The sequence below is a fragment of the Toxotes jaculatrix genome, chromosome 18, assembly GCF_017976425.1.
Source record: "Toxotes jaculatrix isolate fToxJac2 chromosome 18, fToxJac2.pri, whole genome shotgun sequence".
NCBI classification, from domain to species: domain Eukaryota; kingdom Metazoa; phylum Chordata; class Actinopteri; family Toxotidae; genus Toxotes; species Toxotes jaculatrix.
The window spans coordinates 20,603,286-20,675,374 of record NC_054411.1 but is presented as its reverse complement, the minus strand read 5'-3'; the positions used below and the strand labels follow the sequence as shown (position 1 = coordinate 20,675,374).

General features: G+C 42.6%; 2 protein-coding genes across 3 annotated transcripts in view; both read left to right on the top strand.

The window, feature by feature from the left end:
- Nucleotides 1-3,591, top strand: part of LOC121198443 (apoptosis regulator BAX-like) — a 6,718-nt gene extending 3,127 nt beyond the window's left edge. Inside the window, exon 6 of the mRNA XM_041062602.1 lies at nt 732-3,591. Within this exon, the coding sequence (XP_040918536.1) occupies nt 732-869 (138 nt within the window). The 3' untranslated portion in view covers nt 870-3,591. The remainder of the gene's footprint in view (nt 1-731) is intronic.
- A 14,068-nt stretch (nt 3,592-17,659) lies between these two features.
- Nucleotides 17,660-70,443, top strand: LOC121198579 (potassium voltage-gated channel subfamily C member 1-like). 2 transcript variants are annotated; one of them, XM_041062828.1, is made up of 5 exons: nt 17,660-18,217; nt 45,627-45,758; nt 46,202-47,063; nt 51,147-51,359; nt 70,292-70,443. In XM_041062828.1, exons 1-5 carry the CDS (start codon nt 17,675-17,677, stop codon nt 70,441-70,443), a joined length of 1,902 nt encoding a protein of 633 aa, XP_040918762.1. In that variant the 5' UTR covers nt 17,660-17,674. The 2 variants fall into 2 exon arrangements, with proteins under 2 accessions (XP_040918762.1, XP_040918761.1); XM_041062827.1 differs by lacking the exon at nt 70,292-70,443 and adding an exon at nt 54,126-54,244 and having other exon boundaries at nt 17,675-18,217.
- Nucleotides 70,444-72,089: the final 1,646 nt, after the last annotated feature.

Sequence of the window (72,089 nt, the reverse complement as noted above, 5' to 3'; positions counted from 1 at the left end):
GCGTTTGAGTTGAAGACATGAGCCACAGATAAGCCTCTCGTAGGCTGTTTTCATGCAGGAACTTTCCCAGGGGATCGGGAACCTTTTGAGGAACTTAATCCACATTTTGACCAGGGGGATTAAAGACGAACTAAGTTCCTGGTGTAAAGAAAGTCCCTGATCTGAGGGTCGTACTTCCCGAAGGTTCAGTTTTCGCATACTGGTCACACACAGACACTGCAGCGGCTTGAACTTTTGTAGTTTCGTTCACATAATAAGGAAGCACGAGTATTAAGGTCAGAGGGAGAGGTGTGCTTTTATTGTGATAGTGAAAATAAAATGAAGCAGCTTCCTGACTATAAAGAAAAGAGGGAGAGATGGAGATTGTTTGCGCAACCAGTCTTTATTTTTATTTCTTTTTAGCCAAGTTGGTGTAATTCAAAGTAGATAGTAATAAATAGTAATAAAAAAAAAGATAGACGATGACACACATAATCTACAGTGGCAAGAAAAAGTATGTATGTGAACCCTTGGAATTAATAACTGGTTGACCCCCCCCCCCCCCCCTCATTGAAATCACTTTGTAACCAGCTTAATGTGAAGCGTACTCTTTATCTAACCTTCAGTCCACACACGCAGGTTTAAAAGAAGCCTGCTTTTATTTAGCCAGGTTATTGTCTGCTCATGAACTCATTATCTTCTCTAGTTTAGAGGAAAAGCATTTGAGTTTATTTGTGTGTGTGTGTCCACAGATCAACAGTTTCTCCGACCTGGCGGTGGCGTCCATGCAGAGCATGTCGTCCATGAGCTCTCACCGATTGGGCCTCGTCATCATCTTCGTCGCCGGCGTGACTCTCGGAAGCCTCATCACCTGGAGGCTGACCAGATGACTCTGAGGCGCGCATGCACGCACACACACACACACACACACACACCGTATTGATATGACTAAAAAGGGGGTTAATGATTCTGCTCTCAGATGAGGTCACGCCCTGATCAGTCGTTGCCATAAGAGGATTTGAACATAAACTAAGAATCATTTGTAAACATGCCACTGAGACTCTACTTTTCTACTTTTAATCTATGCAAAGTGTTGAAAACTTGAAAGTGCCAAAAACAGTCAAAGATATTTTCATGGTACTGTATCATGTTAAAGAGAAATTCTGCCCTCGCAGTAATTAGGAGAGAAAAAAAAAATCAGAAAACCCAGAAAAAAAAAAAAAAGTCCTTCATCCTGTAGTTTCTTTGGAAGCTGTGAGGGGACGAATAGATTTGTCTTTAAAAACGTGCCAGTACAAATGTGTCGTTAACAGATACTATCATGAAACAAGAAGCAAAAATATGTGTGGTCTGGTAGTTTGTGTCGCAATATGTTATCATCTTTATTCATGTGGTTTTTAAAAAAAAAAATGTTTTATTTTAGATCCCATTACTTTTAGTCCTTGGAAAATGGCGCTAAAATGATAAAATGGTGGCGTCAATATGAATTCCTACTTGAAATCCCTCTATCCTGGTGGTTTAGTGTTAAAGGTTTTACAGTTTATTTGCACAAACAATCATTTTGATTATTCATGACCACTACCCAAAGGAGTTCTTATTCCTGTCCGTCGAGTGAAACGATATTAAAGCCGTACTCTTTAAGTGCGACTTTGGATTGTTGCCTTTGGCCTCAGTAGGGGCAGAATCGTCACTTTACGCCAAAGATAGAAAGAAAAATGAGAGGGAGAAAAAAGAAAAAAGGCAGGGAATTGGATTACCCTAAGCCACTTTAAAGTCGGAATCTTTCAGATTTGTTTGGTACTTCTCTTTCTGGCGAGTTTCAGAGCAATAGCAAGTTAAATGTCCGTCGTCGTTTCCAGCGGCGCTGTTTGGATTTCATGTCATTAGTCAGAGATGTACACACAGGACGCCCAGTGGGGTTATCTCGGGTAAAGTCGTCATTGTAGAGGCAGTCAGCTCGTTTAAATAGTTTTTACAGATGTGTCCTCTTTGGTGTACATGTCACTAATTACTAACAGTGAGTGTCAGCTCAGGATGGAGAAACAGTGTCATTATTACACGCAGTGGCAAGAAAAACGAAGTTAAACCCTTTGGAGTTTTCTGCTTTAATTCACAATTTTTATCCCCCCCTAAAAAAAAACCAAAACAAAATGTGAATTTCCCCTAAGGGATGAATAAAGTATCAGAACTCAGAGGGATGTCCACACCAGGCGTCCTGAGGCATATGTCTGAATATCATGCATTGTCTGATCCACACTGTGTTTCTCTGCATCTGTTACTTAGATGAAGATCACACATCACATTTTATGGCCAGTTACTGGAGTAAAGCAGGTTATTCCAAAGGGTTGTTTTGCATTTACTCGCCACTGTAGTTTGATCACCACAGCATAATAACTCGTTCCTTTTTGCACAGTTTGCCTAACGTTTTTCTGTTTCCCTGAACCTCTGACCCAGTAGGTCTCTTTATGGTGAGACCTACTGGGTCAGGGTTTTTTTTATAAAACCCTGACCACCTGCTTCTTTTTGTCTTGCCGCTCTCCTCACCACCTGGTTTGCCACTTTTTTTTTTTTTTTTTGGTTAGAAATTGATGCATTTTTTTGGTTGATGCACTACATGTCAGCATTATTATGTGTATCAGCAGCATTATCAGTCATTTGCTGCCATGAAGCTGCCATGAACACCCTCTAATTTATTGTTAAGTACTTGTTCATTGACTGGAACCCCATGGATAGCAAGTGTCAGGCATCAGACTTGTGTCCATAGATCTGGATATAGATTCAAAGAGCCTCTCCATCACGACACCGATCACGTGTTTCATCTAAATCTAGGTTTTGTTTTTTTTTCTGAAAGCTTTTGACATTAAGATGGATGTAGCACTGTAAGATAAATTTGGCTTAGAGGAACCTAAAAGGTCGTTGCTTTGTTTTCATGTTTAAAAAACAAACAAAAAAAAAAACATCAACCATCATCCATCATGATTTTTTTTAAACCCTTTTTTTAAATCGCTCTCAAAAATTCCTCCATGTTTATTTGTTGTCTTAATAAATTCGGTGTACTGTATCTTTTCTTTTCCTGTTGCTTCCTTTTTTGCATTTTTATAACATTGTCAAGCTACTGGCACACTTCCTGCAGAAATGTTTCATATTAAAAGCCTTCCAGTGACCCAAAGGACAGAGCCCTTGCAGTAGAAAATGAATGAACTAATCAGTTAGTGAAAGTATTTACATCACAGGACCATCATTCTTGACTAAAACCGTACTGAACATCTCGCATGGACACACGTCTGTTGTTGTGAGTCAGGCTTGTCCAGCAGGACTCCGGCTGTGTCACACAAGTTTTCCTCAAAAGGAACCAAAATCTTGTTTACATGATGTTTAAGAGTTTACATGTGACTGAACCTGTGACCTTCCCGTGTGAAGGCGGTTTTTACTTCCTCTTTCTGTGATATGATGTCGCCACCAGCTGAAAGTACATTGGTTACCCAAGTGCCTGTGTATGAACGATGTGATGTTGGTCATGTTTATTGAGGATGTGGCTTTCAGTGTCTTCAGTTCTCCTAAACTTATGTCCCGCAATTTATAAATGCAGAAAATAAATGTCGTTTTGTCAAACTGGTTTCAATCTGGCTTAAAAGCTCTGTGGTTGCAGTGAGATTTTGAAAATCTTAATGTGTCACTCTGGGAATTTTTTTTTCCCAACTAGTTTAAATATTGTGTTCCTTTGCATTTCCTCTCATTGTTAAATGACAGCTGAGCTGACGCAGTGGTGTATTCATTTAGAACTTGGTCATAAACCAACGTTCTGGACAAATTAGAAATATTTTGACCTGGTTACTGGTGCTGGATGGAAAAAGTCAGAGGACCAAAGGAGATATTTCACTGCAAAACTAATATATCAGCCTCATGGTGGCGCTAGAGGAAAAGTCAACGATCACCAAAGTCATTAGGCTTCATGCTGTGGGGAACAAGCGATCCATCCAGTAGCTGTTTAGTTACTTCAGCTTGAATCGAGGTGATGGACTGGCCTAAACCAGTGGCTACTACCAACATCTAAAACATGTAAGCAGCCCAGATGGATGCTGGGAGATGATGATGATGATGATGGGTCTCAGCTTGCATATTTAATTTTTGCTCTTTTTATTATTTCATTAGGACTACGGTTCACCAGCCATAAAAATCATGTCATGCTCCTGAGATAGTGTGACAGGCATCTTGACACATGTGCACATATAAAGACATATATTGCATGTAATTATACAGTGTGTAGAGAGAATAAGGAGCCAGGCACTGCAGGTTATAGTCTCTCTATCATTCGCTTCTCTCTCTTTCTTATCTTTCTTTTTTCTAAAAACAAAACCCTCCTTCCTTCTACATTGCGCTCAGCCAGTCTCGTTAAATGCTCTTTGAACTGAAATAAACTTGAGCCCTCCTCCTTCCTGTCATTTTCCTACATTCCCAGTGTCTAAGAATAACCTCTATCAAGTTCATGTGTGATTTGGCTTAACATAATTATACCCCTACACTGCTACCTCTCTTTATCTTTATCTCTCTCTGTCTCTCCCTCCCTCGCTCCCTGGTGTCTCTTGTGGTCCTATAAACGGGAGACAATTAGCAGGGAAGGGTGGTTTTATTAATTAGCTTGTAGCAAGGGATGAGCAAAAGAGGGTCTGTTTGACGGATGGAGGGATGATGGAGGAGAGGTGGTAAAGGTGGAGAAAGTGACTGTACTTGCTCACAGCAGGTAGTACAATGCACTCTCAGGTGCTCAGAAACCAAAGGAGGGCACTCATGATCAGGTCTGCACGCTCAGACCTCATCCTTCTTTTTACGAATCTCTGCCTGCGCACTGAGGCACGCTGAGCAGTGTTCCACTTTGTTTTTGTGCTTGCTCAGATTGTCCATTTTATTCCACTGGAAACTGGGCTTGTGTCCCTCTGGTCCCTCTCTCTGTCTGTCTATAGTCATCCATTATTAATCCTTCAGCAGAGTCCTGTCCTCTTCCCTGCTCATTTATTATGGCTGTGGAGGAGGAAAACACTGGTGTGGGGCGCCCTGTGATGTGTGCCTCTCTCAGGTGATGAAACATGCCCTGTGGCAGCCATCTTGACAATATCAGCTGTGAACAGCTGGTTGGATTTCCTATAACCTGACTCTCTCAGTATGAAATCACATGGTTCAGGAATAGGAGGGGAAACAATCCAAAGAACATCTTGATAAGAAATAACGGATACTGTGGAGTTTAATTACTGTCATTATCACAGTGTCTGACAGTGAACACAAGAGGGCGCCCCCTCTGCACTGCATGCTTGTGGGTTGGAAGTCCTGTCCTTGAGGTGAAGCTGTGAGGTGTGCATTCCCTCCATCTCTGGACAAAACCAGGCGATGCCTGAGCGTAGTCTCGAATAAAAACCTGCTGTCTCAGCGTTCACACAACCTGAGACGGTTTAGCACGACAATGACCTGAAGAATTCAGCCAAGACAACCCTGCAGTGACATCAGGACAAGTCTCAGGCTGTCCTTGAGTGGAGCAGCCAAAGCCCAGACTTCAGCCCCATAGAACGTCTGTGCAGAGATCTGAAGATGGCAGTTCACTGACTGTTCACTGACAATTCCCCTCCAGTCTGATGGGGATCGAGAGGATCTGGATAAACTGCCCAAATCCAGGTGTGCAGAGCTTGTAGAGACTTAACCCCAGAAGACTTGAAGCTGCATTTGCTTCCAGAGGGGCTTCTACAAACTTCTAAAAGATCTCATACAGAAGATATGAGTTCTTTTTATAAATAAGAGACTGATACAAATACAAAAAAATTGTTACGTTTTGTAACTACTGAATTACTGAGAAGTAATTATTGATTTTGCATGCAATGACTGTACGTCTCCCTGAGGGACCGAACAGTTGTTGACTGAATTGTATATATTAAAGTTATTAAGCTTATTTTCTTCAGTGAACTTAACTCAGTTGCTTTTACAATCAAGTTCACTGAACCCCCAAAAAATTCAAACCCATGTCTTAACTTTGAGCACATTTTTCATGTTGGGTACTGTTAAGTCATTTTATTTAATTTTTTTTATCAGTGACGGAAATTGATGTTTTTCTGTTTAACTAGCATATAATATTTTGCAATGTAATGACAAATTTAGTTTTTTTTGTTTTTATTGCTAACAGCAAATTACCAAATTTTTCAGTTTTTCTAAGGACCGTGTTTTGCCACGTTTTACAGGAAGCTTCAGTTAATGTCTAAATGGTCTTGAAAAATTGACCATGACCTGTCCTTCCATTGTTTCCTTTCCTCTCCTCTCTGTGTCTCCTCTTTTCTCATCTCCTCTCCTCTTATTATGATAAAGTAGGGGCACGTCATAAACTGTCATCTTTTATTACAATTTTTGGAAAAAAAAAGAAGGACAAGAGGAGAGGAGGCAGAGTATAGGGAAGGGAGGAATCAAGGAGGTTCTGCTAGAGGTTGAAAGAGAGGAGGAGACAAAGGAGGAGAGGGGAGGGGAGACTGCAGTGTTTTGGTCTCCTGTACTTCTCTCTTTTGGCCCTTAGATGTCCCCGTGCACCACACTGCAGTACAAGAGATTCAGGAGCAAACGCAGAACCTGCACTGCACTGTGTGTGTGTGTGTGTGTGTGTGTGTGTGTGTGTGTGTGTGTATGGGAGACGGAGAGGGAGAGGGCCATAGAGATATCCAGGTACAGACTCTCTCTCTTTCTGTAGCAGCGATGCAGTTTCAGGCCCTTGTTCTTTCCTCCATCAGTGCTTTCTTTCTCTTGTGTTGTTAAAGTAATGGGTCAGTGTTTAAGGGAAATTCAGTTATCCTTTTTCTTTATGAAACTAAGATGAGAAGAAGTGAGGATGTGGTTAGTCTAGCTTAGCATGAAGACTGAAAGCAGGTGGGAACAGCTAGCGAGGCTCTGTCCAGAGGGGAAAAAATACACCTACTAAAACCTTTAAAGCGCACTAATGAACATGTCGTGTCTTGTTTACTTTTCTTTTGCAGGAAATTAATAGTGGCACTAAATTTGGATAGAAACTAGACTAATAATAATGGCTTTTGAAACAATGGATTCTACTTTCATGTATATGTAGACAAAAGCAGCTTCTTATTTCTAGTTGTTGAGTAAAATGTCATTTGGTAGATTTTATCAGCTTTTGGTAGATTTTAGCTAGCTTGCTAATTAAGCTAATGTTAACTTCATGAGTAGAGTGAACCAGAGTTTTCTGATTATTTATATATATTTATATATCATTGTTGTATGTATATTTATATATTATTTATTATATATACATAATAATATATAATAAGTTTTTTTGCAGCCTTTAGCTATTTTCCATTGACAGTAATTGTTTACAGCTGTTCCACAACACTTTTCGGCTACATCCCCAATTTTGCATGTCGACCATTCATTGACATTGACGTCTTCGCTCTGTTCATTGGAGGAGCCACAATGTCTGTCCTCTGGATGTGTCCAGGATGAAATGTACAAGAAATAGTCAGTTTTCATGTGATAGAAAAAAAAGGTGTGCTACTGTTCCCGAAACAACTCCTGCCATTCATGTTTCAGTTTTTCTGTACTTATCTGTAAATGGTTCTGTCCTGTGTCCTCTACATTCATTTCCATACCCCTTACATGTATTTCATTGACTTTGACATTAATTTTCTGGAGACACACACCTACACCCACCCTATGTCCCAACCCATACACATACTGTATACACACACACACACACGCACACAGATGGCTCTGGATCTGCACAATAGAGTCACTGATGCAGTTTATTTAGGGCTGTTGTGGCTGAAGGGACGGAACCTCTGCCAAGGTGAGAGTTAAGTCCTGTATCTGTGACCAGAGTGGATTCATGGGGTGACCAGTGATATTTGAAGCTGTTGACCTGCTGTGGGTGGAGGTGGTGGTTCAGTCCAGTGTGGGGTGTGTTGCTCTAATCTTAACCTCAATCTAACCTCAACCTAACCTAAAACCAAGTCTTAACTTAAAATGGAATGATTTTCATTATGGGGACTTGCTTTTTGTCCCTAAAAGGAAGTCGGGTCCCTGACAATGTGACTCTGCAATAGAAATACACACACACACACACATACACACAAAAACACACTCCCCCTGTATTGGTGCAATGTCAAAACAAACAGCGGTGTCTCCAGGTTGACTTTGTCTCATCCTGTCCACATGTGTACTTTGTATGTGTGTGCTGTGTGTGTGCTGTGTGTCCCCCTCTGCTCTCATCACTCTCATACTGCAAAGAGCTCCGTAGCTCCTTAGTCAGCATGTTAACTTAATTAACTGAGTGTGTGTGCGTATGGGTGTGTGTGTGTTTACATGTGCTAATGCATTGTCCATCTCTTTGAGGATTTGTGCATACGTCTGTGTTTGTGAAAGTGTGCGTGAGCGTGTGTGCTGGTGAGAGGTGTGTGTTCTTGTGCTGTATGCGAGTGTGTGCGAATGCTTACGAGAACAAACAACCGTGACCGACCCATCAGTCATTTCCAGTTACAAAGAGAAAGAGGTGTCAGAGGAGGGAGCAGGCGGGGTTAGAGAGGGAGCTGATTACATAATACATCGTTAGCTGTTTCAGAGGAGCAGCAGAGATAGACCTGTTCTAAAAACCTGTGACATACTGTGACCTTTGATTTATAATGTTCTGTCTGTGTTCTGATGAGTTTTGAGTTTTTAAGTGTGTAAAGTTTTCAGAGCTCAGGCAGCACAATTCTGGGCAGGTTGGTTGTTCCACACGTCTTGGAGAACCTGCCACAGTTCTTCTGTGGATTTGAGCTGTCTTAGTGTCTTCTGTCTCCGTGACTGACTCCATGATGGTGAGATCAGGGTCCTGTAGGAGCCAAACCATCTGTTGCAGGACTGTTACACTGAGGCTCTTGGAATGTGGACTGTGAAGAGATTTTAGTGGCTGCACTGTGTTTATTGTGCGGCACACACTGGCCTGAAAAGCCAAAGGGAAAGTCATCCAGCTCAGGTGGCAGAAGTCTCAGACATGTATTCTCTGACTCGGATGGAGAAACTTGACTTAAATTTATGTACTGCAGTGATGTTGGATGTCCCTGTAAAACACAGCCAAAGTTCCAAATACTTAAAGTGAATGTACAGAATGTTAAAATGCTTTATAAAGAAAAAGCTCAGGTTTCAGTTTGTGCTGTGAACGCTTTGTTCTCACGTTTTTTTTTTTTCTACTTTCCCAACACTCTGATGTATGAATGTTGTAAACTGACCCCTGTTCTGGGCCTCAGCTCCAGGTTCAGCACGCCCACCCAAGTACAGGCTGCTGTACTAGCAACCGCAATGTCTGGAAGAAAGTGTTTGTGTTGTTGCTGTGGTGGAAGGAGGGCAACATTGGACTCCAGTGGACACCATTTGCATGTTTTTGGGCCTCATACAGCATTGTTTTTTTTTTGTCAGGACTTCACCACCACACTCCAGCTGGCTGCCCAGGATTGTTGGCAATGCTGCAGCTGAAGGCCGAGCTGTTCCAACTTCATTAGGCAAGAGTGTTGATTCCGTCACTTAAAGTGTGTTTTCTTTCTTTCTTGATTGTTATGAATAGCCTGCACGTAGGTATTTCTGTGGTAGGTAGCGATTTTGTGTTTATACTTAACAGTTCCTGCAGAGATGATAGCTCGCTAATGCTAACTTGCTAGCTTTCCGGCACAGAAAAGAAGATGTATATATTATGTTTAGAATCATATTTAAATTTGTCATTTCATTGTTTCCTAGCAAAACTGTCATCTATGCTGGACCACGAGTCCCACCCCCTGCAGAACGTCCTGTCAGCTCTGCAGAGCAGCTTCAGTGACAGACTGCTCCACCCTCGGTGTGTGAAGGAGAGATTTAGAAGATCTTTCCTTCCTGCTGCTGTCAGACTCTATAACGAACATTGTTAACACACATACTGATTACCATACATCAATGTGCAATAACCCAGTTATTGGTGTGCAATATTTGTGTACTATAGTCACTCAACTCAACAATCTCCATCTCATATTTATTTATTTATGTAGGTATATTTTTTAATTTTTTTACAGCAGCTATTTTCTTGTCTCATAGTTATTCTACCTTATTTAAATCTTGTTCTGGCCATATTGGCCTCTTACTTATATCTCACTTTCACTTATTGTACTGTATCCCTGCTGTTGCTAAATGCAATTTCCCCACTGAGGGACTAATAAAGGATTCTCTTATCTTATCTTATCTCTTTTTCAAACTCATCAAAGTTCTTGTATTTCACTGCTCAGATGATACAATACAACTGCACAGTCAATGTACATGTGGTTAATGAGAACATATGGAACTTTCACACTAATGTGAATATTTGATTGTGTTCATGTTGAACATTTAATTGTTACAGACCTTGTAACTGCTGCCTTTTAACTGACCTCTCATAAGAACAGTCTGCACACTGAGGGATGTTTATGCATGGCCCTTAGCTATGATTATAGAAATAACATCAAGGTCAGGTCATTTCTACACACCATACACTGGTACATTCATTATTTCTGCCCTAAAAGTTGGCAAGGTCCCGTGATGGACGGAAATAGCCGAATGTGTTAATTCGGGGTTTTTTTTTTTCCCTGGTGAAGATGAGCGGTGTTTAGCTTAGCGCTGTCCGCGGTGCTGAAAGCGGACGGGCCCGCATCCTTCCCCTGCCGTGATCAGTGCAGCTCTTTGTCCCCCCGTCCGCGTTCAGCACCGTGGACAGCGCCAGCGCCGCAGAGGCACGTCCTGCGGCATTAGGTCACACATTATTTCATTATAAATGGTAGAAATACAATACAAAACATGAAACAATAAAGGAATAAACTTTTTATTTTATGACAACTTTTTTTTTGTCCTTATTTAAAAAAAAAATCAATTTTACAGTTCGTCGGTTTCCTCATCTTTGAATTGGCCTTTACCAGTTTATAAGGTATTAACTAAAACTAATGTAATATCCGGTTCAGATATTACAGGGGGAGGTGGGTATTGAAATCACCACTGTGTTCCTCGGTTCCTTGGTTTTTCCAGGTGGCATTTTAACCATGGTGTAATGACTTTAACAGACACGGACATTTTAGTGAGAGCACCAGTACCTATCTGAAATGTAAGGATAATAATAAGGCACATTAGTACACTAAATAGAACTACACATCAGGTTTTTCTGTCATTATAGAAAAGTGTGGGAAAGCCTATATATGACATCTCCGTGACACCTGAGAAAACCTCTGACAAAGACCAAGAGATATAAATCCCTATAGAAACCTGGTAAGTGGACCCATTTAAAAAAAAAAAATGTATTTAAAATAAATAAATAATTAATTACTTTGATGCGTTATTCTTTGTTTATTATTTTTGGTTTCATGTGTCCTTTATCAAGTCCACTTTATTGAGGCATGTCTGCACATATAATGTAACAGAAAGGACGAGAAAGAAAGACAGAGCGAGAGACTTTTTATTCAGCAGCAGTGCCAGCAAAGTGGCTGACTGAATGACCAAGTCTAGAGGGCAGAAGAAAGGAAAAAGAAACGGGGGGGTAGAAAGGGAGGACAAGATGGAAGCAAAGCTGCTGCAGGGAGAGGAGGAGAACAGAGATGAGGAAATAGAGAGACTTGAGGGGGGGGGGGGGGGTCAGCTGATGTTTACATGTGTTTACATATGAGTATGATGAGGAAGAGAAAGAGGAGGGAAGAAAGGGGGATGAGGGGCTGAGAGCCTGGGAGGAAAAGCAGGAGGAAGGTGAGCAAAGGCAGAGGAAAGAGAGAGAGAGAGAGAGTGGAGGGAGGGTAGGACGGGCGATAGAGCGAGGTAGAGATAAAAAAAAAGGAGAGTGCTTTCACTGCAGCAAAAAAAAAAAAAAAAAAAAAAAAAAATCTCCAAACAGTGCAGTGTCAGTGTATAAGTTAATGTACAAATGTATAGTTATACACTAAATCCTTGTGTGTGTTTAGCAACTAAGAAACCCTGTGACAGTGCATTCTCAGCTTGGGGTTTTTTAAAGGGGTTTTAGGAGCCTGAAGGTCAGTGAACTGAATGTGCTCCTTCAAAAGACACTTACTGTTTCTCCTTTCACTCTCTGGAAGTCTTCCTCATGTCCACTCGAACAGTGTTTTTCAACCACTGTGCCGCGGCACGCTGGTGTGCCGTGGGAAATTATCCAATTTGTGTGCCTGTGCGGTCTAGCGCCTGGAAGAGTAATCATGTAGTACTCTTCCATACCAGTAGGTGGCAGCAGCAGGTAGCTAATTGCCTTGCGCTAGGAGACAAGCGAATTAGCGACGCATGGCTGCAGCGGCAGGTGGCGTTGACGGTGGCATTGTGGATAGCGGCAAGACGGTGAAAGTGATGGATAAGTTTTTGAAGAGGAAAAATGCTGATTCTGAACTGGACCCTGGATAAGATGAAGGCCCTAGTATGAGTGGAGGTCAAAAGAAAGCAAAGGCGGTGACGTCGAGCAAAGTTTCTGGCGCGAGGCAGTACAACGAAAGCTAGCTTTCATTTGGATTTACTTTTTACCGGAGATGTAACGGCACCGACTCCGTTGTGCTTGCTATGTGGTGAAAAGCTCTCCAACAGTGCTATGGTCCCAAGTTAGCTTAAACGCCATCTCCAAACGAAACACCCTTCACTTCAAAACAAAAATGTGGAGTATTTTGTTCGCCTGCGTGAACACATCACGTCGCTGAACTTGTGGCAGAGCAATGAATACTTCCCGCCTGCAAAGCCATTGTAAATGAGATGCTCGGACCCGAAGCAGCTAAAGAAATAGCCAAAGTCCCTGTCTCAGATAACACAATTTCCAGTCGTATTGATGAGATGTCTGCAGACATCGAAAGTGTGGTTATGGACAAGATCCGTATCAGTAATAAAATTGCGTTGCAACTTGATGAGTCTACTGATATAAGTGGAACTAAAAACAAAGACTGAGAGCTGTGGAGGAAAAGCTTCGTGTGTGTCTTTCATCGATTCCTGCCAGGATATCAGCTCTGTGTTCATCCAAACAGGCCCAGGTTTCACACTGAGTGAGTATAAATATGAAAGATTATAAAATACTTTTTCCTTTGTGTTTATTTGATTCCTATTCAAGACGTTATAATATAAGCTAAGAACACTGCACTCAAAGACCTGTTCCGTGAGCCCAGGGAAGTTCAGACATTTGGATTCTGCCAAAGAGTCTAAGGCCATGCCAGCTTCTCTGTGAGGCTGTACTAGACTCAGCAGCCTTGAGCTAAATGCTAACGTCAGCAATGTCAACTTGCTCACTATGACAATGCTAACAGGCTTTAGTTCTCATTTTAACATGGTAGCATTGTAAATCTCCCTTTCTACCATATCTGTGTATGAGAGCCTACGTTATGGTTAAAATAATTAGATGAGAAGATTGGCACCACTCTCACATTCATCTGCTCAGTATAAAGCTAAGACCAGTAGCTGATTAGCTTAGCTTAGCACAGAGAATGGAAACAGGAGGAAACAGCTAACCCAGCTCAGTCCAAAGGTAACAAAATTCACTTACTCTTTCTATAACTCAGTGATTATATCTTCTTTGTTTAATCTTTAAAACAAGCTGAAGTGTGAGAATGACGTGTTTTGGTTTAACATGTTGTAATGTGTTTTTCTGTTTCTTGGCTGGGCGCAAGCTAACTAGCTGCTGCCTGAGGCTTCATATTTGCTTATTTTACAAGTTTACAGTTAAGACCATGGTTACAGTTAATGAAGGAGATTGTTTTTTGGAGTGTGGCTGGAAGGAAACTCCAGTCTCCTATGTCAAACTCTTAAAAACTATGAAGGACTAGCTGTTTGCAGTGTACCTGTGGATGTACATTCAGCTATTGCTGAAGAAAACATTTGAAACTTGATGATTCTCAGGCAAGTTCTGAAGCATCTTTCATTTCTATCATTTCTGAGTGGGGCCACAGATTATGTTCTGCTCACACACACAGTCACATTGAATGATGTCAACGTGTGTTTCATGTGTGTGTTAAGATTTGACCGAGTTGTGATTCCGAGAAGGAGACTTGAGTTTTCGCTTAAATTCACCTCATGCAGTATCTTTACTTCCCCTTCAAAGCTGTCAGGACGTCGTCCCGCTGAATGTCCACGTCTGTTACAGACCATTTCCTGTCATTTCACCATGGTTAAAAACGCTGTGTGGCGAGATGAGTTAAATTACCCAGGAACACAGTGAAGATTTTGATACCCACCCCCTCCTACCCTGACGTTAATCCCATCTGAATGAGGCTTTAGACCTGGACTTTTACAAAATCACGTACCAGTAGAAGCTTGGATTGTAATAAACATTGTACCATGAGCTTGGATGCACGCAGGAGGTTTAGGGTATTCCACTGCCTGAGGCCATTGCACCTTGTGTGTGTGTGTGTGTGTATTCACGTGTGTTCCCGTGACGTCGGTGTGGACCCTATACAGCAGAGCACAGTGCTGCAGACTGTTCTCAACAGACCAACACAGCACATTAGCACTGCACTGAGAGAGAGAGAGAGAGAGAGAGAGAGAGGGAGGGAGGACAAGCAGTGGAGATGATCAGGAGAGGTGGAGAAAGAAATGGAGAGAACACACTGTATGAGAGAAAAGAGAGAGAGTGAGAGGGGGGAAATGGGAGAGCACTAATGATCTGATGGTCTGCAGTCTTTTCTCCCCATTTTGTGGAGCTCAGCAATACTCGTTCTGCTTCTGGCCTCCCTCTCTCTCCCTCTTTCTCTCTCGCTGGTGGAGGGAGTATCTCAGAGAGGAAAAAGGAGAGAGATAGAGAGAGAGAGAATGGGCGGTGGGCGTGAAACACTCTATCATATCCCTCCTGCTCTGCTCTAATTGAGCCAAGTGTTTTAGTAGATTGAAAGACAGTGTGGAGGAAGGGAGTGATGCAGCGGAGAGAGAGAGAGAGAGAGGACAGATGAGAGCTTTAGTAAAGGAGACTCATTTTCATTCAGGACACTAAACCAAATCTTAAGTACCGTGTTGAGGCACTGGCACTAGCACGTCATTTCTTTTGAAAGCTTTTACATGCATGTTTACTCAACTACATATATGTGATTGATTTTTTTTTATCACCTAAAACATAAAAAAAAAAAAAACTGCTGACACATAATCACATCAATAATTTATCTTTGAGAAAGGAACGGTTTCACAGAATGAGCAGTTCTTTTCATGTTAATATCACTTAACTCAGGTAAAATGTATCTGTCCATTTTCAGTGCCTACTCACAGAGTCCCGCGGCTCATGTCCCTGAAGTGTCCCACAAGCAGTTTAAGATTAAGATGATCATAAAATCCATTTTACAAACCCTCTTAAGCTTAAGAGGTGTTTCCCAAAAGCGCTGTAAATTAAGACGCTCTTAGAAATGATTGTAGATTACCAAGCGTCTCCTACCGGCTGGCTCAGGCATGGAAGGATTACTGAACCGGCCCATGGGGCCAGAGCCTTTTACAAGTTTGAAATGACTTTTAACATTTCTGGTTAGAAGTTAATCAAAGGACTACAAAGAGACACAAAAACCACTACAAAGAGATGCAAAACCACCACAAAGAGACACAGAATGACTACAAAGAGACATGAAACAACCGCATCTCCTCTGACTGAAATACAACCCTCTGTTCTATGTTCTGTTTTTAGTTTCTGTCATCTTTCTTATAGAGTGCATATCTTTATCATTGGTCTAATACAGAAGTAATGACAGAATATTGCAACTGCAGGTCAAATAAATTGTGAAATGTATTGTGTTTGTTTGTTCCCTGTACAATGACACGCAGAGGCGTTTTCAGATCTGATGTCCGTCTCAGCAGGACGCCCTCATTTGTCTTTGCCACCGAAAAACTCTCACAGATCACTGATGAAAATTAGGTTTTGACAGTAAATATGTTTTATGGTGTGACAACACTATGGTTAGGGTTTGGTTTGGTTTGGTTTGGAGTAAGATCAGAATTTGGTTTTAAATAAGAAACATTGTGGTCTGAGGATCTTTGATTGATCGTTATTAGGAAATGGGGCGCTCAGCTGCAAGGCAAATTTGGTGTAGTGGCCACAGATGGTATTACAGGTCACATGACACCCACTGGTCCAAAAAGACTCCGGAGGAATTTATATATTTCTCATGCTCCAAAGTGACCATCTGTACAACCACAGTTTGAGCCATTAGGTCCAGTCTTGTTTCCAGGCCAGGGCAAGATAAGTTTAATGTAATATCTCTATTCTTAATGTTTATGTGTTGTTCTGTTAGGAGTTTTTGTTTTAAGATAGATTTGAATAGTTGGAGACTCTTAGGGTCCACTCAGTGGGAGATGTTGCTACCGATCGAGACGTTCCTCTGCCCTGCATTAACAGAAATGGTTCTGATCCACCCATGGTTTAGAGTAGTCCTTATTGATTGCAGTGCATTTAAATACTGAGTTTGAATAGTGTGGAGTGTTACTCTTCAGTGGTGGTTTGCCTTATTCACCTGCAGTGCTGTGTAGCTGGGTTGTAAGGTGTCTGTTAAGGGTTGTCCCCTCATATCCACTAAAAGGGAAACCTTAATGCAACAGTTAGCGTAAAGCTCCACTGGGGGAGGTGGGATGATTTTAACGTTACATTTGCTGGTCAGTGATTTTAATTCCGTGTGTATGTTGGTCATTTTTCACCCTCACCCTTGAAACAATTACAGACACTTGTACCTTCTGTTTTTTTTTTTTTTTTTCTGTGAACTCGATGTTCCTGCTGTAATTAAAATCCCCATCCGGAGCGGTGAGTTCAGTTACCGGGGAGCATGGTGAACATTTTATTCCCCACCTCTCCCTGTAACGTTAATCCCTCTTCCGAATAGGGTTTTTGCCCTTTTTCTTTTTTTTTTTTTTTTTGCCAACTTTGAGTCAGCACTTACGTGTTTGTCACTTTCCTGGACAGTGCTGTCCAAAATCTGGATTTCTCCATGGAGCTTGACTGACCTTTCCCAGAGCTCTGACCTCCAACCCAAACAGCACCTTTGGGATGAACTGGAACACAGACCGCAAGTCACCTCTCATCCGTGCTGCACCTCATTGATGCTCCTGAGTCTGAATGGGAACAAATCCCCTGAGCGTCTCATGGTTTTTGGTTCAGCAGTCAGATACGGGCGCGATGCAGGTGTCCGTGCTTTGGGACATGCACTTTACTGTTGTGTCTGTATTTGAACACTTGCGTCTCCGTTCAATAAATCTTATGTCTTTTCAGTTCAGGATGCAGCAAAATCAGAAGTCAAAGAGACACCACCATTAGAAGGACGGAAACGGGTTTATTGAGCAGAAGTGACAGTTTTTGACCTTAATAACGTCCAATGATCCAGTAATATAAATTAAATCCAGTCAGTCAGGAAGTCAGTCATTCAGCGGGCAAATCTATTGATTCATAAAATCCGCAGCCTACATATTCTCTCTCTGTCATACGCACACTTGCAAACTCTCACTCTCTCTCCCTCTCTCCCTGTCTCTCCTTTTCTCTCTCTCTCTCTCTCTCTACCTCTCTCTCTCTCTCTCTCTCTCTCACACACACAGGCAGACTCCTCCTCTCTCCTCCACTCAGTCGGTCCTGCGACTCCTTGCCGGGACGGTATAACAGTAGCCTACAGAGCGGTGATCGGTGGTGGATGGGGAAGTGCGGTAGCCGCAAGAGCAGCAGCAGCAGCAGCAGTCGGGCGCACCGACCGAAGCATGCTCCAGCGCAGCCATGACTTGCTCGGCGTCAGATAGCGAGAAGATCGTGATCAACTGCGGCGGGATCCGACACGAGACCTACCGGAGCACTCTGAAGACGTTGCCGGGGACGCGCTTGTCTTGGCTGACCGAGCCCGACGCCTACAGCAACTTCGACTACGACCCCAAGTCCGACGAGTTCTTTTTCGACCGCCACCCGGCCACCTTCGCCTTCATCCTCAACTACTACCGCACCGGTAAGCTCCACTGCCCCAACGATGTGTGTGGGCCGCTCTTCGAGGAAGAACTCGCCTTCTGGGGCATCGATGAGACGGACGTGGAGGCGTGCTGCTGGATGAACTACCGGCAGCATCGCGACGCCGAGGAAGCCCTGGACAGCTTCGAGACCCCCGAGCCGGACGCACCAGAGGATGATCCGGCGCTCACCGGCGGGGCGGACGGCGACCTGAAGCGGCTGTGCATGCAGGAGGACGGCCGCAGGGCGACGTGGTGGGAGGTGTGGCAGCCCAGGATGTGGGCGCTGTTCGAGGACCCTTACTCCTCCAAATACGCTCGGGTGAGTGGCCCAGACAGCTGTCTGGTCTCTTTTATTCTGCATTCTCTATCTTCAAATCTCTCTGTCTGTCTTTCATTGGTTTTTCTCTTTTCTTTCCCGGATATTTCTCTGCCAGCTCATCCACGTTTGGCGCTGTTTTGGCCCGCTGCGCATTGTTGCGCGTAAAGTTATTTCTTATTCCATAAGCTGCTCTGGAGGAGCGGAGGGTTGCCAAGTTCACTGCAGTGTTTTTTTTTTTTTTTTTTGCTAAAAGAATACAGAAACATTTAAAAATGCATCGCTCAGCACTTTGCTCCTTTTCCCCTTTAATCTCTCCCGTTGATATCGCTGCGTGAAGATTTGGCCACTACTGATGCTCGTTCGTCAGTGTGCACCAGTCCATCCATACGTGTGTGTGTGTGTGTGTGTGTGTGCCCCAAAATTATTTCTCCAACAAAACTGTTTTATCATCACCCGGATTTTGGATCCAGTTCTCTACCTTCTCTCTTGCCCGACACCCCACAGATGAAACAGAAATAAAATCCTGTAAGCAGCAGCCTCACGCTGTATCCAATAGGTTGCTGGGGTTTTTTGTATGTGTGTGTGTGTGTGGAGGTGTGTTTGTGTGGAGGCACCTGCATGTATTTATGTTTGTGAGTGTGTGCCTTGTGATGGCATCTATCAGAACTGGTTGGAATTAGTTTGTCTCTGTGTGTGTGTGTGTGTGTGTGTGTGTGTGTGTGTGTTAGAGACAGAGAGGGAGAGCTTGTAGCAGTATCTTATCTTGTTGGCAACCTGAGGACAAGTTTTATTGTGTTGAGAATCCAGTGAAGCTAAAACACTAAAGAGCCCAGGTCTTGCACAGGAGGTCAAGGGACAGAGACAGATCAGTGAGCGATCACTCTCAGGATACTACGAGGTCGAGGACCTTTCTCCGCCAGCTCCTCCCTGACAGTAAGGAGCCGAAAGATGACGGAGGGCCTTACCAGTTTGAACCTCTGGTGCGGTCCGAGCCTCCTGGACCTGGCTGGCTGCAGAGTCTGTTAGTGATAAAGCCTTTTTTTCACTTCTCATTGTAGTCCCCGTAGAAAAGAGCAGATCAGCCTACTTGTTATACTTGGCATGGAAGCTGCTACCATAGTTGGGTGGGAGGGTTCAATGAATGGAACATGCATACATACATACATACAGTGAAAGGAAAAAAAAAAGGTTCCTTCTAATGTTCGCTTTCTAAAATACTGCAGAGGTTGTGGTGAACTGTTCGCTCTCTGGGTATTTACCGTATGTTCATCTGTACTGCTTTACAGCACAAACATTTTTGTGTTGATGGGATTAATCGCTGCTGCTGCTGCTTGAAGAGTTAACGGCATCGGGGAAATAGAGAATTTCTCGCGTTCTTAAATTTTAGTTTCCTCCTGATATCTCCAGTTCAACATGTGAAATCATTCTTCCCTCTCCTCTCCCGGCGTGGTCGGTCCTCCACCTCTCACCTGTGTCTCCCTTTGCCTTCCCCTCTGCTTAATTGTCTCTAAAAAAAAAAAAAAAAAAAAAACACAAAGCACAAATGAATGCCCATGCAAACCTGTAGATACACACTGTGCCCTCGTGCAGGTTCACCTGTCTGCTGCGCATAGAGGCAGAATTCCAGCGAGTATCCGCAGAGGCCTGAATTTGTAACCGAGCACACACAAACAGCCTTGCATCCATTTAGTAGTAAATCCGGCCCTTTAGCTGCTCCTGGCACCGACCCCACGCCTCGTCTACGCTGACAGCACAGTGAATACAGCCGGTTAAGGAGCAGCAGGAGTCCTCTGTCAGTGTCATACGTGAAAAGGTTTTGGCTGCATTGTGACAGCGCTCACAGCCCAGAACAAAATCAGTATGTCTGCATGCATCATTCAGAGGAAAACAGGCTGCCAAAAAAAAACAAACAAAAAAAACAATGACACTGGGGTTACAGTAACTCAGAAAGTGTGACTGGGAATTATGGGTACGCAGAGAGATACCTGAACGTCCACGTAGAAATAATATCATAGGTAAAACTATAGATTTTTGAGGTTGTTAGAGGAGCCGACAGGCGAACAAACCAAATCCTAACAACACAATCGTGTGAGTCAAGAGAGATGATGGTTGATACAAAGCACGCACAAGTGTAAAAAAAAAACACTTAGTGTGGAGATGTAGCCCAGTGTCCCTACAGATTCTGCACCATACAATTTATGTCCAGGGGCCAAGGTGAAGTGAGCAGGAAGTAGTTTGCCCTTTATTTTAGCAAGGTGGGACGTAAGGGTGTCAATTGGTGTGTAGCATGTCGGACTTCCAATTGCAACAGAACCACAGTTTTTGTTTTTTTTTCGTGCTGTGACAGACCTGCAGTTTGGAGCTGTCGTTTGGGTATTGTAGAAAAGCTGATACACTGAGATACCGTGTCCAGATGTTGAATATTTTGTTGATCTGTTACTAAAATGAGTCTTTCTGTCTCTTGCCTTCCCATCATAAGCACTAGTTTTATTTCCCGGTTAGAATCCCAAACCCTTATTAATAAAGAAAAGTGTGGAGGAAAGAGGAACGTGTCCCTCTGAGAACGTCCATTCTCTTACAGCTGAAGTGAAGAACCACAGCTGGCAGCTTTGCAGATGTTCTTCGCTAAGCTAAGGATGAGGACGGATGTTGATCCTGGTGCAGATTTTTCATGCATAAAACTGGACGGGTCAGAAAAGGAAATGGCAGCCAAACAAGCGATCGAAGAAGCAAAGGGGTGACCAAAAATAAATAAATAAATAAATAAATAAATAGTGTCCGGGTGGGGGGGGTGGGGGTGGCATCAGTGTGACAGCTGAGGTGACTTTGAAAATGTTGCAGTCAATAGTTTCGGTGCCAACGCAGTGACATAAAGAGAAAGGTTGGAAGGGGCGGCCGGTGCAGCAGCAGCAGCAGCAGCAGCAGCAGCTCTCATGTAGGCCGAGGTCAGGTGGGCAGGCTTCGGTTTTAACTCGGGTGCAGGGACGTCCCTGCTGGGTGCTCCTTGGATTCATGCACCAAGCATATGTGTAGTGTCTTTGCTTAGGTAGCAGCTTTCCCTCGTGTCGTCTCCTCCTCTGCTCTATAGCCCGTACCGTTCCTTTGCTCTTCGTCATCACCACTGACAGCTCGTGCTGCTTTATTACCACGATTTCAGAGCTGAGTGCTGGATTGCTTATTATCGCTGTTCAGCCCCCCCCCCCCTCAACTCTCAGCTTGTGCTATAGCGTAACACTGCAGTCCCCGTAGTAGCTGACTGCGCTCTAGTCTGCTGCAGAGAAGGAGGGATACAGAGACAGAGAGAGAGAGAGAGAGAGGGAGGGGGGGGGGGGGAGCAGGATGGGAGGCGCTTTTTTTGGTTAGGGGGGAGTTAGTAGCATTGGGGACTTGCATTAAGAATATGAAGCGGTAGAAGAAGAAGGAGAAAAGGATGAAAGGATGGGGGGGGGGGTCCACTTTTCGCACCCCCTCTTTTTTTTTTTGGGTTGTTGTTTCTGCTGAGCTCTGCAGGCTCACACACTCGTATCCGTTTATCGATCGGGTCGTACGTCTCAGCTCGCCTCATTCAGGCGGACGTCTCAGCTGAATGGTGCTCCTTTGTAAGCAAAACTGTCCCACACACACACACACACGCACACACACGCACGCACACATCCCTCCTTGCTTTCTCCCTCTCCGTCTCCCTCCTTCCCTTCACGCAGCAGGGGGTGAGGGGGGAGGGGGGTGTAATGGCAATTCCCAGTCCCTCAAGGAGAGAAACAAATACCAACACAATGGCACACACACACACATACACACTTAGACTCTACGCTAACTAACACACATTCACACATTCACACATCAGTCCACTGTGGGCACTGTTACAGTCATTTTGACCTGGTTTTGAGAGGCTTGGTTGCACGTTGGACTTATTCGGATTCATCTTTATTATTATACTGTGATGTAGTTTAACTTGTAATTTTTTTTATATTTATTAAAATGTAAGATAACATTAGACTCATGCGGAAGCTGCAGAAAGCTACCAGTTACACAGACAGTTAAACAGAGGTGGATATGCAGAAGGTACAACTGTTTACTTAAAGCAGAACTAATGAATTTTTTTTTTTTTTTTTTGGAAACAGTTCAAACTGTTAGCTAAAATTTATTCATAAACAGGTGACATAGGTAAATGATAAACAGCTGAAGCGTTATATGAAACATTCCAGGTATTGTGAGTTCTTTTTAGTTTTTTATTTTCATTTTGTCTGTCTTCATGTGAAACAGTGCAGGTAACGTCTGTAGCGCCGATCGGTTTGAACTGTGTTTCTTGTATTTTACAAATACATTTTATTATTGTTATAAAACTAAGTAAGAAATGGTTGAAACCATAAGCTAAGAGTAATTAACAAGCACTTTGCATAGTTAACTAAAAGTCATGGATGAACAGTTTAAATACTCGCAGTATACAGCTAAACTCCACCCCAGCCACGTGCTCCAGGACCTGGTTGATCCCAGTCTTGGACAAACCTGTGGACAAATGTTCTGCTTCTTCACAGATGATGCTTTTCAGCTGCTCTTTGCTGGAGGGGATTTTGTTTTTCTACCTTCCACTTTAAAACAGTCCAAAGTTCTTCTGTTGGATTCAAGTCAGGGGACGTACCAGACGTACTCGTCCAGATCATAGTTATATCTTTGTTTTTTTTCGTCTTTTAAAAGCTCTTGTGTGATTTCCTGCAGTGTGTGTGTGTGTGGGATCGTTGCCATGTTGGGAAATTCTTCTCCTGCCAAGCTTCTCGAGACTGGGACTCATCCGTGTTTGGACAAACAAACTTGCAGCCCTATGCCGTCTCTGTGTGGTCACTGCACGTTCTGTTATTGGTAGTATGGCTCTTCCTTTTCCTTCCCGCCATGTTGCATTAGACACAACTCAGGACAAAAAAGCTGAGGGAGCTGTGTTGTTCACAGGCTGTTCGCCGTCACTGGAAATCACAGGTGTGATCACATTTGTGGCAGTGATCAGAGGTGTCCTCTCTTTTGTTGCACTGAGGTTGTATTCTGGGGTTTTATATTTTCAGTGTCGTCAATCTAACCTGTTTTTTTTTTTTTTTTTTTTTTAAATTATACATAAGATCAAATACCCTGCACTTCAACTTAAAAATAACACATTTATTTTAAGATGACACAGTTCTGAGTCGTTTCACATTTTCGTGACATTGCACAGGGCTGCAGCTAAAAGTAATGAATAAAATAGGTGGCAATAGAAATGTTGAACTATTCCTTTAAGAGCGAAGGTGAGACAGGTGGTCAGTGGGTGGAAACTGGCCCCCATTTATTAACCGATTCACCCAAAAGCACTGACTTCGCCAGTGTTATTTATAGAGCGGGGACGCTGCTTCCAACCTTTGGTACGGAGTCACTGCGGGGTCTCAGTGCTTCTGCAGTAAAACAATGACAACCGGATCATAACAGTTAATCACACACATCCACACATACACACACACACATTAGCTGTGTTCAGCATCTCTCCTCCTATCTTTTTTCTCAGTGTCTTGCTTCCTGGTTTTAAAAAAAATCTCTCTCTCTCTCTCTCTCTCTCTCTCTCTCTCCCCCTCCCTCCCTGGTGGTTTTGTTGCGCTATAGGCGTTATATCCACCAGGGTCCCCCTTCCCCCTCTGTGGATAATGCTGCGACAGAGATTTCTTTCTCTATGTGTTGCCCATTGCAGGAGAGAGAGAGAGAGAGAGAGAGAGAAGGGTGAGTGTAAGAGGAGAGGGTACAGAGAGAGAAAGAGGGAGACCGTACTATATTCGATGACGTGTCAAGAAATAAAGCATTTAACCTCTGAGTGATCTCCACTGTCCTCTCTCCTCGCATGGGGTCAATAACAGTCAACGGCACACACACACACACACACACATACACACACACATATGCACACAGTGGATAAATGATGAGACACACACACACACACTGCAAAAGCAGCTAATTGAGCACAGAAAATAGCATGTGCAGTAAGCCCCGAGCCTTGATATATACACTACGCTCACACATGCTGCAGATTACTGCAGAATGATCTGCTGTGACGTGCTGTGCAGTGTGTGTGTGTGTGTGTGTGTGTGTGTGTGTGTGTGTGTGTGTGTGTGTGTGTGTGTGTTTGTGTGTGTGTGTGTGTGTCAGAGAGAGGGAACTGAGAAATGCAGCTGATCTCCTTCTACCATACTGGCTGCATTTGAACACTCTTACCTCCTCACTGTTTTAGAGCCTCTGTGTGTGTGTGTGTGTGTGTGTGTGTCTGTGTGTGTGTGTGTGTGTGTGTGTGTGTGTGTCTGTGTGTGTGTGTGTGTGTGTGTGTGTGTGTTGCTGGTAATGTAGGAGCATCAGTCAGTGTAACAGTGTGGTTCATTGATGTGTTTTCAATAGATTTTGGACAACAATGAAGCTCTGTGGTGCAGAAGACTAACATACACACACACACACACACACACACTGAGGTTGGAAGTCACATTCATTGCTTCTTTCACTCTGGGATTCATTCACTGTGAGAGAGAGATATAGATTATTACCAGACTTAAACTTCAGATCTCAGAGGAACCTTGGACTCCATCTCCATGCTCCAGTCTGTGTGATGAACTGCAAGAAGTCATTTCTCACCAATGCAAGAAAAGATGGCTGATGTGGACATATTGAGACGAATTAGTGCTTGAGGTCAAACCATCAACCGTTTCACCAGAACTAATTCATGGACGATTCAGCCAAACCCCTGGAAAATATGAAATGACAACGTTTTTAAATGTCCAATGCAAGTGTTTTTCAAATTCTTTCTTTCTACAGTATCACACTCCACAGCTACCTTATGCTTAATGTCAGGGACAGATTGTGGTTAAATGAGGAAATTCATTGGAATTTGGAAGCGATTGCTCCATCTGCATTTGTTTGATTTCTGTCTTTGTTTCCAAGTCCTCAGCCACAGTTTCTGACCTTTGAGTTTACTAATGTTGAGTTTGTAGATTGTTGGTTTCGCTTATCAAGCTTCTGCACAGGTTCTGGAACAAAAGAGAGTTTTGTAATCCTGAAAATCAGACAGTTAAGATTAAATATGAAAAAAAAAAAGGAATCATGCAAGGAAAAGTTTCAAGTGAATGATGTTTTACATGCTAGAGTTGAGGTGTGGTTAGGATTAGGCAACTAAAACACTTGGTAAAAGTTTTTTTTTTTTTTTAACTTTGGCTTCACACATGACCTCCAGACCTTTACTATCTGCTTTGGTATGTAAATGACACACTACTTCCGGCAGATGTGTCCCAAATGAGCTTAACTTCTGGCTGCATTTAGCCAGTATATTTCTTAGAGCAATACAGAGAGACAAGAACACATACTGACACAAAGTCTCCTTTGCAACAAGCTCAAATATCTAAACAATTCTCAATTCATTTACTGAAATTTCGACAATTAATACTATGTGGTTAAGATCAGAGAATGATCATAGTGATGGTTAAAAGAAGGAGTCAGGGTCTGCAGTCAAAGGCTGACTCTGGGTACACCTAGCTCTTCCATTGGTGTTTGTGTTGGCTGCATGATGGCAGAAAAGAGCCACAGTCTTTATTACAAGAGGCTGCATGATCAGGGAAAGGTAACCACAGGTTGTTTCTGGATGAGGTCGGTTCGTTTCCTTCATCTTCATCTCTCTTTCAAGACCAAAACAAGACTGAAGAAAAGTTGTTATGGATGCCACAGCTGTTATTTGTGCTAAGCAATATCCTCATGGCTCGTATCACAGCTAATAACACCATATGCTCCGCTTAAGGTTCCTGTTTAGCAACGAACAGCAACTTGCAACGACGCAAAGACGACGTCCTTCACACACACACACACACACACGGACACAGACATGTTCACACGCTTTCATTTGTCACAGCTGAGCAGTGGCTTACTGCTCTCCAACAAAATGGACCTGCCACTAACAGCAGCCCCAAGTGTGAGCCCTGCAGCATCCAGACTGGAGTTGGTGCAATGAAACCTTGCTGTATCTTAAACACAAAGGTGGGGGAATCACAGTTCCAAAGGGTTAGTTAGTTCGTGTTAGGGTCAGGGTTAGAGCAGAATTGACTAAGCAGAATAAATAGTGTGGTCCATTTAGGTCCATTCCTAAAAATAAAAAAAAAGATCAGCAATAATGACTTTAACTTTGCATCCAAATGAACTATGCTAGCAGTGTGGCTCGTAACTCTTGATACTTTGGTTTATGGTCTAAATATCTGCCAAACTAACAACACGTCCATCATCCTCAGCTATACTTTGTGTTTAGTTCTAATTACAAATGTTATCATGCTAAATTACAGTATATGATAGTAGATGTTAAATGTTATTCCTTGCTTCAAATCAGCATGTTAGCATGCTGGTGTTGGTGAGTGAGTGAAGAGAGAGTCGTCTGTGTGGTGCTGCTTGGTCCCCGTTTAGGTGTTGGAGGATCCTGGGTGCATGGAGAGCGCTCACGGTGCATGAATCCTGTCAGTGTGCTGATCCACCTGATCCACTGAGCTGTCCGCTGCTGAGAGCGCTGATGTGGTGGTGTAGGTTTCAGCCAACAGAGCTGTCCTATGAAAAATGAAATGCTTTACATGTGCTGTTTGTTCCCCTGTGGTGCTCTCCAGTGCTGAAGTGGCTAATGTGGGTCACTGGCACTAAGTAGTGACACTGAAATAGAAGCATAGCTGGAGGTGAAGAAGTGCTGAATCAACCTCAGAATGCAATTTTAATTTGGAGTGCTTTCTTTTTTTTTCTTTTTTTTGTTGCTGGAGATTGTTTGTTGGCACTTTCAGATAGCGGCGCTGAAATACCGTACAGACGGCAGTTTCACTTTAGGCTTGAAAGTCTTTTGGAAATGAAATCAGTTTGTTGAGAGAAGCAGGATGAAATGCTTTGGCAGTGTCATCATCCTACCTGACTGACTCGAAGTCACACCACTGGGATGAGATGGAGCTTGCCTTGTCCAAAGCTGGATTACCCCAATCCCTCAGGATCCCCAGAGCACAGGCCCCAGTTTCACTGTGTGGCACTTAGTTTGTAATAATATGCACCGTAAATGAATGCTGCCGGTCTCTCTCGTCTGCAGTCCGAATGAATACTGTTCCAAAATCCGCACTGTCTGGTGGCGATGGAAGCGTAGACTGCTCCTTCTCTGGGGAGATAATGTTTTTGAGAGCGTATTGGATTAGAATTGCTTTCTTCACCTTTTAAGTGTAAGTGAGTTTACATGAAAATGCGATTAATAGAAAGGTCAGATCTTGGCTATAAAATCATTTACGGGTTAATCGGGTTCATTAAATTGCACTGAGCTGCTTTAACCAAATACAGCTAAAGTGCATCGTTTGTGACGATCTGTGAGCAGCTTGGAATGAGAGAGCCGTGTGGTAAACCTCTGCTTTTCAAGCCAGGCTGAACTTCAACCACAGCTGGAACAGCTGAAACTGTGTCATCCCAAGTTTTATACACATACACACAAAGCTGTGCTTATATATATCGACTCACACACACACACACATATATATGAACACACATAACACAAGCTGCGGTCGGCGTGACTTTATTTATTCATGACAAACATGACATTTGAAGAGCCTTCTCGGGGGGAAGGTATTGACCCGAGGAAACCTTTCACAGCCGTTTGACCAAACCAACAGTATCGCTTTAACACTCTCTACAAAGCCTCCGGCCACACACGCCACATAAGAAGAATTACAAGCCATAGAGAGGACACTTCACACTCCAATCCACAGTCATTCGCTGGGTGGCATTTAAAAAAAAAAAGAGATACAGACACTTTGTAATGATGGATGGATTGACACAGTTGGCATTGACTTCTGGAAAGACACAGGAAACTTCTGTGACGACGGTATCATTTTTTATGTATCGATACAAATAGAATCATTCAAATATTCTTATGTGCTGTGAGAAGCTGAATTTAATTGGTGTAATCTAAGGATTTTCCAAACAATTCCTCTTGGGGTGGGCTGGGGGCAGTTAGTGCCACAGCCTGGGAGCAGACATAAAGATACAGCTTTTAGACTGGCTACATTGAGCATACAGCCTTGAATGCACCAAACAGAGGCACACTCACACATTCTCTCTGAATCATCTTCCTCAAGTAGCCAAAAACCCATCAGAGGTTCCCTCTCTCATTCCTTCTCTACTCCTTCTCCCCCCTCTAAATGTAGGCTTCTTTCACTCCATCATTTTCATACACACAAACACACACACACACACACACACACACTCACCGCATCCCTCCAGTGGGGGTAGAGGTGTTGCCTCTGAAGCACGCTTACGGAGACGAGCCCCTGGTGCAGTCTCACACACACACATACACCTTGGCTCTTTCCATGAGGAGGAACACCCTGCGGCAGTGTTCACGGTGGCACTCTGAGGGGGGGGGCTGCTGTAGCAAACAGCAGGCGTACAGGAGGTGTCAGGGCCTTAGGGTTTTCAGAGCCACTTCAAAGAAAACTGTTTTGCTTTTTAGGGAATTTATATAATGAATTTCATTGCAAGAAAAGGTTTTCGTTTTCATCCCTTCAAAAGAAAAAAAAAAAAATTCTGTTGAGTAAAAGAAAAAAAAAATGACAGAGCAAAATTAAACCAAAGTGCAGTCAAAGCACTGTTAGACTTAAAGCTGAGATAGTCAATATTTTTTTACTTTAACATTGATTGATTGATTAATTTGAGTGTGGTCGCCTCTAGCGACAAAATCCACAGAATTATCACCAACTCACCTCCCCATGAGATCTGCTGACCTTTGTTTAGCATCTTTTAGCTCGTTGTTTTGGTCTAATATTTGTTTTGCAGCTTATCTATTTTTGTTGGTGTTGTTTTTGGCAACTTCAGTCAGTTCGCCATTTTGGTCCAGACTGAAATATTTTAAACGGTTTGATAAATTGCTGTTACAGGTTTGTACAAACATTCCTTGTCCCCAGAGGATGAATCCTTTTGATCACCCTGTTCACATTTCCATCTATTTCATTTGGTTTATGACCAAATACCTCCATAACTAATGACATTCCCATTAGCCTCAGCTGTACTTAGCGTTTAGTGCTATTTGCAAATGTTAGCGTGCTACACAGCCTCACAGAGATGCTAGCATGGTTGCAAGTCAAAGCACAAGCAGACAAAAACATGAGACTGACTACAGAACATAGACGTCCTCCTCTGTCCTCTCTGGTTATGTAATGGGGACTATTGAAGCCTGGAGGGAAATCCACTGGCACTTGATCAATTTGGTCCCAGAGATATATTGAGTGGTTGGGTGGTAATCTTTACACCAAGAATGTTACCTTTGTACACAGAGTTCCTGGTTGTTAGTAAGATTACTCTGCAGTGGGACTGAATTCCATTCAAAATGGGCACAAATGGTTTCTTGGCTGGGTGCTGTCCCTTTCTGGGGTCTTGTTGTCAGTACATCTGCATGATGTTGATTTGTATGGATTAAACAAATGAAGCATAACGTGTTAATCAGTGAACTTTGGAGGTGCTGGTAGGTGGATTTAGCTACTGTTGACAGAGTCAGGCTAGCTGTCCCCCGATCTTCATGCTACGCTAACCTACTGCTGCCTAAGGCTACAGATTGAACGTAGCCTTACCTACGAGTGGTATCAGTCTTCTCATCTTATTTGTGTGTTACCTTATAAGCATATTCTCCACAAACTATTCCTTTATTTATTTGTATAACAATATATGCCTAACAACCAAAACCAAGAAAGATCAAGAAGGACTTTTGTGTTGGTTCCTTGATCATTTGCTCATTAAATAAAAATGGATAATTTCTCCTTTGGAAAAAAAAAAAAAGAAAAAGAGGAAGACATAAAGCTGTGTGTGTGTGTGTGTGTGTGTGTGTGTGTGTGTGTGTGTGTGTGTGTGAAGAAAGCGGGGCGAGAGAGAACGAAAGAACATCTATTTTAGTCCATTTTACCTCCTGTCTTTTACCATTACTGCCGAGTCTGCTGTTTTTCTCCTGCGCTCCTGGACACGGACGCACACACACACACACACGCCATAAACCTCTTCGTCAGTCTCCATGCTCTGCATTGATAACATGATGATTTCCGTAAAGCCCTCCTGTATATTTGCTGTGTTCAAGTCTCTCACGGTACACTCTCAATTGACTGGCTGTGTATGTGTGTGTGTGTGTACGTATCTGTACACTGTGGGATGAGATGCGAGTGAATAAAAGGAGAATCTCAGAGTGACAACAGCGCACCATTTAGAGAGAGACAGAGGAGAGGAGGCTGGAGGATGAGTAGGTAAACGTGAGGAGACAGAGATGAGAGAGGGAGGTGAAGGGATGATTTATATGTGAGAAATGAAGGAGGAGGGATAAGCATCGGCTGGGAATCCTGTAAGGGAAAGGAGATGAAGGAATCTATCCCCCCTTTTTATGTCTGTTTTTCCTCTGCTTCCATTTTCACAGTCAACGTTCCCCATGTTTATTCCTCTCTCACTTTCTCTCCTGATATCCGGCGATGGTCCATTTTGCCCTTCCTAAATCCATCTGCTTTAATGTTTCCACTTCAGTACTATGCTGAGAAATCTCTGTAGGTGTGTGTATAAATGTGTGTGTGTTTTACATTTTATCTTGGAAAGGAGGCCTTTAAAACTTTGAAAAGTTTGAAACTGATGCAAACAAATGTGTTAAAACATTACAGAGAGTCTACAGCCATGCTGGCTGTTCAGTGAGGCTGTACTTGGCTAAATGCTAACATCAACATTCTTTGCAGACAGTGCTAACGTGCTGATGTTTAGGAACCAATGTTTCAACATGTCCACCATCTTACTTAAGCGTGCTAACGTTTGCTAATTAGCACTAATTAGCAAGATGGAAGATGGTGGAAGATGTATATAGATACTTTACTTGAGTAATCAAATCACATAATGATAATGAAAAATGACAATACCTTCAACAGTTCTTTGTTTGGTGGTTTTTGTGGTTTTCATGCTCCTGAACACAGCCTTGGTCTGATCCTGGTGAGGACAGTTTTGAAATGAAACACTGACTGTGAGGCTAAAGTGCTGACTTTCAGATGTAAGGGTGTTTTGAGGGTGTTCATATCCATACTGTGTGAACCCCACAGGACTTGTTGCCCTTTTATTTAGGACATTGCAGAAGGACAATCATCCTAAATGTACCGACGAGGAGCCAAACATCATAATGTTCAAGTCGGTCACCTTACCTCAGTCCAGCTGAGTATCCGTTTGACTCCCAAAGACCAGACTGATGAACCCCATGGCGGCTCGCCTCTTAGCTCTGGTTTAATCTAAATGTCTTTAGCCCACTAGATGTTTGAAAATGCTTACATAACCTTTGTCTTCTTTTGGTCAGGATCCTTTTTTTTTTTTTTTTTTCTTTTTTGTTGGGCTTCTTGTAGGGGTTGAGATTGGTTGATCTGTGTAAAATTCCCAAAGTTGTGACTGAAACAAAGGTATTTCTGGTATTTCTGATGAGAGGAGAGGAGAAACGAGGAGAGGACGCAGCAAAAGCGAGGAATGTTTTTGCAAGGACAAACGTGAACAGCACTGCAGAGATCAGGGAGAAAAGAAGAATTAAGCAGAAAAAATGCACCGCCGTCTGTTTGTCTGCCTCACCTCAGCGAGCTGTGATGGGTGGTTCTTTTTCTTTCTTTCTTTCTTTCTTTCCTTCCTTCTCTCGTCCCTCTGCACAATATCATAATCCATTATCCTGCTCTCATTCTTGTCGTCCCTAAGGTCTTGTGCTGTTCTTAAATTACTCAAGGGACCTATAGCTGTGCACGAAGAGACACACACACACACACACACACATAGATTCAGAAACGAAGGTACATATCTCCTTCTAACACCATACCCTATTTTTGAGAGAATGAAAAATTTTAAGAAAATTAAAAGAGAAAGAAAGAAGAAAAATTTAAAATGAATTTTAGGGGAAAAAAAAGGATTAAAAAGTTAAATGAAAAATTGGGGGAAAAATGAAAGAAAGAAAGGATGCGTGAAGAAAGGAAAGGAGGAAAGAAGCACGCAGCCAGATCAAGTCAAAGACAGGAAGCCAGCTAGTTAATGTACCTCCAGGCATTTCTTTACATCAGTGCGCGCTGCAGTTGTAAAGTACTGCGTCAGAAAGGCTGTGCACTAAGTGTACCAGAAAAATTGTTGAACAGAGAAAGCCATGGGATTCACTTCCTCTTCTCTCACTAATGCAAATCACCTGTGTCCCACGCAAAAAAAACAAAAAACAAAAAAGAAAACCTCGGAGCAATTTAGCGTTTTGATGCTGTGGCAGACAACTGGCATCTTCCTCCATTTGTAGAGAATCCTTCCTGACCGTGGGGCTAAAATAAAACCACTGCTCTTCCTTCCATTATTTACTTTCTGTGTGTATTTCTGTCTCATGTGAGTTCGTTTTTGCGTGTGCATTCCAAAAAAGGGACGGACATCTTTCATTATGGTCACTGAACATCTACCAAATATCTGAGCGGATCAGTCTTCATTTGTTTGTTCACACATTATTCCTGGCCTTCAGTCCATAGCCACAGGGAGCGACATATTCTGTAAGATTTGTCCTCTGGGGACAGTGAATATCTGTGTCAGTTTTCAATGGATCCATCCAGTAGTTAAGATAATTCAGTCAGGACCGAAGTGGCGGACTGAACAACTGGCGTTATCGTCGTGGCTAAGATAAAGTCTACAGTCCACAGGAAAGACAGAGGTACAGTGCGGGGGAGACCTTGAACATAGATGGAGTGACGGAGACAAGGGGAAGATGTGAGCGCACAAGCATATTCCCTGATGTGTCGTGGTGGAGCTGATGAAATACACAAGTAATTGTCATATTGCAGGTGCTGTGCGGGAAGAAAACCTTTGAGCTCTGAGAGAGTCACCTTGTTCAAGTGTCCTGATGGAATGAAAGAAAGTGAGCGAAATGAAAAAAAAAAAACAGAACGAAACCATACATGTGCTAGAGCATGATGGAAACAGAGATGGCTTCTCTTTAGTCTGTATTCTATTACAATGATTTGATACACAGATGCACCTGATTTGTGATTGGAAATGACCAAAGGATGATGCTTTTTGAGATGTGGTTGCAGTTTTGCTTGTTCACCCAGAGGAATTCCTGTAGTTAACACTGCGTTTTTCATTTCTGTACTAATGTTTCTAAATCTCTGAATGGGTGAAAAAAAAAAAAAATTGGCTTCAATTATATTCAATGAAATGATATTAAATGAAACAAAGTCTGACACGTATGATAATTTCTCTGATAAGACGCATTTATTACCGGGGGGTGTGGTTGACCACTGAAACCTTTAAAACCATTTCTAAAGATGTGATTGTTCCCAGGAGAACAGTGGCCTCCACCGAAACCATCAGGACTCTGTTTGGCCAAGCTAATCAACCCCATTTCAGCAGCACTCCATCAATCAGGCCTTTATGGTAGAGCAGCTGAATGGAAGCTACTTTGAGTAAAAGACACATGACAGCATCATGATATAGGGAGACTGGTTAGAATTAAGGGAAGCATGAATGCATCCAAATACAAAGAGGTCACTGAAGAAAACCTGGAGTTCACACAACCTGAGTCTGGGGTGATGGTTCAGCACAACAGTGACCCAAAGCATACATCCGATGAAACACTGGAGTGGCTTTGGGACAAGTTTCTGGTGGTTCTTCAGTGGCTCAGACAAACGCCAGACTTAAACCCTTTGAAGGTCTGTTGAGAAACCTGACAATGGCAGTTCGCTGACGCTTCCCATCCATTCTGATAATTAAATAATGCAACTCAGATTTTTTTTTCTTTCCCTGATGGTGCATTGATTATCTTCTGTATTATCTTATCAGGAAATGTCCAGTAGCCAATATCTGCCATGTCAGGCCTAATTCTGCTGACGTTATGTAGCCTGTTCCTGCTGTTAGTTAAAGTTAGGTAAAGGTTGTGGTCATAGCAAAGAACTATTTTACATAAGATTCGTGTCATGGTTAACCTTCCCTAAGAGGTTCTTTGGTGCTACTTATGCCATTGCTTCTGAGAGACGGACAACTACAAAAGATCCTGGTCAACAGACGACCAGTGTGGTCTCCGTTTACTGGACAGCTGAGTCTGTTCTCCTTCCATCGCTTGTCCATTCACCCTATGGACACAACCAGCCGCTTGGTGTCTGGGACTCTGCAGTATCCTGTGTGTGTGTGTGTGTGTGTGTGTGTGTGTTTGTGTGTGTGTTTGTGTGTGTGTTTGGGTCAGTAGGTTGATCCACATCTCCGGTCTTATACCTGCACCTGTTCTGTCTTTGTTGTTGTGGAGTTTTTTTTTTTTTAGCCTCACACTAATATTACCAACACACCCTAACACACACACACATGGAAAGATAGGAGATCAATATATGACCTTAGCAAAGTGCCCTCCTCAGATGATGACCTCATCTAACTGGCCATTTAAAACATCAATGCAGGGCAGGTGGGAGGGGCCAAGCTGTCAATCATTGTAGTGGACAGTAGGAGGCTTCATTCAGTCATCCGGACTGATTGTTGTAGTGGAGCAGCATTCATTACGAAGGCGGTGGTGGTGGTGGTGTGGGAGAGTTGGGGTCCAACAGTGCCCCCACTATAACCCAGGTGCAGTATTCACTTTCGAGCAACAGCTACTTCTGTCACCCCCGCAACCCCTCCATCCCCCCCCCCCCCCCCCCCCCCCCCCCCATCCCCCGACTCTGTTCTTTGGCAGCCTGGGGCTCTATTTGGCAGAGCTCTGTGTTTCCTTCTTAGCGTATTGGAGCTACCTCTGCACTGAGCGAAGCACTGCAGCAGTCTGCGGGCCTGCAGCAGCACTACAGCAGAGCGAGGAGAGGAAGGAGGAAGCAAATCATTCACATGCTGTTCTGATTTCTCCTGTCTCTCTCTCTCTGTGGGGTCTCCTGCTTTTCTGTAGTTAAATCAGTATTTCAGTTTTTGGGGATCTTGATTAGGATCTCCTCTAACTCCTGTATTCCAAATGCCCCTTTTTGGCCCTCTTCCAAATACACACACAAAAAAACGCTTTTGGACTTGTTCAGCCGACCAAGTGGACTCAATCTAGACGCACGCACGCACTTCCACTCAGCAGCTTTTGCAGTGACTTCAGGCTGTTTTAGTACTGTAGCCAGTGTACAGATGGGTGGCTCTCTCAGTGCCAGAGCCCCGTCACTTTGTGACAGTGCCTCTCCTCCTCCTCCTCCTCCTCCTCCTCCTCCTCCTCCTCCTTCCTTCCTGTCTCATTGTTCTACCTTGGTTATCCGTTGGTCCGTGTCATTATAGCGCAGTAGGGAGCTTCAGGCATTACATTAGCTTGTAACTTGTCTGCTCTCCCTCCACCCGTCCTGCGCCTTCTCCTTGTGCCCAGTCTTTTCAAGCACAAACCGCCGTGCTTAGCAGATTAAATTAGCCAGGAAAAATATGCCCCGACCACCCTCCCCACCCCCAGAGGAGCTCCTGTGCAAGCTAGTTCTTCTCCAACTAGACACCACCTGGGCGTACTGCGGCGCACTTCGCTGCTGACTGGGCCTTACTTATGATTTATGGGGATGCGCCGTGATTGATGGCGTCTAATCTATCGATTTATAATGAAAAGACATCAAAAGCTCTTCTGTTTTTCATCCAAAAATAATCGATCCTCTTCACTCCACCGCCGGCCGCCGCCAACCACCCTCCGTGCTGATTCAGTGTGGTCCAGCTTTGCTTACGCATACGTCTGGTGAAGGCTGGATGGTAATTACTATCAGAGTGCTTTGGGAGGTTTATGCGAGGCTGAGGCTAAGGCTGGTTGGCCATAGTGGGCTGCTCTGTCCATTTCTCTGAGGAGGGAGGGAAGGAGAGAGGGTTGAAGAAGGGAGGAAGGAAGAGAGGAGGCATTAAAGGAATTAAGGACCGGGGTAGGGTGTGCTTTGGCCATTTCTTTGATCAACAATATGTAATATAAATATATTACAAGTGCAAAATAACATAGATATGTTGAGTGTCTCTACTTAATTTGACTAAAAGCGGTTAAGAAACAGATGATTTAGCCAGATACACACAGTATAAAGAATTATAACAGTTTGCAGTCACCCTTCCTGCGTGTTTTAACCAAACCACAGCAGTGAGTCTCTCCAAAGTCAGCACCATTCATTTCCTGGAGGCAGAATTTGTATCAAACGCTTAAAAACACCAACAGAAATGATCAGCTTGTTCATTTTTTTAACCAGCACCATTCCCCTGGTGACGTGTCAAGTCCCCATGACTCTGGATTATCCACAGTTACCACGAAACCCACCCGAAACTGTCCGATAGCTGTGAGCTGCACACACCTGCTGGATTTCTGAGGTAACTCAGGTGTTCCAGAGCTTTGGCAAAGCTGGTCACAGCTTTTCTTGCACGACTTGTTGTCCAGCTACGCCTAAAAGCAACAGTGTTTCTAGCTGTTCCCATGAGCCACATTCACCAATAGGAGTGTCGGCCTTTGGACTTTGGTGTCTTTTGTGTGTCTTTGTGGTCTTGACACTTGTAAACAGTCTGTTCTTGAAAGCATTTCATTGCTTATTACTTGTATATAAGTACATGTAAGTGTATTAAGCCTTTGACTAAAACTAGAATAAAATAGTTTGAAAGAGATGTTCAATTAACTATTAGACATAAACATTAGACCTAAAAAGGCCACCGCAAGCTGCAAAGCTCCTTTGAATCCATTCTAATATTGTCAGGACTGTGTTGTTGTTCGTGTTGAAGCTGATCTTTGACACCTCCTGCATGTCACCATCTGTGAACAACAGGGAGAGAGAGGAGGAGCTCGAGAAACAACACAACAAACAGGCATGAGTAATGCAGAAAAACACAAACTGCACTGAGGATGAAGGCAGCCAGACAGACAGACAGACAGGCGACTAGATAAAGAGCAAGAGATAAACGAGTAGAAACAGGGAAAATGAAGTGGAACAAGAGGGGAGGGATGGGAAATCCACACGGGGAGGACACGCTGAGACATCCCGGTTACTGTAGCACACTGAGGAGTAATGCACTGCACCACTTCCTTCTGTCTGACGACAACACTCAGCTACAGGACCCTCCACAGCGATGTCTTTCATCTGTCACTCTCACGTATACACACGTATTCCACCTAGATTCACTGACCTGCAGAACTCACACTTCAAATATATATATGTGTGTGTGTGTGTGTCTGTGTGTGTGCATGCAGACCTGAGAAACATCCTGCTGTACCCTCCTCTTGGGCTGTAAACAGCATGGAAATATTCAGCTGGACTATTTGTAGTGAAGTCACCTTTACAAGGGACACTGTGTGTGCGTGTGTGTGTGTGCGTGTGTGTGTGTGTGTGTGTGGTGTCTTTTCTGCAGTGTAAGAGAGGACATCCCAACTGCTGCGTCACTGCAACAGGAGAGAAAACATGATGTAATTCATCCTGTGTCAGCGTGTAAAACTCTTTCGGCTGCAGTCGCAGTTTTTTTAAGCAAGAACGGCCGAGTTCACCTCAGTGCTGTCCTTTACTGTATGAGCTGAAGTGACATGAGTAACCCGCAGGTCCAAAGGTTTTCTTATTTATCAAAAAGTTCTACAAATGAAATAACACAGTTCATGGTGTGTAACTGCCCTTTAACACAACACAATGCGTTTTCTGACCCGATGTTCATGTGCCGTTGTCCCGGTCCGACCAACCTCCTCCCTGTGCAGACTTTGGGCTTTAGGAAAGTCACGTAATTCTAATGGTGCTCGGGTATTATCAGTCCGCTGAAATCAAACACACGCACAGTGCACAGATACAGCGGACGTGTCATAAACACACTGAAGGTAAGAGTCATCTCTTTTTCAAGCTATTTCTTATTCCCTGGGATTTTTATTGAGATGTTAAGTTACATCTTCTTACACTGACAGAATCTCTTGTAGCTAACTTTACTTAAAAGTCGTATAGATTCATTTCATGTAGCTGTCTCCTACATTGTGTGTTGTAAAGTCTGTCTCATGCACTTTTTGGACATGCTTCTTTAGGTTTGTCAAGTAACTTGAATTATATTTGATGATATATATATATATATTTTTTTTTGGGAGCGCTGATGGAAAAGTGATGTAAAGTGATGTAAAGTGCCATCATTGGTGACTGGCCTGTCTAAGTGACTCTAAGAGTGCAAGCATCAAAGCTGAGGGAGCCGAACTCCTGGAGGAATGTCCCAGGCTGTTGTGTTTTGCTGATGTGTATTATACATTCACATACATATAATACATTGTTACATTACGTTTTTAAAGACCTCCTAGTTTTTCATTTTTTGTTGCTCAAAATATGCGCCACAACCGCCGATGTGCGACATCCGCCGGAATTCAAAATGCTTTTGCTACATGCAGAAATAAAATTTTGTGTTCTCTGTAGCAGTTCACTGATTCCATAACTGCAACACACCATAGTTTTTTATACATAGCATACAGGTAAAAAAAAAAAAAAAAAAATCATCCTCATTTTAGATGTCAGAAGGGTTTTGTGGCTCTGAGTGTTTTGTTTTCTGTGGGAGACGGTCCAAATGGCTGTTTGACTTATTTAAGGTTGCCGACCCCTGGGCTATGTAATGACAACAAACTAAATACTGCACAACATTCATGGTTTTTGCGTTCATTTGAATGGCCAGGATTGTGTCTATCTAATAGTTAATGACGACAATGTACAATGATTTTAGAACATTTTGTGACAGACCGCAAACTTGAACACCTACATACGGGGTGAAAAGATCACTGCTTACATTCAGAGTGCCAAACCTTGTACTTTCTCCGATTGTGTTAGTTGACTTCTCTCTCTCTCTCTCTCTCTCTCTCTCTCTCTCTCTCTCTCTCTCTCTCTCCACCATCATATTGGACAGTGTGGGATCCATGTGATGAGTCTGGCCACAGATCTCGAGCCTGGCCAGGCTAAATGACGCTAATTAGAAGCTTTTGATCCTCTGTCCCAAGCTGAGAGCAGCTTTTTTTCATCCCCTTCTCACATTTGTCTTCCTTCTTATTGGTTTTCTTTTTGTCTGAAAGAAAGTTATTTTTCTCTCGTTCCCTCTTTCATTCCTCACTTTCCTACCATCCCTCTCCCTTGCTGACTTGCACCCCCACATCCCCCTCCCCATCTCTCAGTATTGACACTATTAGCGAAGTACTTAGGTAATGAGTATTTTCTGTCACCGGATGATGGTTCAGTGTTTTTTCCTTCTAATGTGCCAACGCAAGCAAACCAGTGTAAGACCACTTAAATGCTTTTAACAACCTTTCTTTTTTTGTTTGGTAAGTGTTTGCTCTGATTTGTAGACTAGTTCAGCTAAAAGCTGAGTGGTTTCACGTCAGCAAAATGTTTTCGTTTTATACCTACATTGATGCATTTTTGGCCACAAGGGGGCAGTCCTGGCATCTCATCAGCATATGCAATCGTTAAAGGTATCATGTTAGCAAGTGCCTGTTTCAACATCTAGCAGACATTTAGCTTGATCTCCACAAAACCCAAGAAACCCCTGATTTGTGGTGCAGGTATTATTTTTTTTATCAGAGCATCTCTGAGACGGCTCGTGGGATGCTCCTGACCAGCAGTGGTGAGTACCTGGGGACAGGGTTTTGGAGGAGTGTGCTGGAACAAATCTGATCCACAGTGGTTCCACTTAGCAACTTGCAGGACTTAAGTCTACTGCTAACGTCTTGGTGCCAGGTACCACAGGGTGTCCTCAGAAGTCTTGTAAAGTTCATGCTTTGTTGGCATGCGAAGGACTAGCAGCAGGGGTGGTCACAATGTTTTTGGCTCATCAGCGTATTATTACCTGATAAACTCGTTTTGGCAAATGTGTTAGCAAACAGTTGCTTATGATTTGAATATCCAGCACACATTAACAGCATCGTTAGCATTTGCTGTAAATCTGTTCTGCTGATGGTTCGGAATTCAAGATTCACCCCTCTCCTTTTAATTCTTACTTTTAGTCTCTAACAACTCCTGAGAAAAAAATATCTGGCTGCTAAATGCTCCTCTATGTTCACCAGCTAATTGCTAACAGTGTCTGTCTACAGGCTGCTGCTAGGCAGCTTTTCTGCTGAAAATAGCAACTGTGAAGCTGGGAGCAGGGATGCTGAAAGCAGAACTTGAGAGATACCCAAGCAAAGCTAGAAAGAAAGAAAGAAAGAAAGAATTGAGCAAGGAGCAAAACAACGGAAAAAGATTTGGCACAGAGAGATCTAAGGATACCAAGAGACAACAGAAAAGGGAAGAACGCAAATGAAGGAGAAAGGTATTAAAAGGAGCGACAGAAATAGAAGAGAAAATAGCCGAGACAGGAGGGAGAAGGTAGAGTCAGTGATGGAGAAGATAAAGAGAGAAAGCTAAAGAGTAAGAGGAGATTGTCCAGGGGACAAGGTAAGGAAAGAGATTTAGGTCACTCTGTATGACTGACTGAAGCGAGGGAATATGATGGAGAGGACAAAGCAGGGAGGTATGAAGGAAAGTGGTTATAGGGGAGAAGAGAAAGCAATATATATTTATATAATAATATATACATACGTGTGTGTATGTCTACACTACATGTAGTGTGTTTGGACTCATCCAGTACAGCATTGTCCTAATAAAGCATCAGAGGGTGTAGTAACAGTTACCGTTGCATTAAGCAGTGTAACCTGTTATAGCGCAGCCAAACAAACCCATGTGGCTTTTTTAATAAAGTCTTGAGAATTTATTAATCACTGCAGCAGTGACCTGACTTCATGCTGCTCACAGTGTCAATAGAGCTCCACACAGCAATGCAGCAATTAAGGTGTTTTTTTTTTTTTTTTTTTTGATAAATGATGGTGGTCAGCACCAACTGCTCAACCACTGTGACAAATATACTGCATTTCCTGTGACTACTTCACAATAAAAGCTGGCCCATGTTTTGCCAATTGAAAGCATTTAATATGATGCAGGAGCGGAGAGAAATGTTTACATGGGTTTACATTAATAAAATTTAATCAGTGAATGAACTTAATCCAGCTCTGACAGGGCTGTAGGAGCGTGAACAGTAAACAGTGAAGCTGATATTAATGAGATCATTTACAAACAGTAAGACTGGATTATGTTTTCCTGTCAGTCTCTCAAATGTGAATGCAATTTGAATCCAGCACGGGAATTGCCCCATTACATACATCATTGTTATGACCCCATAACAACGAAGGACTATATGGAGAGGTAATTTGGCCGTTGCTACCAATTGCTGACCATAAATAGTATCAAATCAAGAAAATGTTAAGGACTATAACTTATAGAAAAAACAGACTGATTCTCCTTATCTTTATTTCTTGTCCCTTGATTATAAACTCAGTATCCTGCCTTTGTCCTGTCCATTATCCTGTAGGAATGATGACTCCATTTTTCCAGTGATATGATTGGTCAGCAGTTGCGATGGCAGGTTTTGATCTCATCCTCTGACGTTAACTTTCTCTGGAGCAGGTTAGCCTTGCAGGATAAGGTTACCATGGTGATCTATGGTTAAAATGAGCCAGTTTCATGATACTGGAAAACCAGGGTTAGTCCCAAAGACAGATTGTGTATTTAATTCTGTCATGTATTGTGTTTTGGGTGCATTGTCTTCACTGGGAAAAGCCATGTGTGTGTGTCAGTCTTTATGAGAGGTTTGTGAAAATCAAAATATCAGTCAGTCAGGCGGTCACGTCATTTTACCAGTCAACTATGATGACACCAAATGATGGCTGGTTATGTGCCAGAGTGTCTGGCAGAGCGGACAGACTCACCAGCCAGGCACATTTGGGAAGCATTTGGCTGGTAGAAGGTGTTTCCCCACTGAAAGAGCTCATATCCAGACTGTGATCTGACAACAGAAAGACAACGCTAATGTCCCCAAATCTCTGCTGCATTGTTTGATCATCTTATGTTGAAAGACAGGGTCAACAAGTGCAGAGAAAGACAGGCGTCACAAAGCACAGTGCTTCGGTTAATGACCAAACGTGTGCCAATGGGAAATGAAGTTCCCGTCGACGGTAGCTGTACTTTCTGTTTCTGCTGACATTCAGTGTTACTCACCAAAACTCAGCGTGCATCCATGAGGCTTAACAAACATGTGGCATGCATTACTGTCCTAAAAAGAAAATCTCCAAAGTCAAAATTTAAAGTATTTTAAATCCTGTATTGTTTACGTGCATATTTTCTTGCCAGGAGTCACATTCTTCCTGCCTTTTGTTTGCACATTGCCGTGTTGCTTGGTGTGTTCCTGCCAACTGTAGACCAGTGGAAGAGTGTGAAACGACTGACAGGAAAAGACTGTTTTCTCAAGAAGAGGGACAGCATCAGTGAGTTACTGTTCTTGGACGGAGTTTATGTTGACAACTTGTGTTCAGTGCAGTTTAGAGACCAAATGTGTGGTTATTTTTAACCAGCAGGAGGCAGCAGTGCACTCCCTGTGCCCAGTCCACAAGAAAGTAAAAGAAGAAGAACATTGTGAATACATCTACCAGCGTGAACAAACTGAAAAGAAAATCGTAATACCCGCTGGAGGGCATGGTAACAGCCTGGCTCTCCCCAGTAACTGTGCACGGCTGCATAAGCGCACACACAGTTCACATCCACACACTGCAGCGGCATTAAAGTTAAACCGTTTGCATAAAGCAAGCAGTAAAAAAAAAAAAAAAAAAAGAGTCCACATACAGACACACACCAGAAACACATCAACTCCTACAGGGTGGCAGGAAACAGCAGCAGGGCAGCATCCGTCGTGTTTGAGGGAAAGCGTGACCAATGTTCAGCTCGTGTGTCACCGCTGATGCTCCGATGTCAACTTTTATCTCATTTACAGTTCAGAGGAGTGATATCGCTGCACTGTTTGTCATACAGGGGCCTGTAGGGCGGCATTCATCTTCGCTGCCGCTCAACACGACGTCCAAGTTTAAATCCAGAGAAAAGCAGCGGCTGGCTGGTCGAATTCGAGCTGAAGATGAACTTCTCTTCTTGCATCGTTGTCATATGTCACAAAAATAAGCAACATGCTTCCTTTTGACCACCGTTGCTGCAAAATTCAGAGTGTGAGTGACGCTGCAGCGGTGTCACATGTATATATACGCAGTGTGTACTGTGAACGGGGCAGCATCCAGAAAGAGCTTGTCAAGGGAAGTTGTAAGGTTAAGTTATAGCATGTTTTTGCTGTGTATCCTTCTGTTTCTGCTTTTTATAACTCGCCAACACCCCTAAAATGTTCAAGAACGTGTGTGTGTGTGTGTGTGTGTGTGTGTGTGTATCCAGGGCAGCTCTAGATAGCAGTGTTAAATTAGACCATGATAATAAGCTGTGGGACTAGATGTGCTCCCTGAGGATTAGAAGAAGTCTTCATCTGTCTGTCTTCATCACTGAGCTGACACACACACACACACACACACACACACACACTCATACTCATACAAATACTTGAGAGCATGCTTACACATGTAAATGCTTAAGCTTACACATGCAGTGGTTAACACACATATACATGCAGGCGCTTGAACACACAAGCACAAATGTACTGCATGTCCGCAGCACGTTAGCAGGCACACGCGCACGCACGCACACACACACACGGAGCAGGAAGTCGACCTTCATCACTGACCTAACAGACAGTTGCTGCGTGATGTGAACATGTGCATTACAACTTACACCTCTGCTTTTTCTGCTTTGATGGATCAGGTGTACGCTCGCTGTACGTGCTCCCAACTTTTTTTTTTTACGTTTATGCTACTGAAACTTACCTCAGACACCCAGGTTCAATCAACCTGTGGGTCCTGTGGGCATGAACATGCATTATATTCACTATGCATGAACAGTAAACATGTTACAAATTCACTTGTGTGTGTGTGTGTGTGTGTGTGTGTGTAAAAACTGTGGATTTATTTTTTCACATTAAACTGAGTGCGTGTCTGCCATCTTGTGTGAAACTGAGTGAAACCATGAAAATAATGTGACCTGACCTTAAAAGTTCAGTCCACCCACATGACCAAAGACGTCCGGTTATGGTTTTGGTTTTCTTTATCCACGTAGGGATTTTTTCTTTAGTAGAAAGAAAGCAAAGTATCCACAGTGAAAGAACTGGTGGAGAAGAAAAAAAAGCAATACAAAGAGAGTGAATATTGGGCTTCATCAGATGATCAGAAACACAACTCCAAAGGAATGCTAATGTTGCTCTGTGACGAGTGGATGTGTAAATAGGCAACTGTTTGCTGACAACATCAGCTTTCATAATGTCATAACATGACAATTTTGGGGCTTGCAGCTTGTTCTGCTGCCCCTGGTCGATCCCAAAACTAAAACAAGCAATGCTCCTTTAAGTGCCTGTTTTTCACTAACATGTAACCGTGCTTTGTCCCAGCCGCCGTCTCGCAAAATTCTCCAAGTTCCAGGTTGCTTTGAGGCAGGAGATGGCAGACATGCAAATGTTCTGGGTGTTAAAAGTTGCTCGAGGTCTGCGTTACGGTGAGGCACGGCATTGCTGAGAACCAGCATCGGGGTTAAAGGGAAAGAAAAGGCTTTAGAAAATGCATCGAGAGAGAAATGGGAGGGCAAAGAACAGTAGGGTGGGGGGTGGGTAGTGTGTGTGTGTGTTGGGGGGGGGGGGGGGGCTGCAGAGAAAAGGGAATGTCATTACACACACGTGAGCACTGTACAGAAAATGACTGATAATAGGCTGCAAAATATCTGAATGATTCTGCAGTTGCGAGGTAGATAGAATGTGTGTATGTGTGTGTATCAAATAGATGATCATTGATCTTATTCTTATAGAAAAAAAGACTGCTGTGCTTCAGTGTGTGGAGGACCTACACACACACACACATCAACTGGCATTTATCTGCGTTCTAAGATACATGACGTGTGTTTTCATGATGGTGCTCACAGTAATGCATAAATCTCCTTATTCTGCCATTTCTTTTAGTGTACCCTCTTATTTTCTCTTTAAATACGCTGTGTACGAACACACACACACACAAACACCCTGTGCACCTCATTTCTTTTACACTCTCCATCCATCATCCTCTCCTCCCTCCCTCCATCTCTCTCTCTGACTCTGCCGTTATCAATGGGATTGCAGCAGTCAAGACATTTGCGCTGAATTAACAGCATTCCTCCACTCTCCTCAGTGTGTTATTGGCGCCCCCTATCTGCAGCCTGTGGGCATAACCGCTGCTTTCCACATACTGCAATAGCCCAAACCCCTCCTCCTCCTCCTCCTCCTCCTTCTCCTCCTCCACCTCCAGCAAATCACATGAACACCAAAATACCAATGACAAAGGCTTAGCCCGGCCAGAAAAAAAATTGTTGGTGTGCAGGTGTGACAGTGTCCTGGAGTTTAATTTGAGTAAAAGGAAATGATACGCCTCATGCTGGAACTGTAACATTTTCCCTAACCCCTCCTCCCTCTGTTTCTCTCTCTGCAGTATGTGGCGTTTGGCTCACTCTTCTTCATCCTCCTGTCCATCTCCACCTTCTGCCTGGAGACCCACGAAGCCTTCAACACCATCTACAACAAAACGGAGAACGTCACCGTCGGCAACGTGACGCATGAGGAGGTACAGTGTTAGTTTTAGGGACACTGCAGCAATGTAGCACTGATCTTTAATAAAGTTGGGACAATTGTGAGAGACGGATTTAAAAAAAAAAAAAAAAGAATGAGTGAAGCAGCGGAGGCCGAGATATCCAGATTTTTGGCTCCCAGGATGAGTCGATCTCCAGTAGAGCTCAATCCTACATTTCCCATGATGCATCTAAAAGCATCCTTTCATTAGACCCTCCTAGAGAGCTAAAAACCTCACGCCCCTAAATGTGTCGTCTCTAAGCCTAAGCAGGGAAAACCCTGAAGGCAAGTGAAGGAAGGGAAGGGAGTGCAAGTGAAGAGAGGGACTATAAAGCATAAATGCATCAAAACAGTTAACTTTGTAATGCCAGAATAAACGAATGAGTAAAGGAACAATCAAGTCAACTAACCCTTTCATTTTTTTCTTGCGCCCCACAGATAGTGTATGAGGTGGTCACAGATGGCTGGCTGACATATGTGGAGGGCGTCTGTGTCATCTGGTTCACCATTGAGGTGATGCTGCGCGTCATCTTCTGCCCCGACAAGGCAGAGTTCTTCCGCAGCGCCCTTAACATCATAGACTTTGTGGCCATCGTGCCCTTTTACCTGGAGGTGGCGCTGAGTGGCCTCTCCTCCAAAACAGCCAAAGACGTGCTGAGCTTCCTGCGTGTGGTGCGTTTTGTGCGTATCCTGCGTATCTTCAAGCTGACCCGTCACTTTGTCGGTTTACGGGTCCTGGGCCACACTCTGCGGGCGAGCACCAACGAGTTCCTGCTGCTCATCATCTTCCTGGCGCTGGGCGTCCTCATTTTTGCTACCATGATCTACTACGCTGAACGCATCGGTGCTGACCCAGACGATCCGACGGCAGCGGCCCACACCAACTTCAAGAACATCCCCATCGGCTTCTGGTGGGCTGTGGTGACCATGACCACACTGGGCTACGGGGATATGTACCCCGAGACATGGTCTGGAATGCTGGTGGGTGCCCTCTGCGCCTTGGCTGGTGTGCTGACCATTGCCATGCCTGTGCCCGTCATTGTCAACAACTTCGGCATGTATTACTCCCTGGCCATGGCCAAGCAGAAGCTTCCCAAGAAGAGGAACAAGCACATCCCTCGAGCGCCACAGCCAGGCAGCCCCAACTACTGCAAGCCAGACGCCCTGGCTATGGCAACCGCCTCGCCTCACAGACTGATGGGCAATGTGCTCGGGCCGGGCATGGTAGGATCTGGCAGCATGATGGGCACTGGAGATTGCCCACTGGCACAAGAGGAGATCATTGAGATCAACAGGGCAGGTGAGTGATTGAATAGAACTGAGATCATGCCTGTGTGTATGAGTTGGGCCTTGAATGTCCTTAAAGTGTGTTGATGTTAAGGAGAAACTGAACAATGTCCGTGAATGTACCATGATTATAATTCAAGTTCAGCATCCAGATGTCCCACCCATGGCCCACACAGCAATTTGGGAGTAAAGTCTACTGAATTGAAAAAAAAAAAACAAAAAACAGATCTGCTCATGGCAGGCAAAGAAAATCTGCTCAAATTTTTCAAATCTCTTCAACTTTTATACTCTTAGATATCTCTGTTAATCTCAGGTTCAGCGCTTGTGATAGATTAATTGATCACTGAATTAGTCTGTTAACTGTCATAAAATAAAGCCTGAATTTTTGCAGGAAGATCCGAGTATTTCAGAAGCCGGAAACCTGTGCGTTTTCCTTAATAATTTGTTTAGAATACGATTAAGATTCTATCTGACGTTTTTATCTAAAATATGCTAGTTACATGAAACTATTCCTTGACAAGTTATTGGTTAATTGATGGCCCAATAATTTGGAAAAAAGTTTTATCTTCAAAGTTATCCTCTGATGTGGTTCTAAAAGGTTCCACCTTCAGAAGCACCAGTCAGGGTTCAAAGTCCACCATCTGAGGTTAAAGGAGCCGATAAATGTCACAATTCATGGTTTTATTAAACGATAGCATGATGTCCAAAAATGTTAATGGTCATATTAATCTTAATCACACTGCTCATGCAGGGTCATTGTTTGTTAGTAGCTCATTTTATGATTATGAAAGCCTGTAACATAAAGTAATCTGAGATTTTTTTTAAAAATCGTTTTTTTGCTGCTAGTTTCTAAACGGTTTAGTAAACTTATGCTAACGCTACCATGCTCCTAAATGGACATATTGCCCGCTGTGCTTGTAACTTTTGTACTTTAACAACATTAACTCACGACAAAGACTATATTCAAAGCTCAGAGCAGAAAAGAAAGAAGAGCGGTGAAAAGATGAGCAGGCGACAGGAGGACCAGCAGAAAGTTCTCAGTGTCAGAGGATCCTACCTGCAAAGCACATCAAAATTTTAAATTTGGATATTATATATTTAGATTGTGCATAGGATGCCTGTGATTTTGATAAACAAAAGAGAGCTTTGCTGTATTATCAGTTTTTCTGTCTAGGGCGTTAAATCTTTGAAGCTTAATATCTCAAAATCAGAAGCAGATAGAGCCTTGTGACTCCAACATCACTACTTAAATTAATAATCAGTGATCGATTAATGGATGGATGAATTGTCTAATCGTCTAAAGAGTAATTTGAAAGGAGTACCGATAAAGCAGAGGCCATGGACATGGATTTCATTTGAACTATTATAGTGTCTCACCCACAACCAAAAGTTAGAATCCTTGAGTTTCATGGGTCAAAGTCTCTATAAATGGCTTGAACCTGTTGTGAGCATTGGAATGTGGTTGTCACTGAGTAGTAGAGGTCATAGAAAGTGTTTGTGTATTTAAGTGTATGGGCTTTGGACATGATTTGGCATTTGGTTTTTGGATCAGACGCCTCTTCTTCTTAACTTTAATACTTACAGAACTCCGAATTCTAAAGCTAATCGCTGGAGTGGCCCAAAAAAAAAAAAAATCATTATATAAAACTGTCAAAGTTTCTCACTGTCTCATCAGCCAGAGGTCAGATTTCAAGCACTGAACGGATGCGAGGAGTGTGTATCTAACAGGGTTTTTGAAGCTGTAAATAACTTACTGATGTCCTCGTTCTTCCTAGAGTGGAGTACACTAAAATAGATTTTTAATTTACGACGGAACGAGAAAGCCAAAAAAAAAAAAAAAAAGAAGAAAAAAAAGCTTATTACTTTCTCTTGACAAATCCATCTCTTTCTTCTCCGGGCCAGATGCTGTACCGCCAAGGCTGACATGTTCTGATAATCCTGGATTGGGTCTATATAGATATACAGTATTTTCTGACTGTCGAAACATTGATCCGGGCCATCTCATCTTATCTCTGCTCTGCTGTGTTAATGGACATGTCCATCATCTGCACTGATAAGCAATGTTTGTGTGTGTGTGTCTGTGTGTGTTTCTGTGTATGCATGTGTGTGTGGTGGCTTGCTGCTTGTGGTGGAGTGTCAGTGTGTTGCCTTTACAGGATTGAAGGTTTATTATGTATTTATGAATTACAGCCTTGTGATTGGCTTGCCCCCACAGCGTCTGACAGCAAACTCACATGTAATCAGTGAGTGTGCGCGTGTCTTTCTATGGTTGTGTGGACACATTTTGATTTGAGACCATCGTTGTGAGGACATTTTGGCTGATCCTCACAACTTTAAAGGACTGTTTGAGGGTTAAGACTTGGTTTAAGGGTTCAGCTTAAAATTAAGTTTAGATTAAGGTAAGGGGAAGGGGCTAGAGAGAGAGAGAGAGAGAGTGAGGGCAGAGTTTAATCTGCTGAGAGTTAGCTGGCAGGAATCAGTGTCATTGTCTCATTCACAAGCAAAGTACCTAGCATACTAGAATGGCAGCAAGGTGGGAGCACTAGCGGTAGCATATCCCAGCTGTTGTTAGCTTACTAGCTAACGTAGTTTGCCAACTAGCTCTAAAAGTATCAGCTTCTAGCACCATCTGCAAAGCGGAAGGTGGTGTTTTTCTCCGTTCAGTTCATTCTCTCGACAATGTCTTAACGTAGAAACACAAGAACTCTGGAATGATCCTTGTGTTTCCGTCAGGACCACATGAATGATTGTCTTCCAGCTTTAGCATTCGGATCAAGTATCCACACTTGATTTCTGCTGTGGTTAACGTTCGCACCGTAATACACGATACTTCTCATGAAATGATTGTGACAATGTCATTTTTCTTGATAGATAAAGTGCATATCTTCACAAAACTTTATTGATCAGCCTCTTCCAATGTGATTGCTGATGTGTATAAGTAGGAATTAAAAAGAGGAATGTGTCTGAAAACAAAATTCAGATGATAAAATTTGAAATTCTCTGTTATCCCCACATTAAATCGATCTTGCGGCGCTATGATGGCTGGCCTTTCACCATGTCTCTGCATTGTTGCCGCTCAGAACAACTACAGACACTTGATTTCCAACATGGTCGGACAACACGTTGCGTGAACTAGGTCTTTTTCAGAGCCAGTTTAATGTGTGCTGCCATTCGTGTCCTCTCTCACTGTCTCTTGTAATATACGTTTGTATAAGTGTGTGTGTGTGTGTGTGTGTGTGAACAGTAAGTCATATCAGATTAGAGTTGACAGCTGTGTTGAAAGCTACAAATTCTGTTTCCCCTGTAGCCATCTCATCTTTTTAGTGTATGTGTGTGTGTGTAGTACAGTATAGGTTTTCACTCTCTCTGTCCTTCTCTCACTTCTTTTTGTCTCTCATTCAATGCTGCTAAATGCTGTGTGTGAGTACATGAAGTGTGTGTGTGTGTGTGTGGCGTGTGCATGTGCAGCCTGCTCTGCTGCAGTGTGTTGGTCATGTGATCAGGATAACTATCACAAGGCACTAATGTTCCTTTGCACGTCCCTCCTCTCTCCTTCCCTTGTCTATCATTTCTCCATCCTTTCTGTTCCCTCGTTAATTTTCCTTTTACCTTCTAATCGTTTTTCTCCTGCGCTTCTCTTTTCCCCTCCTTTTCCTGCTTCGCTTTCTCACTTCCTAATCCCTTCTCTTCATCCTCCTCCGACGACTCGCTCCTCACCACCTCTGCTCTTATCTGCTGTTTCCATTTTTATTGCTTTTATGCTCTCAACCTTACCTTCCCCTCTTCTCTTCTCGAATGCTCCCCCACCCCACCTCCCTCCTACCCCCGACCATTAATCTTCTCTTTCTTTACCTCCCCTCCACCCCTCTCTCTCAGCTTTCCCCTCTCTCCCTTCTACTTCCAATTGCTGTCTCTCTCAAAATTTTTCCTACTCCCATCCCTTCCTCTCTTATTTTGCTGCCTGTCCTCACCCTTAATATGTCTCCTTTCCTTTCTACTCTATTCCTTTACTGCCACTGCTGCCCCATACCTCTCCACCTCCCCCAATGCCCCCCCCCCCCCCCCCCCCCCCCCCCACCACCTCCCCACCTCCCAGACTCCAAACAGAACGGTGACACGGGAGCCAACGCGGCAGCCCTGGCCAACGAGGACTGCCCCACCATCGACCAGGTCCTTGGGGATGAGCGCAGCCCGGCCACCGGGGGCCTCGGCTCCACCACCAGCCGCGAGCGCTACCCACATGACCGGGCCTGCTTCCTCCTGAGCGCCGGGGAGTTCCAGCGCACGACAGACGGGAACGTTCGGAAAGGTAGGAGGGCAGAGGGGTGGAGGCGCAGGATCGAGGGGGGAGGAGGAGGGCAGTATCTTAGTGACAGCAGTGGGCTGTCGCTTGATGCATGGTCTTGACTGATACACGCCAACAGTGCAAAAACATCAACACACATGTAACAGTCACACACTTATGTTCCAAGCACGCATATCCAATCACACACACACATATGCAAGGGGTGGACAAAATAATAGGAACACCCAACAATATAAAAATGCATTTTACTGGCCCCCTCTGCACCCATAGGGTGTGTCTCACACACACAGACACACACTCACACACTCAGATGCAGCAAAAAGTTGATGCAAAAACCGACACACATCACACAGATGGCCGAAGAATATATACCGTATAAGTGTATTTCAAAATAAAACTGCTCAAGGATTCCCTTCATGCTAAGGTAAAACTCAACAACACACACTCACACACACTCCCCTCCATCACTTTGAGTGACAGCTCAGCACCACCACCACCCGGCTCACTCCCTTTCACACCTCTCTCCCCTGTGGCACAAGTAACATATCAATGTGCACTGAATGGCATTGATGTTTAAAGCCAGCGCTTCTGCTCATTCACACCTTCAGACTACCGCTGTACGTACGAATAAGTCCCCCTTCATGCATTTATCCTGCATCTGTACTGCAGAGGTACTGCAGAGGCTGCTGCAGCACTACCATCTGCACTGATGTGGAAGTGACTGGCTTCAGTGTCGTGGAACACAAAAGTATTCATGACAGTTTTTCTTTTTTGCTTTTTTTTTTTTTTTTTTTTTCCTGAATTGTGGTCAAACACTGCAAAATTGCGATTCTGCACTGAGGTGGATCAGCAGTCACCGAGCCACACCACGCCTTCTGTGGATGCTTGTGTTCTGGGTTCATCACAGCTGATACAGTTCTCTGTGTTAAACTGTGGTCACTCATTTAAACGGTTTCATTTCAAAACGCTGTCTCTTGTTGGGATTATAATGTCATATGTAATCTTAAACACACAGGGGTATTAGGATACAGGTAATGTTTTGTTTTTTTTTTTTTGTTTGTTTGTTTTTTTACTGTCAACAAATTCCCAAAAAGCCAAAAGAAGACTAGCATCACTTGCGTACCTGACACGGACCTCTGGTGGTTGTGTGAATGATGTCATTTCTCTATCACAAGCATGATGTGTTGTTTGTGATGGTGTTCTCAGCACCACAGGTCCTTGTGGGGAGGAGGTTGAGGTGGATGGATGTATCGACAAACTACGTGATAAACAATTCTAAACAAATACCCCCACACATTGCTGCTTCCTCTGGACTGTAGGTCTTTGTCGTAAATCTACTCTGAACACTTTGATTTGGTTGCAGCACATTGTGGGTCTCATGCTGCAAGACACATCTCCTTATTCCACTGCCTTAAGTGCAATTTCTTATTGCAGCTTACTCAGTTTCTCACATATTTGTGATTATTTTTATCTCAATATGTTGTAGTTACTAGTCATGTATAGTGTAAATACTATTGTTTTTTTTTTATTTAAGTTACTGAGGTATTCTATGTTACTGTTCTCGTCGTCGTGTAGGGTCAGTGTGTGTGTACAGTGTGGGATATTTATTTTACATGGACATAACAGGATTGAGACCACAAAAAAAAGGAAAGGAGAACAGGAAAAACAGAGAAGTGTCCTGTTATTTATTTATTTTTTTTATAACTTTCTTATGATACTTGTCTCTCAGCACCTGTACCAGTGTCCTCATTTAGCTGGACGCTGTAGAGTTTAAGAAACGTTGTTGAAATAGAGGGAAAGAGTGCATTTGTTAGGGACTATTTCCAGCGGCAGATTAATCCACATTTGGAACGGTAGTGAGTATTTGGGGCAGGAGGACGGTGTATGTGGGACTGAGTCAAAATAAACTAGTGTGTGTGTGTGTGTATTCATGGTACTGAAGGAACATAAATAGTTATTGGACCACAATGGAGCTCTGTGGCACAGGACTAAGATTCGGATGTACACACAAGACTTGTTAGTAGAATTACTCCATTGTTCATTATGGTCTTTTTTAATGGGATTTGATTTGTTGACAGTAAGAAAAATTTCTCCAGCCTCATCCTGTAAAGAGCTAGCATCACGCCTTCACTGGAACTTTCTTTGAGCATTTTAATGTTATGAAGGTTTAAATTGGTTTCGGGGGGGGTTTGTTTTGAAATGAACGTTCATGTGTACATTTTTTTTATGTCATCTGGCAGAACAGAAAGATCAGATATGTGTCTCTCTGTTCTCAGTCATCACATCAGGCTTCATTGTTCATCGTTCAAAGTTCATTAACTGCTCATTGTTTCTTTCTCTTTCTTTCTCTCCACACTCTGTTCTTTCTCATTTCTCCTTCCATTTTTTCCTTTTGCCCAATTCTCCTTTGCTCTTTCCATTTCTCGATTCCCTGCTCGCTGTTTGACCTCCCTATTTTTCCCTCATCTTCCATTGAATTTTTCTCTCCATTTTCCTGCTTACCGTCTTGCTTCCTGACACCTTGACCTGCTGAACACTAAATGAATTCCCTTCATTTTCAAATATAACCCCTGACCTTTCACCTTTAACACACTATACACTCCTCTTTTTTTCCGCACTCTACATGCTATTTCCCCTGATTCACACGCACAAATACACTCCAAAATGCACGCGCCCCCTCCTCCACACACTGCACACACACACACACACACACACACACACACACACACACACACACACACACACACACACACACACACACACACACAGAAATCTCAGAGTCCAGCAGTGTGACATCCTCCCTGGGAGAGGAGTGGTTCAAGCTGGAAGGGCCTCTGCTACAGCAGGACCTCAATGTTCATTCCACCTCCTCTTGGATCAAACCATAAGAACACAGAGGTAACATTTCACACAGGCCAGCAAGCAATGAAAAACTACGTTTAGATTAGATTAGATTAAAGTTTACTGTACTAGACTAGATTAGACGAAATTAACCCTAACTAGACTGCATTAGAGTAGCCTGGAATAGACAGATGTAGATTAGACAAGACTAGATCATATTAAATAAGATTAGATCAGATCTAAACTAGATAAAACTAGATTAATTTAGGTTAGATTTAGCCAGATTAGATTAGACTAGACTAGACTAGACTAAAAGAGATCACATGTGATTAGAATTGGCAAGATTGGACGATGATCAGCATAGACACTAATCTACACCTTACTGAAATAAGTCAATCTACACTAGATTTACATAGTGCAAACGCAGAATAGACCAGACTGGATAAGGTTTAATTGGACTAGATTAAAGTAGATTAAATTAAATTAGACTCAACTAAACTTGATTAAATTGCTCTAAACTAGATTGGACTTGATAAGATTAGTAGCAGAAATTAGAAGAAACTACTTTAGATAAAACTAAAGACTACACTACACTTGATAAGGTGAAATAAGCATTGATTATCTTAGAATAGACTACAGCAAATTAGATTAGATTCGATTAGATCAGATTAGATTAGATTAGATTAAATTAGACTAGACTAGACTCAGTTAGACTTGACTAAAGTAGATTAATTTACAATATTGGATCATACCTGATTATAATAGAATAAATCTGAAATAATTAGACTAGACTAGGTCAGACTAGAATAAATATAATTTGGATTAGATTAGACTACATCAACTTGGATTCATTTAGATAAAACTAGACTGCATCAGAATAGGTTAATTTGGTTTAGATTACATGAGATTAGATTAGATCAGATTAGAGTAAAAGAGATGTTAGACCAGATTTGTTTAGACAAGGCCGGATGGGTTAGATCAACCAAAGTTGACAGGAGGAAACAGAGGACACATGCATGGAAAGAATATCAGTAGAGTGGAGTCTATGAGAGAACAGGACAGAGAGAGAGACACAATTTATACACTATAAAAAAAAAAGAATACACAACAAAGTGACAAAGTTGAAAATCAAGATCAGGGCACACAAAATGACGACACACAAAAAAAGTACACAGACACAAATACACACACACATTCACACACAGGTTAAATGTATAGAGGTGCATGCAAGTTGCTTGTTACTGCAAAGCTTTTAAGGGTGGTTCAGCATCATACTGTGAATAACAGGTGTGTAGGGTGGGTGTGGGGGGGCATATGCATGGTGTGTGTGTGTGTGTGTGTATAATTATTGTTACAAGGAATTATTACAATAATTTACATGATGTAAATGAACAGAGAGTGTGTGTATACTCTATATAGGCTGTATTTTTATTGCTTATTATTATTATTATCAGTGTTGATCATGTTATTATCAGCCTACTTGCTACTGCTACACCTCGTCAATAGCACAGATCATGCTACTTACATGCATTTCTATACAGACTGCCTATACAGGCAGTTGTACACTTTGAGAGCAGAAGAAAGTCAGAAAAGAATTTTTTGCAAGCACATAAGTTTTATTTTAGAGAAGTTATTATCACTTTTTTTAATCATTACTATCAAATAAGGTTCATAATACTAACTAATATGTTCAGTTACAATTTTCCCAGTGCTTCCCTGCAGGGCCATTCACATGGGCATCCAAGCAGCAAAATGTTATGCATTCATTCCAGTGGAATCATAGCAATTAGTGATAGCATTTTTTTTTTTTGGTTTCTAATTCAACTTTGGTGAACCCTGTCCTGTTAATCAACCTCTGTGGGAACAGAGAGACGTGGAGGAATCTGTCACAGAATATTAGTTGTATCCACGTTTAGTTTACTCTGTTGCAGAAACAGATTCACAAAAAAAAAAAAAAAAAAAAAAAGCCAGTATGGTTTGCAGACAGTTTCTACAAATACATCTTCAGAATAAACTGTGAGAATTTATTGTCCCATAAGCAACCACATTAGCAAGCTTACTAAGTGACTGTTGGAAAACAGGTACCGAGCTTATTAGCTCAAAGTGCACACACATTATGTGGCACAGAAGAACTTCTGTTTGTTCAAATGAAATTATGTGCTTGTAAAAAAAATGATTTATAATGTAATTAATAAAGTAAAATAGTGTAATGATATTGCTACACATCATTTTTTTCTGTAAAGGTCGAATATACTGTGAAAACAGTTAGTGAACCTGATGTAAAGGAGAAAGCCAAATCCCTGCAAGTGGAATCAGCACTTGCAGTCGTAAACACACACGTCGCTGAACTGAACGCACTGCGTGACTGCGAGCGTGGCTGTGTGACTAAATGCATGTCTCTGTGTGGCGTGTGTGGAAGAGATATGCCTTCCCTCTTTACACCTACAGTATGTTGTAACCACCAGGGAGAACAGGTCACGGGGGTCAGAGTTGGTCTAAAGGTTAAAGTTCACAGTGCGGGTCCATGTCTGATGCGTGCTGTTGCTGTTGTTGTTGTTGTTGTTGTTATTTTGTTGTTGTTGTTGTTGTTGTTGTGTTACTGTCTCCTTCCCCAGGTTGTGTCAGGTCATGCGTTTGTACGTTGGCTCTTGTTGGTCTGTGTTACACTATCCATCTGTCTGTCTGTTTCTCCATTTTTTTTTCTTTGTTTCTGTCTGTATGTCCGTCGTTTCTCTGTGTGTGTTTGTATCTTGTGTATAGCTGTTTTCCCCTCCTCCTGCTCCTCCTCTTCCTCCTCCTTCTCCTCCTCTCACCCGGTCTCCTCTCACTCTGGTACTTACAGATAGGGATTGGGAGTTGGAGGGCTGGGGGAGGGGCAGCCATGAACCAAACACTCACCATCACGTTTCCTCCCCTGACAGCAGTTCGGGTCAACCTGGTTCCAGATGGGGGGGGGTGGGGGTGGGGGCTTACACCCAAACTGCTTTTGGGGAGATGGTGCTTTATCCTACAACTGATTTGGTTTGTATTTAGGGCTCACTGTCCTATTGAGATCAGTCAAATATTAGATTATTGGAAATCAAAACCAAAATGAAAAGTATTTCTTGTGTTTTTTTTTTTCCCCCCCACAAAAAAACAAAAAAAACAAAAAAGAAATAAAGGAATAAACGGGGCTTCATCTAATTCATTTATTTTTGGGACGGGTGCCAGAGTGAAAGCGACTGCTGCACACTGGTTGGCTTGTTGCCCCACCAGGAGAGTGAGAGCTGGTTGCTGATTGGTCGGTTGGTCGGTTTTCCTCTGTCTTCTCCTCTGGAACTGAGCTCAGGTCAATTTTTACAGCGCAGCCCACAGAGAGCGCTCTTTTTTTTTGTTTTACAGCACACTCGGCTCCAACCATTGCATTGCTCGCTCAGGCCCATTGGATCCTTCGGGAAAAGTATTTTGTACATTTGAATTTACAAAAAAAATTTTAAAAAAGTTCAAATGAAAGGAAAAGTCTTTTGTAGCTGAGCCGTGTGTGACTCTCTGCCAGGCTGGGCTGGAACACTGACTGACTGTGGTAGTGCTTCGAAGGTCAACATTAGCTAACAAGACGGCTAATGTTCTTATTTCAAATACAAAGACTCAAATAATCTAGCAGACCAACAGGTGGATGAGCAGGCAGGGAGAAAGAAAGACAGACAAAACTCTAATCCTAAAAACACACACACACACACACACACATTCAGGTAAGTATCTCAGCGACTTCGAAGGGCTGTGGTGACTAGCATAGTGGCTGTGCTTTTTCCCCTCTCTGCACAAGAAAAGCTTCAAATCCTCTGAGGAAAAATAAAAATGGCTGACTACTTTTGAGAGAAAAACCCGTGCTTTATTTATCTTTTCTTAAGTTAACTGTCTTACATTTGAAGCTGGTCAAGTTTCTTGGCAAGATAAATCAAGCACACCTCAAAAATTCACAGTCACACACACACACACTTTTCAAAATGGTCACTGGGCTTTTGCTTTGAAAGTGCCAACAGGACGCTCTTCCAATCCGTCCACGGCACTCCTCTTTCCTTCCTCCCGGCCTCTCTCGCTGACATTATTACAGATCGTGCTGTACTTGGATGGGATTAATTACAGATCTTAATGTCACTGCTGTCACCGTAATCCAACACCGCATCAGATCTGTGGTTTGCGAAGGGGCGGGAAGAACGGAAGACTTGAGCATTTTAGAGGCATTCTGAAAGGGCAACGTTGCACTGGAACTTTTTTCTTTTTTTTTTTTTTTTTTTTACTCTTCTTCCTCTGCCTCTTCTCCTAGCTTTTCCTAGCTTTTGTATGAGCGAGCAATAGGGCAGGGGCGCAAGCTGCTACTGCTGGTTTTAAAAAGCCTGAAATGAGACAGAGGAAAAAAAAAAATGACAGCAGTGGAATAAAAATCCCTGTTAATGCAAAAACTCTTCAACATCCACCTCAGCTTCGCCCCCGCCAGAGGGATTCCTGTCGTTTGTAGCTTGGTCATGGATTTATTTTATGAAACGCAATGCTTTGACTGTCTGATGATCCTGGCTCAAGGGTACAAATCACAGGAGGTCAAACAATTGAGGGGACCTTTCATGCTCGTACTTTCTTTTTCTCTTTGTCAGCTTGTCTGATTATCTGAGGCCGAGGCCTTTGATCTTTATGCTTGATCTATCAATCCGTCAATCTATATATCTATCTATCTATCCATCTATCTATCTATCTATCTATCTATCTATTTATCTATCTGTCTATCTGTCTCTCTGTCTGTCTATCTGTCTATCTGTGTTAGTGTTGGAAATGTGCTCGTGTTTTAAATTATTTTTTTCAACACATTGAAATAGTTATTTTTTTGATCTTTATGCTTATTTTATCAGTCCTAATCATTCTGTCTTACTTTTCCATCCTTTGATCATTTCGCTACCATCCCTCTATCCCTCTCTCTCTCTCTCTCTCTCTCTCTCTCTCTCTCTCTCTCTCTCTCTCTCTCTCTCTCTCCCTCTCTCTAACTCTCTTTTCCTTCTTGCTCTCCTCACTTTCTCCTTATCTCTGCTGTTGCTACGGAAACAGCGGACAGGGGAATTCTGGGACTCGGTGCAGCAAAGCATTTTGGGTCAAGGCTTGGTGTTTGATTGCATTATTGATTCATATCGATACAGTGGGCTGCATTTCACCAACCATCCAGTGAAGCCAAGGGAAACAAACGGTGAAACAAATTAAAGCTTTTGTGAGCTAAATGATGCCAATGAGCAAAGTACAAGAGACTAATTGAGTCCAAAAAAGAGAAAGTGCCAAACAACGCTTTTTTGGGTCTAAGGAGAAATATTTCGAAGGCTAAACCTTAGCAAATGAACTGTAGGTCATATGGCAGAACCTACATAATCAGAAAACCAATAATCTGGACTGATACTCTGATATTCAGTTATTTCTTCATTCATAAAAAGAGACAAGCTCTGTTTTCCCTCTTAGTTAAACAGTGTGAATCTCAATGACCCTCTGTGAGAAAAGCAACTTTTGCACCAACCGAAAAGTTTTAGCCAATAGAAAAGATTTAGCCAATAAAAACGACCGGTGTGTAGGATTTAATGGCATCTCGTGGTGAGGTAGCAGATTGTAACCAAATGAATGCCCCGCCCCCTCACCGCTCCCTCTGCACGCGTTGGTGACCTTCAGGTAACGTAAACACTCACGAGGTTAGCTCCTCCTTTCAAGCAAGTGAGTGACTCTGGCTTCTGAATGACTTGCTGCTTCTGAGGTGGAGAGCACAGGTAGCTGTGGTACAAACAGCCATAGTCTGGAAATGTTCAGTGGATGTACTGAAGATACATATATCATACTAGTGCAGAGTGACATGGTCACTGTGTGTGTGTGTCAACATGTAAACAAGAGCCTTTTCCATTAACCTGGCAATAGGCAAGAACAGCACCTGTAACCATGGAGACTGTACAAAGCAAAGATGGTGACAGCCTCAAAATGTTTAGAGGATATAAAAATTAAAAATGCAACTAACAAAACTAATGAGATTTGACTGTTAAGTTAATACGTGTCCATTTCTGTCATGAGACTAAGGCTAAAACCAAATCAAAGTCAGGGTCCCAAAATTAAAACCAGTCATGATCCTTCCCTCACCTTGTGAAAGTGACCATTGTGAATGCATTGTCATTGGATGTGAAAAAAAAAAACAACAAAAAACACAAAAGAAGATAATTGATTGTTTGCAGAATCCCTCCGTAACTTCATCTTTCTGTGACTCTGCAGCCTGTTTAACTTTCAGGCTGTCTCGAAACAGGATGGATGATCAGGGAGAGTGCTCTGCCTGCCTTAAATGTAGAGGGGAGAACGCTGTCTGCTCTCCTTCACAAAAAAAAAAAAAAAAAAAAAAACTGCAGAAAGATATCTCTGGAGTGAACGTTGGTGCAGTGCCGCTAGTGCCTCTGAAGGCCAAGACTGCACATTACACCCTTCTCCTGATCTAACTGCATGAGTTTCAGAGGCAGCAGACACACTCTGCATTATGATACTGTACACGTCTCTCTCCCCTTTCATTGGGAAAGTTAATCAGTGAGTGGGTGGAGGTTGAATAAGAGAATGAAATGTTGCATTAATCACTCCCTTGCTTTGGATTTCATACTCGGTCTCTTTGTTTTTTTCCTTCCCATAATTCTCTTTGTCCCCCGTCCTCTTCTCTCTGTCCTCCTCCTCCTCCTCTTCTCAGTAGGAATAGTATTATTGATTCTCTTCATTGACAGACAGATACCATTGGCCTGAACTGACTCTTGAGTCTTACTTAGAGGCTCATTGATGTAAGCAGATCTGCAGCACTGTAACAGCGTGGAGAGCTCTCTCTCTCTCTCTCTCTCTCTCTCTCTCTCTCTCTCTCTCTCTCTCCCTCCCTCCCTCTTCCTTCATTTCTACCACCAACATGCAGTTTCATCTTAAATACATACTCTCTCTTCACCTGATTTTAGTCCGTTAATCTCTCATTCACACACAGTCTGTTTTTCTCTCCCATTTCCTTTTGTTTTTTTTGTTTTTTTTTCTCCAACCCATGATCAATGGCCTGTAGGCTCGCGTTTAATCATTATTGGTGGTCAGACTCCCCTGAGGCCTATTGGATTGCACTCACATTATTTTATTTCCTGAGTGCAACTACAACAGTTGAGCCACAATGGTGTCAGGAGGAGAATCATGTTGACCGAGGAAAGTGTAAACCTATCAATTATGTGGATTATGGCTATGGAGCCGAGAAGCATGAATTTAAAACCATGTGAGTAAGAAACTACCTCTGTGTCTTTAAGTAGAATCGATGATAGGGAATAATTCTTATGTTAAGCAAACTAAGTTAATGTTCGGAGTAAATTACTTTAAGGTTTGATAAAAGCTCAAGAGCTAAGTAATGAATACCTTATCCGGTGCTAACCATGACACTGTTCCGCTGTAGTAATGTAGGATGTTCCAGACAATTCACTCACATTAGTGTTTGACCCACAAGTGCAGCAGGAAATCAGGAAACATCTAAAAAATGTATTTCGATTGTGGCCAAGAGAACTCAGCACTCTGCAGCTTAAGAAAAAAACGCCATAAACATAGAAGCGCACAAACAAATTATGAAACGCATTCATCATTTTGACAGAAATTGTTTCAGAGCAGACGGACACACTGCTTTTAATCAGTTCCTTCCACCTTAAACTTTCTGTCTTATCACAGCCCTGTCTACCAGGCGTTCATCAACATGTGGAGAAATCCAGACCGCTGGGCCTTGTTATGGCTGCTGATGGCTGTGAGTGGATAATTACTTTGCAGGGGAGGAGTTTAGTGAACTGTTAACTGCTCAGAAAAAGGCTGTTTTATTCTAAATGCAGTATAACTGCTGTAAACGTTGATGAGGATGTTTCTCTCTTCACGTCTTCGGTGCTTTGTGTATTCACTTGTGCTTCCTAAAGTCGCGCCTGTTGAGCTCTCGACTCTCAGCCACCGTAGACCTCTGCACTCATTCACTGTTTCAGTCTCTTAAACTGCTAGTTTCAACTTCAGGAAGGGAAATTTCCTGAGGAAATAAATGTTTCGTCTTTATGTCACTGTTCACCTCCCCCCCCCCCCCCCCCCCCCCCCATCTCAGTGATGTCATGACTTTGTTTGACCGTGTTGTTCATTCAGTGAAATATTGAATGTGAATATATTTCCCTTAAACAAAGTTTTCTTTGTTTGAGCAGTAAACAGGACCTTCATCATTACATCCTTTCTATGATACTATGGGTTCAGGTTTGACTGCCTGCTTCATCCTTACTTCATCCTACATGTGCATCTCTCTCTGCAGAACCATAGTGTATTTTATGGTTTGTGTTTTTCCATGTTGTGTTATCTTTAAGTGTCTCTGAGCTCATGTGACATAGCAATGAGACTCTTCTATGTTCTACTCTTCTGTGTGTGTGTGTGTGTGTATTTCTATCCTCTTCTTACCTCAGTTGTGAATGAGCTGTGCCACGTCACGTACATACACGCTGAATGGATGCTTGTATGTACTTGTTAACCTACAGTTTAATGTGTTGGTAAAGCCACATTGCATTTCTCTGTGTTTGTATTTGATGCAAATATTATTTCTTGACAATCTCAAATCCACATGTGGTTTCAAATGATGAAACGAAACAGGTGCAAATACTGTGTGTGTGTGTGTGTGTGTGTGTGTGTGTGTGTGTGTGTGTGTGTGTGTGTGTGTGTGTGTGTAAATGTACATAGCTAATGTTTGAAAATTAAAAAAGCTTTTGTAATTATTTCCAAATAACCTAAGATAATGAGCATTTTGCTGTAAATGGAAACACATGTTGATATGTCCTTTGCATGCAGATTGTTGTTGAGATGATATTTGCCCTGGTTGTGCCCCGTTTGTGTACTCCTCACCCCCAGACCTTTCCCGTTCCCTTTCTTCCTCCCACCTTCTGCTCTCCCAACTCCTTCCTCGCCCTCCCTTTACTCCTCATTCCACCACAGCTCCTTTTTTCCTTTCTTTCTCATGTTTCTCTGTTCTCCTTTTCCCCGCAGGAATGTCATTAATTCCATTACAAAGATCACAGATGAATCACAGTTAAAACTCAGTCATCAATTATTATACTAACAGCTGAACAAATTGTCCCCTCAGTCACAGAAATATTTGTTTTTGTTTTTTTTTTTTATTTTGGAGCGATGATGATTCTGCAGTCCGCTGCTCCATGTGTTCACACTGCTGTTTACCATGGTGTGGAGTTGGTTGTCAATTTGAGAAGGTGGTGGTTAGCTTAATCAATGAGCAGTAAGTCAGAGTAAATGGTCAGGTCAGGTCACTTCAAACAAAAAAAAAAATCTACAAGTTCTTCATGTCGAATGAAGACTCTGGCTCTTTAAACTGCAAAAGTGTAATCACTTTAATGTCTTGAACTTGTTTTCTCAAGTTCAGTTAATCACTGAGTTTTACACTTTCAGTTCTTCGGGCCTCAGTTAACTCACATTGTTAAGGCACCAGGGGAACTCACACTGGAGTACCACAAATGAAACTCTTTGTTTTTAAAAATGTACAAGAGTAGGAACAGTAGTTTCCCAAATCACTTGTGGTGTGAACACACAATCAGCTCATTCCATCCCATTCACTCTCCCCTGCTTTTCCCTTCCTCCTTTTCCCTTCATCTGTTGATCCTCTCTCTTTTCCCTTTCCTCACCCCTCCTCCCTCATGTCTCCCCATCCCATTCTAACACTGGTGTATCCATCCCATCCTCAGGCTACCCTCCTCAGTCTCTCCCCCTGCGTTGTGTTACTAAAGTCTGACTGAGTGGAGGTATGTACAACAAGTCGCCATCACAAACCCGTTAAGACATACGCTGCTACACTGTGATCGCTCGCTTAGCTTCTTGCTTTGGCTTTGAAGAGAATCAATCGGGAATCAAAGTCTGACTACTGAACCGTTCCACAAATAATTTAATCAGTGGAGTAAAACCAGAATAGGCAGAGCAGAAGAAGAATGACTGCAATTATTATTATTCATTTTATTTTATTTTATTTTATCAACCATAGTGCTGTCAATGAGCTGTCAAGCTAGCTTAGCTTAATAGCTACAGCTTGCAGGCTTATTTCAAACCACTTGCTAATCCTAGCTAAACACGTCATTGGATTGAATGAAACCCAGGTAACTCCTGCATGTTGGCTTACCAGTGGCTAGCTAGCGAGCTAAGAGGACACAACATGTCAGTAAGGAAACTCTGGGGCTGGCTGAGGTGGCAGTTAGCACATCCCAAAGTGATTTCTTAATACACAGAGATCATTTATATATCGCCCTCACATGCAGCTCCTGTTGAGACAGCAAGAAAACTGATTGTGTCTATGAAATAAGGTATGATAGTGGTGGAATTTACCGGAACGTGTGTCTATAAGCACATCTAGGAACCAGTTTTGAAATGTTTCGTCAGTAAGTTACACTTTTGAGGCATCTGAGCTTTACTTGGGTCTTCCATTTTATGCCATTCGTTACTCTATTACAGTTCAGTTCTCTTTATAGCTCCACATTTGTAACTGTACATTTAACAGACAGCTTTACCTATTTTTACTATACTTTCTTCAATTTCTTTTTCAAATTCAAAGCAGCTTTATTGGTATGAAAAAAAATCAAAAACGCACGAAAAGAATCAGGACATGTAGCAACAGGATAATGAGCATGACGCCAGGCCTGTAAAAGCGGCAGATCATAGTCGAAGCTGCCTCATGCTGCAGCTGCTGCAGAGTGAACTGCAGAGAGGCACTCATTACTGATGCTAAGCACCTTTCAAGTCGACTTTGTATACAGTGAGAGCTGCACCAGAGGCAGCTGCTGCATTTGAATTTTTAAAGAACTGAAACATGGAAGTGTTGATCGATAATGCGCTTTGCCTTTGTTTTCCGTTGTAGTAAATGTTCCTGTGACAGATCAGTGCTCATAATCAGAATCATATTCACAAGACCTCTGATGATAGCATTGCCAGTCAGGGATTACAGGTCACGATAAATTGCTGCTGTGTGTTAGACGCTGTATGTTATTGATCCCATTCAATCCACCACTACCCCAGTTCTCTGTGTGTGTGTGTGTGTTTGTGTGTGTGTGTCCCAATCAGCTAAGAGCCGCAGTGCTGCTGATTTATTTCTGTGGTTACAGGACTTGACGTTGCAAACACAGCTATTTAAACACAGCCGAATGTGTGCTAATACACTGTAAACATACAAAAATACATACAAGCACGCACACACTCACAGACAGCATATATGAAGCTATAATTTACACAAAGGCATTGGTCATTAATTCAATTCGTGACTTTCTAAAATCATAGCAAACACAAATACACACATGCACACACTCATTCGAAAGCAAAAAAAGACACAACCAGTTTTAGTATTCTTAGATGGAAGATGATGTTATGCGTTTTAACCCATATGTGCTGCATATACTCACACACACGCACACACAAATATAGTGTGTGTAGGCTATTTTATAACCAGGTCCTTAGAACATTGTGACCCAGATCTGTCACTGTGGTATCCATTACCCAGAATGCCTCCTGAGGTTTAAGCAGTGTCTCACAGAGATATTCATATTGGCCAATTCAGCTAAATCTAGCACCACAGACCTGCCACTACTGTATACTACTGTATACTATGTATGTATGTATGTATGTACATGTATATGTATGTGTGTATATACATATATATATATATATATATATATCACAGCTGGAAATTCCCCAGAAAATATCCCTATGGTCAAAATAATTAAAACCATTCTCAGGGGCATTTTCAGTTGTGCCATTTTGAATGCCCACTTGCTCTAGACCAGGAACTCTGGGAAAAATCTATACAACTGACAGTCCCCCTGAAAATGTTACCCACTGTCAAAAATGATTACATAACAATATTTTCAGGGAAATTTTTAGCTGGGCCAATTTGATTCCCCAAAAGGAACTGGACCAGCGTGCTCTGGGGGACACAAATGGGACAATAATTTCCCTTTAATTCCACACTCATTCCTTGTTAAAATCTGATGCCTATATAACCCACTGTGCAACTCGACTGCCGACAATTTCCGTTAGGGAAATTCAAGTGTGTTATGCTAGTAGTAGCTAACGGAGAGTGGAGCAGGCTCCAGAGGTCTGGTAAGCTCATCTCTTTCTAGCTCCACACTTTTTTTTTCATTTATAATTTGTATAAACTTTCAACCCCAACTGTCATGTACTCGACTTCACACAGCTCCCTCTAGAGACACAAAAGACATCGCAGTGGTCTCTCAAGGTTCTCCCAAAGCCATGCAGTTGTATGGCCTCTAATTATTTTTCCCTTTGCAGAGAAGGGGGTCACATGTAGCTTTTGACAGGTGACCTTTGAACATGATGGCCGTGATGGGCACGCTTTTCTTAAGAATGTAGTCAGACTGTAGATTTGTCATGTATACTTGACTGAGATCTGATCACAATGACCAAACGTCCAGATCTTATTTAGCCAATCCAGTTCCATTACGATCTATTCTATTGTTCCGTTGGCATCTAGTGTAACTGTCACAGATGCAAGCTGATCCCTGCCACCATTATATAACTTCCAGACCTACAGGTGGTGAGATCAGATACTTAAAAAGAGAGAGTAGCAAACTGACCTTTTAAATAATTCCATTCCCAAAAGCTGGGAAAGAGGTAAAAGCTCTGTCAGGAGGAAATTTTACAAAGTACTCTGTGCTGAGTTTGCCCTTGCGTGCTGGTCTCAGATCAGTGCTTCGCTTCCTCTTTATGGAGCATCCAGATTCATTTCTGCAGGGTCTGAAACCGATGCCAGACTTAACCTCACAAGGGCAAATCCTTTCTGAGAGGTGTTGACGAAATGAAAACCTCAGTTCAAAACTCTGGTGTATCATGTGTTGGTGTTATGTAGGTATTGATTTGCGGTTGTTTCTTGTTGTAGCCTTTAGTGCCTTTCTATCAGCTCATTCAACGACCTATCCAAGGACAGTTTTTACATATTGGCTCTAAAAGCAGCTATCAAAACACACCAGCTCCAGAATCACTGCATGACAAGCAGCAGGCGTGTACCTGCAGGAGTGTGTGTTTGTGAGCTAGCGCAAGAAAGCATTATGAGCACAAAGGGGGAGACTTAAGTTTCCATCTTGGCTTTTAAGATAAGATATGTTTAGATAACATAAGATGAGGTGATGATCCACCGTAGGGGAAATTCTGTTTTGCCACAGCAGAGAAAGGGAATGTAGTTAACATCAAAGAAAGCCATTTCCATGAATACCTATATATCAGAAACAAGTAAAAAAAAAAAAAACTAACTCGCTACTAACACTGAGATCCCAGTGTCAAAGTGTGGATGTGTGTGGCACATTAGGAGAAAGGGAGAAACACAAAATAAGCACACAAACCAGCTAAGCATAGAGTATTAATGTGCAGTTATTTTGCAGCAGTCCAGTGTTTCCTAGCTCATCAGCTGGGTCAGGTCATGCGTCTCTTGATGGGTCCAACATGCATAAAGCGATTGAGGGACCCAGAGAGTTGTCAATATTGAGAAATGAAAGGGACTTGACTACTTTCTAGTTCTCTTTGAAACTGTACGCCTTGCAGAAAAAAAATTCACCTTTCACAACAGCTAATTAGCAGACGAACAAGACGAGGTCATGAAACCGGGATGAGTGGTAATGTAAGACAGCGTGGTCCTTTGTTCTGCAAAAGAGGAGGTATCTCTTTCACCTCCAGGGCAACAGCACAGCAGAGGTAGAAGGAGTTTAGTGTAACCGCAGGTTTTAATGATAAGATTACATCATTGGTCAGTGAGTTACAGTAACAATGACTTGAAATGTTCGGTCTGTGGGTGGAGATCAGAATTGTGGAAGTCCATGTGGAGTCATGTGAAGACCCTACACTTTAAACCAAGAGCAACACTAAGAAATGGGCTGTCACTGCTTATTAAATTCGAATCAGTCAACAAGGATATTATTCTCTTTGTTAATGGAAATCGGGGGAAACTACTGCTGTGTTTCCCGGAAGCACTTCAGCACATCAGACATCAGCCTTAGTGTCGAAAGCACAATTATTTGATACAATAAATAATAATAATTGTAATCATAATTGTAAAATCAATCAGAAAATCTAACATTTCACTGGAGATATTTTAGGGAATCCAACTCTGATTTCACAACTGGCTGACTAACTTCACAACTTCATTTATAATGAGCTGCATTTGTGACAGTTCAAATCTCTGACAGTAATAAAATCAAAGGAAGACACAGGTGGGAGAAAACTGTTGAAGGTAATAATTCTAGTTTACATCAATACACTTCTAATGGAGCAACCTCAAGCCCTGACCTCAAATGACCTGCGACACTTTAGTGAGAATCCCAGGATATAAAAAAGCACTTTCATTAGGTACATCTCCGCATTAAGCTGGCTCAAATTGTAAACACAGTTTTCTCTCTCTCTCTCTCTGATTTTTACAGAAGTCCTGCCAATTCACGACAACCAACTATTTGCCCAAGCATTTCTTTGGCTGTTTGGGACATGAGTCATAATATCTCTGTCTCTGCTGCTTCGAATTTGACCCATTCTGTTTTAATCTGTCTCTTATCAGTCCCGTCAGTTACAAAAACCTTATAGGATGTCTTCAAATCAAAGGATGGGTAGGCCCTTTAAATGATTTTTTTAAAACTCTCAAATCTCTCAATCATATTTCCCTCAAAGATCGGAAGAAAATAGACTTTAGACTTTACCCAAGACTTAATTGTCAGATTGTTGTGATCAGATCTGAGCTGGGTGTGAATGACATCTTTAAAGTTAAACCACATTCTGCAGGAATAAAATCCACCCAACATGTTGAAAGGTCACTTAATTCTGCCACTTCCTGCTACTTCAACCTAAAAAAAAAAAAAGTCCCATCATCCTCAGCTGCACTTGGTTTTAGAGCTCATTTGCAAATGTTAGCATGCTAACATGCTATCCTAAGACAGTAAACATAGTAGACATTATGCCTGCTAAACTTATGCATGTTAGCATTGTCACTGTGAGCATATTAGCATGCTAATGTTAGCATTTAGCTTAAACTACAACTGTGGCCAATCACAGCCTCACAGAGCAGCTAGCGTGGCTGTGGACTCATAAACATGTTAAATTGGACCTAAATGCAGAGAAAGACACACTTGACCCAGACCTTGGAGAAGGTTTTGTCTTCAATCCGTCAGTCGGTCTGTCTGTCGGTCTGTCTGTCTGTCTGTGTAACTGACTGTTTCCCTGTTAACAGCAGCCTGTTGTTCCTTTGGGTAGACTGGTTAAAACACCTGGGCTCTGAGAACCAATTGTCTTCATCGCAGTAAAGTTTTTTTTTTAAGATTAGAGGGTCGACATGGAGGATTGTGTTTATTTCTAACTGTGCTCAGCTCCAGATGATTTACCCACCTGAGCTGCTCTGAGTTTCCCAAAAATCATGAAATCATCAAGTCTGTCTGTGTTTCTTGTTCCTGGACAAAATGTAGCACCAGTGATGTGCTTTTGGGAACCCCAGAGCAGGATGTCCAGTGGATGTACAAGTCCAAAAATCTTATGGGATGTCTTCAGATCAAGGGTTTTGTGTACATCCACTGGACAAGTGCACCTTCCCTTCCCTACACAGTTCATGTTGGTGCTCCAGAGCACCACCTCTAGGTGTCTATGGGATATTGTGGCAACTGATAGCTGATTTTCGTAACCCATATTCCTGTTTTGTCCTGTCTCTGTCTGTATCTGTCCTTCCATCTGTTTGTCCCTCTGTCCATCTGTCCGTCTTTTTCCAACTTCCTCCTTTGGTCTAAAATATTTTTACTTGGTTTGGGCTGGTTTTTTGTTTTGAATGATTTACCTTTTTTCAACTTTGTTTCATTTACAAATGCTTGTAACTGTAACAAATGGTTTATATTTGCTATTTCTGATGTGCAATGCTGTCATAATATAACATACACTAACATGTCATGACATTATTTTTTGTCATGAACATTTGCATTTCCATCCCATAACACACTCACCTTAAATTACAACGCCATAACCTTGCTCTGACCCTTTGACCTGTGCATGTCATCTTCATGTAGCCACGGGTTATGAAAAGTCACGCAGCCTCAATAACATCTCCGGGATGACTGGCGCCCCGCTGCGCCTCACCCCCATCACCAACTCCACCTTCGAGCCCTTCGAGCCGCCTGGCCTCAGGCGATGCCACTCCCCCATCCCTTCCATCTTGTAGCATAGCCAACAGAGAAACACAAACAACAAAATGTCAACAACAACAGCAACAATCATATATAGATAGATATAAGTATATCTATCTATATATTTTTTTTTCTTTTTTTTTTCTGAGGAACATGAAAGAAACAAAAACAATCGACATGGACATTAGATTCATCCAGCTGCTCTTCATCACCATTACTCACGTTTTCGTGATAGAAACAACAATGAATTAGACTTCTTCTAGGCACTAGAGGGTCCTATTAGTGAATAAAAATAAAATCACAGAATAGCTAAACCTTAATGATTAAGCCGAGATAGATGCTAAAGCAAATGTATTTTAAAATCCACAAACACACTAACACACCTGCCTTACTAACAGGGATAGAGTCTAGGTTAGTTTAGACTGATATGATAGTTGAGTTAGTTTACCTCTAGCTTTCCCTGTGCTACTTCTTGCCTGTATCTCGACTGCACTTGCACTTCAATGCTTTAAGACTGATACTTAGGAGTTAGCGATGAATAAGTCTTTTTCTAATATTAAGCCTCAGAATGCACACATTCACACTCACGTAGACGCTAACATATTACTGCAGCATGCATGGTTTTACTCATGAGAGCCTCCAGAATAAGAAAATACACTACGCCTACAAGTAGATTGAAAACAACAAAAACATTTTTATACACTTGAAAGTTGAAAGCATATCTCTGAAAATACCCCGAACCCTAGCACCTCTGCACCTTTGAAATCAACCTCTCTTACACACACACACTTGTGCAAACATCAACACACACAGACGCATGTTTTGTTCTCAGAGTTTCCCTTTAGTACAGGAAAAGAGGGGAGAGGGACTTCCATCAGACTTCACAGCACCTCCATTGCCAGTTTAGAAGAGTAGTAGCGTCCCCTTCTCCCTCCTCCCCCTTCCTTCCTCCTTTTTCTCCTGCCTCCTCCCCAGGCTTCCCACTCTGCTCAGACCCTAACAACACTCACAGGATGTACTTCAGGAGGACTTGATGGAAAAAAAAAAAAAAATTATACCGTGGACAGCTGGGGAACAGGTGTTAAGACGTGGATGTCTCTGTCAGGGTGGTGGGATACAGGTCATGGGACAGTGGTTCCCAACCTGGGGCCGTCGAGGAGTTGCAAGATAAACCTGAAGCAGGTCTGAGATGATTAAAACCAGACAAAATTAGGTTAAACATATTGCTGAGTTGTTTTTTTTGTTTGTTTTTTTTTATCTTTGCTTTTGACCTCCCCGGGCCACAAATAAAGCAATCTGAAAAGTAAAAATCCTTCCTTGTGGGAGGGGAGGTGTACTGTGACAGAGGCTTTTATTGACATCAGCTGCAGGTAGAACCAGGCCAATATGTGAATCAGGCTAATATGAAAGTATTTGATCATATTCTAACAGTTGAATCCATTTCTGTGTTAATTTGCTGCTGCTGCTGTCTGCTGTTTATATGGACCTCCAAGTTTCTGTCCAAATGTAGAGCAAATCTAAGTGAATTTCCAGAAAATCTGCTAAACAAAATGTGAACTGATGCGTGTTTCCATCCACTACTGTTATGTGAATATTAGGGGTTTGGTGCATCACTGGAAGCTTGAGTGATGTTTAAGTCACGTGCTTCATGTAAGTCACGATTTATTCACTAAGCCTGTTT

What these genes read in the sequence shown, in the direction of transcription:
- LOC121198579 (XM_041062828.1), top strand. Translation starts at nt 17,675, where the DNA reads ATGACTTGCTCGGCGTCAGATAGCGAGAAGATCGTGATCAACTGCGGC. An exon ending in GCAACGTGACGCATGAGGAG is followed by an intron (nt 45,759 to 46,201) that starts GTACAGTGTTAG and finishes TGCGCCCCACAG; the next exon opens with ATAGTGTATGAGGTGGTCAC. An exon ending in AGACGGGAACGTTCGGAAAG is followed by an intron (nt 51,360 to 70,291) that starts GTAGGAGGGCAG and finishes ATCTTCATGTAG; the next exon opens with CCACGGGTTATGAAAAGTCA.